Source organism: Pleuronectes platessa, chromosome 11 (assembly GCF_947347685.1).
Source record: "Pleuronectes platessa chromosome 11, fPlePla1.1, whole genome shotgun sequence".
Classification (NCBI taxonomy): Eukaryota; Metazoa; Chordata; class Actinopteri; order Pleuronectiformes; family Pleuronectidae; genus Pleuronectes; species Pleuronectes platessa.
Window position 1 is genome coordinate 25,578,606 of NC_070636.1, and position 72,089 is coordinate 25,650,694.

A 72,089-nucleotide genomic window follows, 5' to 3' on the forward strand; every position below is an offset into this window, starting at 1 on the left:
CTAACTGAGGTGTGGGCGAGGTGGGCTGTGCATTGGACATCCCAGATCTGTTTAGATTTCTACTGCGCAGGCCGAGACAAATGGCCAAGCTGCTGTTAATCCATTATATTAGTCAGAGATATGGTGGTGCAGGAACAGGTTTAACATTATCCAAAAAAGGAATTAATTCATTTTGTACTGAATGCTAAATAAATATTTACTTTAAGTAGCCAGCGTCCTTCTAAAATTGAAGTGAATATACACTGTATGGGTCCTTCACAATTATTCAGGAAGGATTGGATCAATAGTTTCTATAGGGGTGGTCCAGGACCCCCAAAATGTAGAAGTGGTAGTATTTCCTTACTCTTGTTGAGGGTTAAGTGCAGAGGATGTCACACCTTATATAGCCCAATGAGACAAATTGTAATTTGTCAATATGGGCTATCCAAATAAAATTTGATTGATTGGTTGATAGAACTGGTCAGAATTAGAAGGCAGTGGCACGATTTTTGGAACCAGTGAATACATGTAATTGTCTTCATCTGTTCCCCCTCTGGGAAATTAACTGTGTTATAAGTGTTTCAGCACAGACTTTGCAGATTTATAAGCATGTATGGCACTCCAGCTCTTCCGGACAAAATAGATCTCAGTATAATTCTAGCAAACCAGGTTGGCAACTGTTTAAGGCACCTGCTCTGTCTGAGCACATTCAAAAGTGGAGTGCAAGGTATCACAGAAAGTCCCAGGACATCATGAAACATATAAACAGGAATAATGCAGCACACTCCTAATTTTTCCTGGAAAGATTTCATGTTGTTGCATTCAGTTGTGCCCACAAGATGTTTTTTAAAAGAAATCGAGAGCTTGAAAGGGAAATTAAAGAGTTTCATTATTTGAGACATCTGTACGTCCGACTGTGATCTGATTATTGTATTACTTTAAAAAGTCAAAGACACAAATTTATTGTCTTATCATTTCCTTGGTGGGTTCTACTTCAGTGTTAACTTTGGACACACACCACATGACAACACAACAGTCATACAGTTATCCCGGTGATAAGAAAAGTTAACACAGCTCCTTCTGTGTTTTGTTAAATTGCCCAGCGTCATTTTCCACCCACATGTTACCCTCAGACCACTCAATAAAAAAATGTGTAAACTAAACAAAGTACATGTTAATCTTCTGACATGTCTCCTCTGTTTTTCTTATGGGACGGCAGAGATTGAGCACCCAGATGGCAGCCTGCTCTCCGACTCCTTACTCTCACAGTCGCTTGGCCCACCTCCCCGAACGTTGGAGCCCAGCCTGGCCCACGCCCTGCCACCTGGACTTCACGCCGACCACGACCTGCTGACATGCGGCCAGTGCCAGCTGACCTTCCCACTGGGCGACATCCTTCTCTTCATTGAGCACAAGAAGAAGCAGTGCCAAATGCCACCTCTGGCCAATGGCTGCTATGACAAGATGAGCGACCGTGGAGGAGGGAGTCCCACTCTGCAGGGCCTACATCACCATGGCCAGCGGGTGGAGCTCAGGAAGGTGCTGGAGCCAGTGGAGATCGGCATTCAGGTGACACCTGAGGAGGAGGAGGAGGAAGAGGTGGGAGGAAGAGGAAGAGGAGGGCAAGGAGGGGAGAGGAGAGAGAGGACGCCCATCAAGGGAATTTGCCCCAAGCAGGAAAACGCACTGGCAGGTAGGCATAATGAAGACACTTACTGTAACAGAGTGACACGAGAAAATGTACAGGTCTAATATCTGTGTTATGTACGGATCTGGAGTGTGGACCTGGAACCGAAATGTAAAATGTTTTTGTGGGGTGTTTATGGTGGAACTATTTCTTGACAAACAACAGCATGTTGGATGAGGTGTTTGGGACAATATCAAACCTGCAGTTTTTTCATCCCATTAAATATAGTGGACTTTTCTTATAGAACATGAATGCAAGGACACATAGCCCATCCTCTTCAGAGTGATGTTCATTCCATTAGAAGAAAGGACAACAGAAAGAAGGGAGAGAGGGGAGAGACATGCACATTACCCTCTCAAAGCCCAAAACCCCCTCAAGGACTCGGCTGGTTGAAACAAATTGTGCAAAACATGACAGAGAGACTCACCCTGACTTTCATGCAGAAATCCAGCCTAAGCTGTCTGCTTAAAAAGGTGAAAAGCTCATTAAAATTCAAATAAGCAAAGGAGGAAAAAACACTATGACAGGGAAAAGAAAAAAAAAACACAGAAAGGGGGATTAAAAAGAGGCTAGTTTCTCTGACATTAATTTTTGTAAAGAGGCATTTTACCAGGAGAGCATCGGTAGGAGGTAGAGCAGCAGCAGTTATCTCTCAAACACGTCGATATGCTCAAAAGAAGCCAGGGGGGAAAAGCTGAATATTCAGTCTGCCAGGAGGGCACCACTCAGCTGTCCTGCTTTTTTACAGGTCAGTGTTTTTAGAAGAACAAGGCTGCAGCTCAGAACTCAGCAGCAACTTCCCACCAACATCCAGCAGCTCCTGAAATTACCCACAAGTCAACAGTTAAATCAGAACTTCTCAAAGATGAGTACATAGACAAAGAATATTTGTCCAGTCTGACATGTTGGGCGTTGCACTGCTCTGTACTTTGCAGAGCTGTTTGTGTTGGCTCTGTCCTGTAGTCAGTAGGTATGACTAAATTCTAATATATTCTAAATATATTTCATATTTATAGTTTCAGTCTAACATCAAATTCATCCCGGCACCTCAACCTGGAAACTTTCACACAGGCTCATGTTTATTTTTACAACACTAGAAAAAAAAAATGTTTTTTTGTATTACAACTTTTACGGTAACTTATGGAGCTTTGGATCAAGAATAAATATACAAACTCTAGATATAATGAAACAAGAATTCAAAAAACTTTGACTATAACCTGGACGATGCTTCCTACGCAAATAAACTGGACAAACTAATATTAGAACTAGGAGAGAAATAGAGAAATAGACAAACAAATACAAGTTGGTCTACAGAGTAAACAGCCACATATTCAAACAAGATATCAGATAAAGTTTCTCATGAAGAATACAATATTAATAACATTTGAAAATCAGTGTTTTAACATCATAGGAGAGGTGCTCCTAAAAAATAGCATATGAACACATTATTACATGTAAATCCATAAACAACTATGTGACTTGAAATAGCATCACTAATAAAGCTCAATCAGTACTGACAAGCTTTTATGTAACTGAGGACAGTTTATTCTCACCTGTGGTGACATTTGGACAAAAACAAAAGTAAATTCATCATCAGCACTGAACTAAACTCAGGAGAGAGAGCTGGCTCGAAGCCAGGTGAAGAAGTGTTCTCACAGGTAACGCTCCTGACTTTGCCAGAGCAGCACAGAGCTGTTCTGAACGTGTCACTCTGCGGTTTGGCTTGCGCTGTAAAACACTGTGTTTGGGCCTGAAATTCATCAATATTTAACCAGGCTGTTACAACTGTGTCAGGCAGCCGCACAGGGCTCCTGCGGACAGCACCGCCACCTGAACCACGGAAAGCACGCCACTTAGCTCTGTAACTGCACCACCACTTTAAATTTAACACACAACTATCTGAGCATCTGCAGAGCTGCACTCGGGAATGTGCACCCACTGTTTGGTGACAGTGTGCACAGTATTACGTTTACATTATTCATATTATCTGCACCAGTATATTTTTCCTCCTGTGTTTAAATTCCTGTAATATATCTAATTGTAATCCTTCTGTGAAATCAACTCCACATGTGCAGCGTTGGAAAGCTTAAAATTGTAATTGCTCAATATTTCTTCATAACAGAACGCGCAATAATTTTCCCATTAAAAACAAAAACATATTAGCGGCTCAATTGGACCCGCACTGTGGCAACTGTAAACTATATTGCTGCAATAACATTTTATGTTCCAAAATTACCCTTGGTATTTCACAATTTCCACATGAAATATGTCCACCTTATTAACACGGGAGAGGACAGAGAAGTTTATTAATGGAACTGCAGTTTAATTTGGTGAGAACATGCTCAGCCCGGCTCATAATCACCGGGGGATTGAAATATGGCAGGTGGATTTTTCTCTTTGTAACCCAGACTGTGCTTTTGCTCTTGTAGATTTTTACACCTTTCATTACCTGGTGGAAGAGGGGGGGGGGGGGGGGCGGGGGCAGGACACATAAGGGAGGAAGCAAGAGAGCAGAGCGAGAGACAGAGCGAGGGGGAAAAGTGATCAGGGAGTTTGAATGTCAGCTCAGAACAGGACTGACGACAACGCTTAATTGGCTCCGAGTCAAACGATTCCTTTATTCTCAAGCTTTTTTACTACCATTTGTTCCCCATGTAAAAAGGAACACACACACACACACACACACTTACATGTGCATCAGGACTTATTTTTTTGTAGCTCTAAATTACAAAGTGTTCTTGTTGCAGCAGCAGAGCAGAGGCTCTGACATGGAAATGAAGCAGCACAGAGCTTATCTCGGCGCCGATGAAACTTCCATCGACTTTTTCTCTCGCTCCGAGGTTGCACACCATCTTGTGTTGTTTAGTCCTGTTGTTTCCTAGTATTTCCTTTGTTGACAGCAATCAATTTCATGATTTTTTTAAACTTATCTTTTCGGGTCAGTATTTCTCCATTTCCTCCTCCTCCACTTCTTTAATTGTGCCTGCTGGACATTAATGATGGCCACCACAGGGTGATGCTCCATCTCAACACAGACACAACACACACACACACACACACACACACACACACACACACACACACACACACACACACACACACACACACACACACACACACACACACACACACACACACACACAAAGCTTTTGTATTATCAGTCAAAAAAGAATAATTAATACACATTTTTAACAATATGTTGAGTTAATAAAACACACAATTAAAACATTTTCATGCATGAATCTTAAGGAAACAATACACACACACACACCTTAAGTAAATAATAATGGAGCACAGCGGTGTGTTCTTAAAATATTTACCGTATGCTTATCTATCTTCAAAATGAAAGTGCACAAACTTAACAAAGAGCTGCGGCACAGTGCTGGTCTTTTTGAAGTGGTAATTACTCTGGTTTGTATCGCTGCTCTTTCTCTCTCCCTCTGTCTCTCTCTACCTCTCCCAGCCTCTGTATCCTGTGTGCTTTTGGATAGTTTTGGTTTTTGGCATATGTGTGTGTGTGTGTGTGTGTGTGTGTGTGTGTGTGTGTGTGTTTGTGTGTCCACGTCCTTTCAGGCCTATTAAGAATGTTGCACTGTTTGAACACACACGCACACACACACAAACACACACACAAAAACCCACATACACACACAAACACACAAACACACACACACACGGTAGAAAGGTAAAAGTAAAGTAAAAAAGTTAAATTATGCTTTGTAGAGTGACATGTTGATATTTAATGAAGAGAAACTCAGGTGTTGCACAATTAAAGATTTCAAACAACTGGCCCTGCACTGTGTTGAACATGTGAAGCTAGAGGAGCACAATATGTCACCAGTGAGTGTGTCTTGCAAAGAGTGGATACATTCACAATGTCACACAACCTTACAAACTCCTGACTGTACTCTCCACACTAACTAGCTAAGATCTGCCTGTGTTTGTGTCTCATCCACTGCTCTATATTTCTTCTGTAAATCCAGCATCCTGGACACAAACCAGACACCTAGAGCAAAAACAAGTGAGACATGGAGGCTGGACCAGAGAGAGAGAGAGAGAGAGAGAGAGAGGAATGGGGGTGTTAGAGAGACATATGGCAACACAAGGTGAGAGAGAGAGTTTTCACTATTAATAGAGCAAAAAAAGGCAAAGCAGCATCCCATGCGCTTCTTAGCATTTTCAAAAATCCCTTTTTGCGATTTTTGCCTCGTCTCCTCTATGCCACGTTAATCACTTTGCACGCACTCATTTAAATATTACAATTTTTTTAATCATCAAAGCCAGTGAACATCATGCATATTCATATCATCTTACCCTCCCTCCCCCCTTCCCTTCCCCTCTCCTACATCACCCATCCCCTGGATCTCAGGTTCATTACTCTGCTGTGTAGCTATTAGCCACTTCCCTAATCACACAGTTTACACACTATCATGCATATGTGTGTGCACACATACACACACACATACAAAAACACAGCTAGCCACCAGCGCTAACCACTGTTAATCCGCTAACTACAGTAAAACACACAGGCATCCCTCCAGTCCAAACTGAGCGAGCAGGCTTGTCATCCATCCTGGCTGCTAGATGGCTGGAGCTGGGAATATTTGTCAAGAGGCTCGACGAAACCCTAATTTGCATAATTACTTTGTAGTTCTGCATTAATAAAATTTGCATATGAAGCCATGTTAATTACTCCTGATCAGCATTTTTTGCATTCATGCATGGTAATTGTCAGCAACTTGCGAAAATTGATGTCCAGGCGTTAAGGATGAGACTGTGGAATATGATCAGTGTGTGTGTGGGTGCGTACGTGCGTGCGTGTGTGTGTGTATGAGGATGAAGACAGGTTGAAGGTGACGGAGAAAGGGGCTGGGGTGGTTGGGCCAGATTGTTTTGGATTGTGTTTCAGGCAGCGTATCTCTATGTCTGTACGTAACTTTTATGAAATCTGCTTTAATTGTTGAGAATAACGGGAGAGGCTTTTCACACACACACAAATACACACACATGGCTGGAAGCCATTCTGAAGTCATTGTTTACTCTCAGTTCTTCATTTCAAACAGCAGAGAATCTATTGTGCTCTCAAATTCTCAAACTGTGCCGGATTCACACACAGTTCTTTTTTAATTATTATTTTGGTTCTAATCACAATATTATTTCGCTGTTCCCTGTTTCCTTTTTTCAGAATTTTTGTTTTAGTGTTTGTGTCTTTTTTGGTATCTGTATATATTTAGGTTTGACATTTTAAACTGAACCACACAGATTTAGAGCCATATTGTGATCGTTGTACTTGAGGTAATATACCCTCAGAGGACATCTATTTTGCCTTCTGGCTTTTAATAGCTGCTGGAATTTAGCTTTTCTTTGATGAAAATGGCATCTAAGTGAGCGAATGCTGATTTTAGAAGCCGTCCGTTTATTTAAAGCTTTTCCCTCAAGGACGAGCTTGTTTGAATTCCCCATAGGGCTGATCAGGTTTAACAGACCTGTTAAACCCAGTTTGAGACTTTCTTCATGGTCCCTCCACAGTTTAGCCATTTATTAATGAGATTTCTTTGGCCTTTTTCATGTTGTTTTGGCACAGGGCTTTCAATGTGTGTCATGTGTGTTTTTCTTACAGTAGATGTGCAAAATTCAAGTGAAACTGAGAGCCCTGGTGAAACAGAGAGACATTTTTTGTTTTATCTTGGTGATCTTTCATTCTTGCAACATAACGAGAGAATTAAAGCCAGCAGCTTTTAGCAGCATGGAGAGGCCGGGGCGCCAACCAACACAGAGACATTTCCAACAGGATGGAGAGGAATCAAAAGTGGCCATGGATAAAGGTCTAAAGTGGTAATGCTAAAGACTCCTCTGCCCTGTTTGTTTTCTTTCATGAGAGGTTTCTGTTTGGCTCGGCACAGTGATCACCTGTCAGTCACACTCAGGCTTTCCCCTTTTCATTCACTTTACTACAGCCATGCAACTGGAGCCATCACTCCTTAGACCAAACAAACTTTTCTCTGATCATGTGTAACTTGGTTAAAGTTTAAAACAGACAGTTGGTAAAAGCACAATATTTATCCATGAAGTGGCAGTTGCTGTATCCTCAATCAGAGGTCGGTTGATACTGAGTCCTGAAGTTGTCTGAACTTTCTTTATATATATATATATATATATATTATTTTTTTATTGTTTGTTGTCGTAATGAATCTAGTTTCATTCAAGGATAAATAATAACTGACGACAGCACTTCTCACTACAATCTTAAAACCTTTGATACTTTCCAGCCTTTGATCTGGAATATCTGCTGCATATAAACACATTGTAATATACCATTGTTGTGTAATATTGTAATGTATAATTTATCTAATGTTCAATCAATCGATCGATCGAATTTATTTGTATAGCGTATATTCACAAATAACAATTTGTCTCATAGGGCTTTAACAAGGTGTTTCATCCTCTGCCCTTAACCCCCAACTTGAGTAAGGAAAAACTACCAAAAGAAAAACTTTTAACAGGTTAAAAAGAACGTAGAAACCTCAGAGAGAGCCACATATGAGGGATCCCTCTCCCAGGACTGACAGAAGTGCAATAGATGCCACGTGTAAAGGAAAAAATCAGAAAGATAAGGGTATTTGCAGCATAGTGTTGCATTAGACCTGTCGTTTACAGAAATATTAAAATAACAATAGTCTATTCCATTCCGAGTGAGCTGGATTTGTATCAGTGGGATTTTTAATTCAATGTTATATTGTTTTTTTATGCAGTTTCACTGTCTATATGGGACCGTAAGGACTGTTCACACCTAAAGATCACTGTGATGCTCTCTCTCTATACAACTTAATCTGGGTCGAATCACTTTCTAAAAGCAGCTATAAATCTCCTTTTTTAATATTTAAATATATTTAAATATATTAATAGTTGAATTTAATTAAACAGTTTTGTAAAGTCAGTCTGATAGAACTGAGTCACATGAGAACACCATGAGGATGTCACCAGAGCCGTAATGAGTATTAGGGAAATGCAGTCTCTGAATAAAATATAGGTTCCTCTGTGAATATTCCCTGTGTGGATGGGAGAGGCATTCTTGGTTTTGTGAATCTGAGAGATCCGATCAGGCGGCAGAGCACGAGAGGATGTTTGTTTCCCATTGTGTGTGAGAGCATGACGCTGTAGTCAGGCAAGTAGAATGTGAAAGTGGATAGAAAGAGGCAAACAGCATAAGAGGACTGATTGGGGATCTTTGTGGCACTCACAATAGCTGGATGCAAAGCTATACTCCTGTCTGCATTCATGTGGACTCACTGCTGATGATATTTCAGAATGCCGGCCCTGCAGGAAAGGCTGCACTCTTTACTCACTCTAAACTCCATTGTACACTATGTAGGTGGCAGTGTGTGTGTGTGTGCAGTGATACTGTACCTGCTGCATCCACTGTGCTGTGTACAGTATGTGTACTCATCTTTATTTTCTGTGTCGGATATGAACATGTGTTTGTGTGTGTGAGTGTGTATGTGTGTGTGTGGGTGTGTGTGCTTTGTGAACATTTCAGTCAGTCATAGCTTGTACACATGTAACCAGTTGACCAACACTTAGAAAACACAGCTAGAAAATAGCCCATCTGCACTTAATACATAAATAATAATTTAAACCTAGATAAAATATACGATACTCAAAACATGATAAAGGTGATGAAATAGGGAATATAACTGTTGACAGAAGTATTAGAGAATCTAGGTTTTCAGACTTTTACAGATATATATAATCTTACAAACTAGGCATATTCCTATAAGTGCAGTTGTCAAAAGCTCTTTGTCGTAAGCTGCTCATGTATACATGAATGATATTTTTAGAAACAAGCATATAATTGCCATATTTTTAAGAAATAATCTGAAATATGTACTTTTTCTTTCTTTCTTGAACATCAGTGCCTCAACAAGTTGGAGAACTCCTTCGAATATAGATGTCTTTGTCAAACTAATATTTCCAAGAGAGAACTTTTACACTTAAATTATCAAAATGAATGGCTTCTTGTAATTTACTGTTACACTTTATTTCGTCACTTCACTGACACTTATTGACAATAAGAACACAAAACGTTACATTGAGTAAAACAAGGTAGTTATTGCTTATCTTTTTTCATAAGCCAAAAGGAAAAACTTAATTTGAAAGACCACAATTAGAATTGAGACATATGAAAGGTGGATGAAGCACACTGCAGGCCGTGCACATACACTGTAAAAAAAAAAAAATACTACAGTGAACAGAAAGCTCCACTTAGTTTAAAAGAAATAAAAATGAAGCACGTAGATGGGATGAGATGCACTACATATCCAGTGCCCCATGGAAATGTGATGCAGGCTCTTAATAGATGAGATGGAGAGAAAAAAGTGAATCTTCTAGAATACCACATCTGTATTAATGTAAAAGGTAGACTTGGAAACACACTGCATTCTGTATGAATAAGAGTTATCGTTTTCCACATAAAGTCATCAAACTCGTGTGTAACTCCATGCTCAGTAGAGCTGTGGTATCTTCATGCCACAGCAGGGGAATAAACGTGACAGTCTGGCCCCGGATTGGCCATAAAATGTTTTGGCTTCCAGGTCATTGCCAACTCTCTCTCTCTCTCGCAGCTCTTTGCTCTTCTTCTGCCTTTTTATTGCCTGAAAATATCTCCTGCCATTGCAGAATTCTCTGAATTAACTTTGGAGTTTTGCTCGGACTGAGACCAAGTCACAGGGATTTTCTGTGGCAGATTTCTCCCTGCTGAGTCTAAAAGACGACGCTGTGCTTTGTCTTTGTCTCACCGGCTTTTAGGATCTGACTCTGCAGCCATTTCTTGTGTCATCTATCAGCCTGACATTGGTGGCTTCCATGACAACTCTGCATACAAGATTTGATTTTGTAAATGGAGAGATGGCAGTGAGAGAATGAGGATGCTGGGGTTAGGAAGACTTGTATATGCTGCAAAACACACACAGCACCGACAGCACCTAGGTAATACATAGAGCAAGCCTCCGTAGCCAAGCTGACATGCCGATGCTCCAAAACCATTTTGGACAACAAAGAGACACATACAAATACCTTGGCAATATTGTCAGGGCACATTAACAGGCAGCAGCAGCTCATGCCCGGCCGCATGGACAGGATGGGATTACCACAGTATTTTGCTTCGTTTTGGGGGACTCATGACTGCCCCTCTCCTTTACAATGGGCTGTTGGCGTTTAGCTGCAGCCAAATCACCACTTAACAAAAGCTAATTTCTCACTTGGTTAAACTGGGAAGGATTAGGGGCCCTGTGTCGGCACAATCCGTGTTTGCTGAAGAGTGAGGGATGGGGGATGTTATGGAAGGATTTAAGCCTCAATTACAAGGGACTGAGGGTGTTTGTGTGTCCGCGGCAAAGGTGGGACACATTTAGAAACTTTGTATGAGATATCTGCAGCCGTGCTGTCCACACGCACAGCAGTGTGTGTATGTGCATGTTGCCGAGGGTGGCATAGCCTGACAAATATACATATAGTTATACATACACAACACTATGTATTGTGTATGTATAAATGCAACATAAACACATCAAAAGACAGACCATTTAAAACATTGTACATACTGAATGATTATGGCTTCTCAGGATCTCATCCACTATAATATTCCATGGTCATCTAGCACAGCTACAACAATTCGATCCAGGGCCTTTAGCATCCTTTTGGCAAGACCTCATTCAAGAAACTTAAAATTAAGCCTGCACACACAACAGAAGACTGCTGCCCCTGAAATTCTGAAGTGTCCCCTCACAATGCTTAAAGGCCTTTACCAACTCTTTATACACCTTTGCACAACCTGTTCCACTGCTGCAGCTTGACCAACTTACTCTCCTTTCACCCAATATTCAGTGTTTATTGCTGTTATTCATGTGTTTTTTTGTTGCGAGGGACATTCTTGGTGGAAGTAAGTGGCGGCCTCTCTCCATCCTTCACCCACAACCAGATTTTGAACTGCTTCAGCGTCTCTTATCCTAGAGACTTTTGAGGAAGAATAGGGGGAAAGGGAGGGGTTAGATTTCCCCCTGAACAACAAATCCTTTGGTTTGTATCAAAGCTTTGCCTCACTCCTGCTGACACCCCTGAAGTATTCACTTAAAGAGAAAGATAAACAAAGCTTGCTAGCTACAGTTGTTCTATTGATTTTTCTGGGCAACATCACAGATAAGAAAAAGAGGGCTGGAGGAGAGGTGCTGGGCTGCAGCCGCCTCTCTTTTTTCATCTGTAAATAAATCAATAATATGTGCAGTTTTTCTCTTGAGAAAGTAGCCCCTGTCCCGTTCCCCAGGAAAGCAAATAAATGCATTTAAACTATTTCTGCTTTGTTATTTAGGTAGTTAGAGCATGTGCCTATGGATCAGGTTGCTTGCCATGTGGGAAGTGTCTTTGATTTTAGTTATCTATCATGGTGTCGAACATGGTGTAAGAGCTAATAACTGGTCATACACCTCTGATTAGGAACAGCGAGATCCTTTCACTTCTTTAAGAGTTTAAAAAGAAAAGCTTCTGATAACCTGTTCACTCTTATTACTGTTACATTACTGAAAACGGAATATTGAATTACAGTGATTGTTCATTTATTCACATGTTCTCCCATATTCCCTGACCAAGAGTGACAGCTCAATATTTGGCCCATTTTTTGCGACATTCACAGGCAGCCACAAGATAAATGCCCCTTTGGCTCTACTTGAAGGCTTGCAGATAAAAGGAACCTAGGAGGAAATTGCAGGTTGGCAGGTGCAGCGTTTTCTCACTCCCTGACTAAGACTGCTTAATCACCAGAGGGCTCCTGCATTGTTTTGCTCCCCTGGCCCCATAGCACGTTATTATGTCATCCAGATGCTTAGGTACATTGCAGTACTGTTCATCCACCCATGGAGGCATTTACACCCAACCCAGGACCTGAGGCAGTGTCTGTCTTCCCAGCTGTGATTGGCCAGTGGATACAGTGCGACTGGCCACCAGCTTGGACCTGGATCTCGGCAGACCTTTCGTCATGGCTGCCAGCACAGCATCGCCGTCTGTCTGGCTGTGGTGAGATCAGTGTATCCTGTGCTAGCTTGATGTGTGTTTGCCTGCCGCTGCCTCACTACACATTTACACACATTGAAATCGAGCAGAGCGGATCCAGCATGTGTTGACCTTAATGGTCACTTCTGGAATCTAATGAGCAGCGGAGGAGGCTGCAATATCAGTTCACTTCTGTGTAATTGTGTGACTTAGAAGTTCTATGTAAAGACAATAAGGCTGATCTAGCGTGCTGAACAGAAACATACTGCATGTACGTAGATCACATAATGTGGGTGCAGGCTAATTAAGTCTGTTTTATTTGTCTCACACTGAAGAAATGTCCGGTAAATTAGAAAGAAAATAAATTTTTCTTAAGTTATGATATGTGCCAAGACAACAGCAATAATGTGTTGTGTCTTAATAAGGTTTGAATTAGAATTACTTCTTGGGTGGAAAGGCTTTGAAACAGCAAAAAGGTAAGATGCATGTTTGTTAAGCAACAATTGTCTGTGTCTGAAGCTGCTCTCCTTCTTTTTTTTATGTTTTCCCCTACATAACCTCATTGCATTAAGGGGTTGCTGAGGATTGTCCTCTCATTTCTTATTTTAAACTATTCAGCAAGTCAGAGCTTTTTAACTGTTACTTAAATACCAATAACAAAGAATGCTCTCAGCCCTACCATTAATGTTGCTAATAATATCCAGCAGTGCATACCTGCAGACTTAATGAACACGATACACATGTTCTAGCAGTCTTGCAGTTTGAGTTTGTTCAGCCAGCAAAGGCTCGGCATGTGATCTTCCCATCTGAAATAGTGCTACAACAACTTTCAAAGGAGTGCTGATTCCACTGTGCGAGTACTTCAGTATTGTATTCCTGGACAGGAACTGTGACCCAGGAACCAAAACTTGCTTTAGCTTCCTTGGCCTGAAATGCCAGAGTCCCTTAAGAAAGTTTTAGCAGTGAAAGTGGCAGAGTGACATGACCCCACACACAAGTCAGGCTTCATTTCTTTATAACCAAAATACTTTTTTGTCATCGTGTGTCTGTTAGTTGAGTTAAAAGCATTCTTTCCCTGCCCTCACTCATCATCTGTCTCTTCCCACTTTTTGTTCGTGTCTTTCTGGCATTTGGCTGCTGTGTGACCACTGAGATATGACTATGAGGCTCTGACGTGCTCTCTCCTTCCAAGCCTCTCAGACTGTCATGTCCTCACATGACAAAGAGGTTTTTCCTGTTTTTCTAGTTTCTCTTTGTCCAACACTTCATCTCCTCCTGCTGCAGCTTTCAGCTCTCCTTCCACTCATTGTGCTGCTGTGCATTTCAAATGTACAGGGGAAATATGCTGGTGTTTATTCAGACTTATGTAAGCAATTTAATGTTATTGCATTAGCTCATCATGTTGCAGCATGATGCTGTTTGTTAAGGCCGGCACACGCTTCTTGGTTTTCATGAGCTCGCAAGCGCAAGAGCCCTTACGTGCTTATGTTCTTACGTGCCTACGTGCGTCGCCCAATTTTTCTCACTATACGGCAAAGCTCAGCGAGCCTCACGCAGCCCGCAAGGCTGTGATTGGTCTGCTAACTACATCCTTTCTGGAGTTGCATTTCCGGTTTCATGCCTCATAATACCGGCAAAACAACGGAAGATTTAGAAGAACGAATATGGACCAAATAGAAGAGAGTTTGGCAGAAGAGATCCAAAAGTATGACCACTTGTATAACCCGTCACTGACTGGCGGATTTGTCCGCCAGAAAAAGGCTATGTTGGTATATAGTGGAAAAATAGGCGTGGATACTGTTTTACTCATGGCAGACTCACGTACTCATTGGAGGTTTAAAAGGAGAAGCTACTCATTCAGTTTGAATGATGTGTCGTCATGTGCTGCTAAACTGCATTGTGGTGCAGGCAGTAGAAGTGCAGGGCAGGCACCAGCCAATCAGATCCCATTAATGTCAATATTCACATGCAGGTACCAGCCAATCAAATGATGCAAATATAGGTTGAGTCTAACATCAGACATAAATATGAGCCTGGAGAGAAGAGGCAGCCGGTGAACCTGGTATGTCTTCATCTGTTTGTGGAGTTTAATTCCTCTGTTCTTCCCTTTATCATTGTATTGACCGCTAGCTTGGCATGTTAGCACAAAAGCCGGCTATGATGCGTGTCACGATCGGGAAACTGTGATTGGTTGTTGTCCTTATGACACCAAGTGACAGCCACACCCACCGCTAATCGTTATAGCAACATATGAGTACTGCATTAATACTTTTCCATCGTGCTGACAATGTTGCAATCTGAAATAAGAAAATAATAAAACCAGTGCATTTCTCCTTTAAGAGATGATGCAGCCTTTTTTTTATTGTGCTTCAGAATGTGTGTGTGTTTGCATGTGTTAGTGTGTGTCTGTGCCTCACCAAATGAAAACAGATTGGAGTGGTTATGGGAGTAGGCCTGCTTCCAGTTATTGTAGAGACAGCAGGAGGATTGAGAAGCTACTCTTCTGTCCTCCAGAAAAAAATTTAGACTTTCATATTTTGTCTAGAATCATCCATACACCAATCAGTATTTGACCGTCAACAAATGTAAAAAAAAAGATATGCACAGAATTGAGAAAAAATTCCAGAAGACTGGTGTTTATGAACCAGTTAAATGGCCTGACTGATAAATAACGTTTAGTGTGAAGTACTTAGAGTTGAGCTGGCTTCATTCTGGCTCCCCCTGCACTCTGTCCCTTTATATTTTCAGTGTCTCTGCCTGTCTTTCCATAGCTCACCAGCCATCCAAACCTTATAAGGGCCTTCAAGACAGACATGTCCCCTCATTCCTCCCTCCATCCCTTTATCCATGCCCTCCTCTAACCTCCATCTGCTCTGGATCTGCTCTTGTCCTCGACCTGCCCCCCCACACACACACACACCACCACACACACTTCTTGCTGCCACATCTGTATAAACAAGTGGAGTCTGACCATAACACTCAGAGCAAAAGATACACTCCTTCATTTTCCCCCTCTCTCCTCCCTGATTCACCTCTTTTTCCACCTCAGCAAACAGCGTCTTTGTACTTCTCTCTCTCTGTGGGTAAAGTTATTCGAGTCAAATATGACATATTTTATTCTGTCGTTTTATGTGGAGGAAGATATTGAAATAGCTGCTAAAGGTTACGTTTACAAGAGGAGATCTCTGCCGAAATTTGAGAAGGTGAAACTGATCAGAGGGCATAATGTTGAATTCATAAACCTTGGCTTGCACTCAACACTGTAGTTCACTGGCGGAGAGAGAGAGAGAGAGAGAGAGAGAGATCTTTTATTCCTGATGCCACTGTCAGACAGTGTTGTAATATGTCTCCTTCAGACAGGAGGGGCACTGCTTCATCATAGAATGGGATGGGGCTAGGGCGTGTGTGTGTGTTCCAGGAGACTCTCACTTGGCAGTGTACATTTTGGACAAGCTTCATATAGGGGAAGTGGGGTGGGGTGGATTTGGACGGGACAGGCGAAAGGGAGACGTAGGGGATAGAGAGGGTTGATCCAAAAATGTGTTGGACTGTTACCCCGGTCAAATCAGGCTCATGGCAGACTTTGTGTGTTGTGGCTACAGAGACCGAGCCAACTCGTCACCTGACAACATGTCAATGACTAAACCGGCTCGTCCCCACAGAGGAGTATCCTCGCAGGATACTGAACCTGGAGGAAGTTCCTCAGCACAACCAGTCATCGTCTTATACGTCATGCTGTTGAAATATATTAGTGTCAGCTAGAACAGCTTTTCTTCAATAGGCAGAGTCTAGCTCTTATTTTCATCTTCATCCCACTTTTACATTTTAATTAGACTATCATAAAATCACAATTATAGTAGAATTGTCCATTCATCTGTCTGTTTGTCCCATTCTGATGAGTGCAACTTCTTAGGAATAATATTTTTACAAATTTTACTCAAACATTCACTTAAACTTTAAGATGAACAGATTAGATTTATGCTGTCAAAGGTCAAGGTCACTGTGACCTCACATTTTCTGAATGCGATTTAGCAGGGAAGCCTAGAGGGAATTTCATTACATTTGACTCGAACATTTAGCTGTTTTCAGACATGAACTCTGGAGGATGTCTGAAGAAATTGGTCCACAGAAAGTCTGGAGGCTCTCACTCGTAAATTTGCGTTCACACTTATAGCCTGCAGGAGAATATTTTGAAGTTCTCCAGATTTCAGTGGATGTGTGAAGGCAGCTTTAGACTCAAGGACAAGCTTGTCAGAATGGAGGTCAAAGGTCAAGTAAACTGTGACCTCACAAAGCAATTCAATTATTGCAATGATTATTGTTATACTTTGTTCATTTTTATTGAATTCCTTCAGTCTTCACTACATATGTTATAAGAATGTAGAAGTAAAGTTCAACATGTGTGATTGGTTTAGGAGGCAACCATTCTAGTCACACATATTCACCAGAAGTGGTTAAACAGGAACCAGTCAAAAAGGCAACTGTAGGTCAAGCAACAAAATGTTGGGATCAAATTATTCTATCAACATTAGATAGAAACATTAAGCCCATCTGTATGAGACGATTCTTGACACTGAGATTTATTTTGCGTGTCAGTGAAAACAGTGACGTTTGAAGTGGTAGATGGTCGTGTAGAAAATCTGACCTTCATGTCAGAGACCAGACTGTGTATCCTGTCACTGTGTCATATGCTATATTAATAGTTCCCTTCATTGGAACTAAATAATTGCCTCACCTGAACCATGACAAACAGCTAAGAACCAAGGTGTTCCCATACACGTTGCAGCCTCATATATTTGTTGGAATGAACTCATACATATCGGAACAACCACTGGGGAATTTACTATAAATCTGATAGTAGATTATTTAAAATAAATAAATTTAAAATAAATAAATTAAATGCCCCAGGGGGCTTGGCTTTATTTTTTTGGCTCACATCTGTAAAGAAAAGCATGAACTATTCTGAAAATATTAATTTTAATAGCAAACAAACAGACCTACACATACACACACAAGACACACACACACATACACACAGACTCACACACTCATTCCCGGTGCAGTGGTGCAGTGGTGTGGGCCAGTGTGTGGGATTAGCTGCTATGCTCTGGCACACTCTCCTGGTAATCCCTCTAATTTGTTAACAGGGCACAGAAACAGACACACACACACACACACACACACGTACCTTCACTTGCTGCAGTAGTTTGTTTCGGATTGTACCGCACCTCCTAATTTTGGCTACCTGCTTAAGTGGTGTGAGGGACAGAGAATCTCTTATTCCCATTCCTCCTTCCTTGCTTCTCCTCACCCACTAATGATGAAGCCATGATCAGCTAAGCCCTACTTTCAAATGCATATCATAAGAATGTCAAAGCCTCCTTCCTCCCGCCACTTCTTGTCTTCACTGTCAGGGCTTTTATACACACACATGGACATGCACATCTTGCACAATGATAATCCTTTGCAGGCTGGATAACATATAGACGATGGGCTCCTGCTGAAGTTCAACACATGCTGGGAAGAACGAAAGTTGCATAGACAGAGGCAGAGTGAGAAAGTTACAGAGGCAGAGAGAATACAAGAAAACGCAGCTCATTTTGATTCTTTTGACGTTAATGTCTCTGTCTGGGCCAGACCTGCATATTGACATCCACCAGCTCTGTTAGATACCAACACTCACTTTGCTTCCATTCAGCTATCCAATAATTTCCTCAGAACCTTTTGAAACATGAGCTCTAAAATGAAAACCCTAACCCTAACCCACATCCTCATGATTCTTCTTGCCACCAAAAGCATAAAGTGTTCCTGTGACAGATTCTTCAAGCCTGGGTGTAGATCTGTGAACTGAATCAAATCTGCAGATCTGGTGATGTATCCACTGATGGCTGGTAAAACAACAGAGCCTGTCAGAGCATTGTTGGTGGGATGAGGAGCTGGGATAATTGTATTCCTGTTCTAAAGCCAGAAAGGAAAAATGTGTATAAAATGGATTGAGGATGAGAGTGACGCCATTCTACAGGTAGTTGGAGGTCAACATACAGCAGTAAGAAATTGTCATTAAAAATGCTCACTGAAGTTTCTTCAAAAAGAAGACATCAGTGAAGATGAAGTCAGTGATAGAGAGCTGAAGCTCCAGGCAGTTTAAGCAGGACATTCTATTGTACTTTCAACACTTAATGATTATAAATATATATATATGTATAAGGTATATACATATGTATGTATGTATGTATGTATGTATGTATGTATGTTTGTATGTATGTATGTATGTATTTATGTATGTATGTTTGTATGTATGTATGTATGGCTATGTCTAGATTTAGCCATGGGCACTCATTTGGCTCCTCTTGTCAAGCTGTTGAGATTTAACCTGCAGACAATTCTAACTAAAAGCGGGAAACTAAAACAGAGATAAAAAGCGTTCAACAGCCTTATTGGGACATCTGAGGAGAACCACATCATTAACTCTGGAGTGGACTGAGGTTCTCCTCTAATGCTTGATTTATATCCATATTTGTTAAGACAATTACCAGGGTCATTTCATGTGAGGGTTTTCTGGAAGTTCCAACCTTGATTTTTGACAAAAAAAGAACAGCTCTTAAGCTGAGAGGCAAATAGCAGAATTTCTTCTCCCAAATTCCCTATTTTCAATAGTTTAAATCTAAGCGTAAAAGTCTTCATAGGCAACTCCATTTTTCCATTCAGCCTTTCACTTTCAACACATCATAATTTAAAAAAATAAAATAAAAGAAGAAGCAAATGTTGGATGTTGATCCAGCACATGGCATATAGGCTGACAGTAACAGTCTGTATAGCAGCAAGAGGTAAGGGTTTGCCTCTTGGTCTTTAGCCATTAGCTAAATATGTGAACTGAGCTCAGGGATGACTCAGTTTCCCCAGAAGGAGTTTTCAGTGTGGCTGAGTGGAGCTGCGGGAGCTGTGAAGTAGCTGCACTGAATCACAGTCTCAGAAGTAGCAGATAAAGCCCGCCCCGTCTCCAGTGTTGGGCTCCGTCGGTGCTGACTCTGTATAGGGTTTTCACACTGGAACAGTTCGTGTGTGTTAATTAAAGCTGCAGATTTAAAAGCCTGTTGGATGAGGTTAAAGCTTTGCTCTCAAACCACATCATTCAAAACTAACACACTACCTAATGAATACCAGGAACTAATGATGTCACTAGGACAGGGCAAGCAAAGAATAAACATTTGTTTATTTGTGTGTGTGTGTGTGTGTGTGTGTGTGTGTGTGTATGCGTGCGTGCGTGCGTGCGTGCGAGTGGTTAGGGGGCACCTCAAGCTCACACAAATGGTAAAGATGCTTCTGGCTTAGTAATGCAAGAAAACATATCAGGAAACTTTTCACATGCTCACACACACACATGTCAGCTTTGCTTTGCTCGCTGATATTTTAGCAGGGATATATTTTCTTTGACAGATAATGTGGCACTGTTACTGATAGTGAAAATTGCATTCAACGCAAGTAATCGAGTTATCTGACTCATAACCACCATGCTTCATTGTTCTGCAATAGCTTTTTTTCAGCTTTCAATTTCTGCACTCAGCAATCCTGGAGTTCTTTAAAAGTTTCCATTTTAGGGGCCCAAATGTGTGGACTGAAGGTAATTGTATGGATGTAGCCACACATCCTTCTGTGAATTTTCCCCATTAATCCTCTTTCTTCCCTGTCGAGTCTGATTTGGGATGATTTAATGAAACACCTACATGTAGAGCGATCTATAAATTAATTAACTCGACACTGAAACACTGATTGTCTTTAAAATGGAAAATCAAAAAAAACACTTGAAAGAAGTAAACAGTAGAAAATCCACAGGTGCAACCATGCTCTTGAGCCAGGATCACATCTGTGTGTCGTGTCTTTGAATTTCCGTGGGTGACATTATTCCCATGATCCATGCGACAACATTGATTTTACAGTAGGAGTTAACAATAGTGTGGAGTAAATCATTACAACATCACTAACAATGTGGATGGAGACACAATATTAAAAGTGAATGAGTTAAAGTGAATGTAAAACATCCATGTCAGCGCAGTTAAAGATTGTGAGTCTGCTCTGGCTCTTTATAGTCCCATGTCTCTGTGTCTGCCTTCCATTCAGCTGCCAGCTACAGAAAAAAATCATCATGGTAATCATCTGACACAATAATCCAATGTTGCTCTTCCGTCACATTAATCGCACACTTTAAAGCGATCTGCACTTCCTCTTTAATTCTACGTATTTGACCCCCCAAATCTGTAATAGCTGTGATTTAATTTAGCTATTTAACCTGTAATTCCAGCAATATTTATTGAGGAGTGAGGGGGAGAAAATTGGGCCATTAGCCGCCCCAGATGAATACACTGAGATGAAAATGAATGGCGCTAACTGCCAGTTGACCTTCGTACAGGATTTCTAGCAGTTCCTTCTCTCCCCTTTTTTATTAGGGACAGCCACAGTAATTATAGCAAATTGAATCATAGTGAAAACTGGAATCAGTCAGTAATGAGAGTTTTATGCTGTGTGAAACTAAGCCAGGAAGGAGCAACACACACAAAGGAGAAGAGCGACTGAAGTAAAGAAGGATGAGGAGGGAGACATGTATGTTCGTGTGTATTGTTTCTCCTCCATATGGCTGCTTCTGGGGGACAAACACATACACACGCACGCACAGGCACACACACACCAATGCAGTACAGTATGTTTAATGTCAAATGCTAACACACTGTGACTATGCATGATCGCATTGTTTTTCTTAGCAGTGACACAACTTCAGCTGTGAAAATATGAGTCTAAAATTATCAATCCTTTAAAAGAAATGTCGGAAAAAAGAAAGTCGTTTTTATCATCCACAACAGAACACATTTTCCATTTCACTCACACTTGTTGAAACAGGTTGTGCTGCCATTGTGTGAGAGAAAGACAGAGATAATTGTGTGTGTGTGTGTGTGTGTGTGTGTGTATGTGAGAGAGAGGGAGAGATTGTGTGAGCCAAAGAAAACACAGGCAAAGGGCCAGACTGCACTTCCACAGATATAGAGCAGCTCTAATAGGAAGCAGAGAGATAGATATGACAGACAGAGGTCACTTCCCTTCAACATCTGTATGTAGTATAAGTTCTCTCAAAGTAATATCTTATAACTTCACCATTTTACTCTCTATCCATTTAAAACTGTAGAAATGACTATATTCTTATGTATTTCCTTTGTACTTGCAATTTAATTAGATGCTATAGGGAAGTTAGCCTATTATTATGAAATAGAACAATATAACAATGGCTAATAGGAATTAGGTAATTTAGTGCTTTATTTACAAATTTGGGTAATTAGATATTATATTGTACTGTAATTTATACAGTATAATATATTCATATACTACTGCTAATTATTTCAGACTTTAGACTATATATTTTAACTGTTCTTATTATTAGTAATTGTAATATTTGACATAATATATATAATATTTTTATTATTAAAAAAATCTCAAGTTCTATTATTGTAATATTACCACAACAGCAATACATATATTTATCAAAAGGTAATCTAATGTTGCTTATACAAATGTTGTTTTGTTAAAATATTAAAAGCCACATCCCTGTCTGGTGAAATAATCTCTTGTAGGATTCTAGAATCCTCTTAGGAAAAACATCCTCTCATTGTGGCTTAACATGCGAAAATGTTCTGAAGCATTTAAAATGTGATATCAATCAATCAAATATTATTTGTATAGCCCATATTCACAAATTACAATTCGTCTCATAGGGATATCATCTGATTACTGTCAAACTTCTAAAAGACTGAATGATGAAGGAGCCATTGTTGGCCATTCTTTTTGAAATAGCAAAGGCCACTTATATTGGTTTAAATAGCTTCTATTACGTCATCTGCAGCATTTATAGGCAGTCTTTACAACTTTCAGACCTGCTTAGTGACTTTTTCTCACCCAGTCATGAAACTTTGGGATAAACCTTACCTAATTTCAGTCGAATAAAAGCTCAAGCTCAGGTTTTCCCTCCACAGACACACCTCTTTGTCTCATTCAACTGACTGGCTTAGAAGTTACTGCTAGTTAACAAGTCTTAGTCGTCTTTGGCTGAGAATCATTTTGAGTTATTCCACATTGGCTCTGTTGTCTGAAAACACACAAGAACATTTTAATAAGAACGGTTTTATTCGGATTACAGTTAATCTTAAATAATTTAGGCTATATGTGAAAACAGAGATTGGCAGAGAAGCAAGCATATATTAAGCAAGATGTTAATACAATGATACAAATACAATGCCATGATGTCATTCTGATTAGCTCATTATGTCATCTAGTGACATTTTTTGAGCAGGATTACTCTCTAGTGAAAGTATATTTGTGTGTGTGTGGGTAAAATGGACAATATTTGTACAGTGCTTTGTACATATACACATACATATACACAGGGCTTCTATATGCAGCACTTTCTCTAATATCATCATTCACACACTGTCAGCACAACTGCCAGGGGCAATTTGGGTTTCAATATCTTGCACAAAGAGTGCAGAGGAGCCAGGGATCAAACCACTGACCTTTTGGTTAGAGGACAACCCTCTCTACCTCTGTGTATGGACCTAGACTTGTTTAGTATTGCATTCTGCTCTGATTTATAATGCATATGTGTCTGCACCAGCCATTGGCTGTTGGCATTATGTTTTTCGGTTGTCTGTCCCTACATCCCATTCTTTAGAACACCATATCACAAGAACGCCTTGGTACAAACATTCACTTTAACTCAAGGATAAACTAATCAAGATCAGAGATCACGGTAAACTCCCCAAATATGTGTTTGGCCTCTTTTGCGTAAGGGAAACTCTTCAGATTTGGCACACATGGTCACTTGGACCCAATGATGAACTGATCAGATTTTGGTGCTGTAGGTCAAAGGTCAAGGTCACTGTGACCTCATGTTTCTGTGATGTAATATATGAGGAATGCCTGAAGGGAATTCTCTAAAATTTGGCACACAAGTTAATTTGGAATTACTGATAACTGATGTATTTGTTAAATCTGATAGATTTACTTTAACTAATATTAGGTTTGACATATTTCCATTTTTAGACTCCCATCTGTAAAGAAAAGCATTGACTCTTCTGAATTATTTCTTCTAGTAGCAAGCACACAGACAGACAGACAGACAGACAGACAGACAGACACACACACACACACTCTCTCTCTCTCTCTCCTAAACTTACCCTAGCCATAACTTAACCTTTACCCTAACCTGACCCTAAACGTGACATTAACTTAGTCCTTTTTTGTCCCCATAAGGAAGACAATCTTAATAATAAATACAGGTTCCCACAACACGAGTAATATGGAGACCACATAGCGCACAACCTGGAAATGTACATTCAGTATTTCATAATTCAAACTGTGTGTGTGTGTGTGTGTGTGTGTGTGCATGCGTACGTGTGTGTGCATGCGTACGTGTGTGTATGTTTTAGTCAGAAACAGAGAGGAGAGAAGGAAAGAAAGTATCTGCAAATGCCAATGAGGTAGTGTGTTTTTTTTCTTTGAGTGTTATATATGTGTTTGTGTGTGACACACAACACTCCATAAAACATGCTCTGTGCATCTTACCAAATAATGTAATGAGCAGTCCTCTCTCTTTCTCTCTCTCTCCCTCTGTTTTTTTCATATGGAAATAGGAAATAATGGGGTGATTAAATAGAGTCGTATATTAAAGTACAGCTGACATTAGAATTAGCATAATGTGCTCTCGCCTCAGGCTGCATACTTTATTTGCCATCTGCGTTGGTCTCCCTTCCCCCAGGAGGGCGCACACACACACACACACACACACACACACACACACACACACACACACACACACACACACACACACACACACACACACACACACACACACACACAATTCCCCCAAACAAATACACACACACAATTCCCCCAAACAAATACCCTTACCCGTTCATTCCACTGTGGCCAGAGAGAAATGGCGTTCAGTGCAGAAACACATACTTTCTCTATCTCTCTCTATCACTCTCTCTGTCCCACACTCACACACACAAATGCCTCTGTTCCTAATTGTTGGGCAGAAATGAACGTCAGCTGCCCCTTAAATGACTTCTGTCGGTAGATGAGAAGTTCAGCTGAAGGACTGAGGATGGAGAAGCATCTCAGCTCTCCCTTCATCCTCAGTCTCTTTTACTCACGGATCAAAGGATTGAGTGAAAAGAGAGAGTAACAGAAGGTGCGGGTTCCTTTTTTTGGTGTTGTGGGTCTTGAGTTTTAGTAGTAAAACAGTGTGTGTGTTTGTATGTGTACGAGAGAGAAAGAGAGAGAGAGAGAGAGACATAGAAAGCGTAGACAGAAAGGTGCAGACAAAAGCTGAGGCGTGGGGAGCTGTTATTTTCATTGTATGTGTGTGTGTTGGGGGGGGGGGGGGGGGTGCTGTCCACTATAATTAAGTCAAAAGGCTTTACAGGACTGTGGAGGTGAACAGCTGTTCCGCCTCTTGCCTTTCCTCCTTAACACACATACGCACTCACAAACCACACTGACTCACACAAACGGGTGAGCGACTGGGTGAAATGTTTCAGTGAGGAGAGGTTAACTGTCTAACAGGGGGGATATTAAATTACTGAGATGCTTATTGTTGAATTATTTAAGGTAATTTTATTTTGTGCGTTTTTCTTTCAAAAGCCAAAATATAATAAAATATAATATTTTGAGGCTTGTATATACATTTGATCAACATTTACATTATTTTATTATTTTGTAATTTTTTCCAATATAATAAAAAATAATATTAATACAAAGAGACTGAACTTTAAATCTTCAAACATGTTGGATGTAAATATAACGTATGCATCTTTATTCTTTCATTTGGGCAGGTGTGGCTCAGGGGGTATAGCGGTACTCCTGAGCCCCTGGTGGCTGTGCCATTCTCATAGAAGAAAGTGGTAAAGTGTTAAAAAAAACTGTACTGTAAAGCGGTCATCAAGACTAGAAAAGCTCTATATGAATACAGACCATTTACCATATTCAGCACATTTAATGCTTGTGTGTAGCTTTTATACCTGGTATACTCACTGTAGGAGAGCTCCTCTTTATTCGAGATCAAGCTCAGTTTTTTCATGGTGGTAGCAAGTTACCTAGGAACAGCGGGACCCATTCATATGTCCTGTATCTGTGTATGTGCACCATTACAACATTTGCGTTAATTAATTCTTAAAATCACAGATCATATATCCCCTCAAAATTGTGTTCTTGCCATTAATTGTCATTGATTGACAAATTAAAGAAGTCTTTGATTGTAGAGTAGGTATTTAAAATTCCAAACAAGTATGTCACTTTTAAATTCTGGGACAGTCAGAGGTGATCGGACAAACCAATTTTTACATTTTCTAGTCAAATTATAATAAAATCCACACTATAATGTAATAACAAGTGTTTCTCTCAGCTGATTTTATCTCTTCCAAAGATCCAGGAATTTGATAGCTTAGTATTAGATTATCACAGATTCTTTGCTCGTAGGGATTGTCAGTTTTTTAAAATTCATACACATACATGTATACATCTTCTTTCATGCTTGCTGTAAATCTAAACACACACAAACACACCGTTGCAGTTTGTACTTTGAGAATCACAATACTGTTTATGAGAGATTTAACGCCTCATGTTGGCCAATCCAGTATCTGTGAGAGGGCACCTCTCAATAGCATGATAAGTAGCATTTATGTGACCACATGAGTAACTAGAAATAAGCTGTTGTAGAAAAGCTATAGTTCCTGACAATTTTAATAACGAATGGTGTCAAGTTTACTAATAAGGTATTTAAAAAAATGAATAAATGTTTACTTTTGTGACTGAAAATATGTGTTACTTCAGAAGGCTTGGCCATCTCTCACTCATGTTTTAATCGCATCAAATAAGTGAGTAGGTCTCGGTTGAAATATTTCAAGTATTTTCTCTTTCTGTGTCGCAGGTGGCAGGGATGAGCCTTCCAGCTATATATGTACCACATGCAAACAGCCCTTCCCCAGCGCCTGGTTCCTGCTGCAGCATGCCCAGAACATCCATGGCATTCGCATTTACCTGGAATCCAACCCCTCTAGCACAGCCCTCACTCCCCGCATCACTATGCCTCCGCCCATGGGCAACGACTCCATCCCACAGTCCCCCCTCACCAACTTTCTTGGGGACAACAATCCTTTCCATCTCCTAAGGATGACAGGTCCCCTGCTACGGGAGCCTCCCCCAGGTTTTGTGGAGAACCGCCTTCCCAACACACCTCCGTTTGTCAGCCCCCCTCCCCGCCATCACCTGGACCCCCACCGGCTGGAACGCCTTAGTGCAGAGGAAATGGGCCTCATCTCCCAGCACCCTAGTGCCTTTGAGAGGGTGATGCGGCTAACACCTATGGCCATGGAGTCCCAGTCTATGGACTTCTCCAGACGATTACGTGAGTTGGCAGGGAACAACAACAGTACCACACCACCATTATCACCCAGCAGGGCAAACCCTATGCACCGACTACTAAACCCCAACCCCTTTCAGCCCGGACCAAAATCTCCCTTTCTTAGCACACCCCCTTTACCACCAATGCCCCCAAATAGCACCACTCCTCCCCAGACACAGATCAAGGTCAAGTCCTGTGAGTTCTGCGGTAAGACCTTCAAATTTCAGAGCAACTTGGTCGTGCATCGGCGCAGCCATACCGGAGAAAAACCTTACAAGTGCCAGCTGTGTGACCACGCCTGCTCTCAGGCAAGCAAACTGAAACGCCACATGAAGACACACATGCACAAGTCTGGATCCCTGACCGGGCGCTCAGATGATGGACTGTCTACTACGAGCTCTCCAGAGCCAGGTACAAGTGATGTCACAGGTGAGGGCATGAAGAATCGTGACGGGGACTTCCAGGGGGAAGGCAACGAGGAAGAAGAAGAGGAAGAAGAAGAAGAGGAACTTGAGAATGAGAGTCGACCAGAATCCAACTTCAGCATGGAGTCTGAGTTCTACCGCAACAGGGAGAATGGTTCTAAACCATTATCAGAGGAGAAGTCATCACTCGCTCTTGAGAAGATGATGGAGGGTGGGGGCCTCAACTCTATACAGCAGTACAATAATTTAATAGTTGACAATCGTAAAAGGATGCCCTTCTCAAAGAGGGGCTCAGATGGGCTGCGGGAAACTGGGGATGAAGACTCAGTGGCTTGCGAAATAGACCACCACCAGCAGGAAGAGAGGACCACCATTAATGGCCGGAACTGTGGCTCTGGTGACTCTTTCTCGGGCCTGTTCCCTCGTAAGCCCACACCCATCACTAGCCCCAGCCTGTCCATCTCTTCAAATAAGAGGATCAAGATTGAGAAGGACTTGGATCTTCCTCCAGCACCCCACATTCCCTCAGAGAACGTCTACTCCCAGTGGTTGGTGGGCTACGCTGCCTCGCGACACTTCATTAAGGACCCTTTCCTAGGTTTCACCGACTCCAGACAATCTCCCTTTGCCACCTCCTCTGAGCACTCATCAGAGAATGGCAGCCTGCGGTTCTCAACACCTCCGGGTGACCTGCTGGATGGTGGCCTTTCCGGCCGCAGCGGCACCGCCAGTGGGGGCAGCACACCGCATCTGGGTGGAGGTCCGGGACCAGGTCGACCTAGCTCCAAGGACAGCAGGAGGTCTGACACCTGCGAATACTGTGGAAAGATCTTCAAGAACTGTAGCAACCTGACGGTGCATCGACGCAGTCACACAGGTGAAAGGCCCTACAAGTGTGAGCTGTGCAACTATGCCTGCGCCCAGAGCTCCAAGCTCACGCGCCACATGAAGACACATGGCCAGCTTGGTAAGGACGTCTACCGCTGTGACATTTGCCAAATGCCCTTCAGCGTGTACAGCACTCTGGAAAAACACATGAAAAAGTGGCATGGAGAACATTTGATGACCAATGAGGTCAAAATTGAACAAGCAGAGAGAACCTAAAACAGGTTATTTATTTCCATAATCTGTGCCACACTTTGACTTAAAAAAAAAAAAAAAAAAAAAAAAAAAAAAACTAAATGGGGAGCTGGATACTCTTTTTCTGAGATTCTCATTTTGGGTTAATTTTGGGTTTTGCCTAAGAAACTGCCAGTTTAAAAAAAAAGAAAACCAATTGAAGCTGTTTAAACTGCCTCATCTGGAGTTCCTTTTAAAACAATCAGTCAGTTGAGTTTTAACATATGTGGAGCCTTTAACTGTGCAATAATTTCTGTATTTATTGGATTTTGTATTTTTGCATGTGCAGGTAAATTTTTTATTTAGGCTTTTTCTATTTGTAATACTTTGACTTTAACTTACTCTATGTTTTAGTAACCCACATTATATCTTTAGAACCTTTTTCTTTTTCTTAAAGTCAATTTTAATTATACCTTTCAGGCTGCCACATGTAGGAAAATTGAATATTAAGCGAAAAATTTGCTTTCTCGAAGAGAAGCTGAATTCAATCTTCAAGTTGGCAGTGGTGTTAACTGAGATTGCTAGAATTAGTTTGTTTTGTGTGACGATGATATGCGGACAACAATCCTTGGCCTTGTAGCATGAGCTAATTCTTAAACATGTCAATATAATTGGAAATGTAGCACTGAGTGTCATATTTGACAGTAAATGTAAAATCAAAGCGGTTTCTTCCTGAGAACACCATAACCAGCCAGAAGAAACAGATTCTAGATAAGGCAGCTGCTGACTGGTACATAGTACCAAATCTTGACGAAGCTACAACCATCCCTCATCTCTTCTCCTTGCCACACCCCTTCCACTTATTACAAACTAACCAATTGATTATATTTAGCATGAAGCAATATGATCTAGGGTATATTATTTATTGAGTGTAAAATGCCCACGAAGCCATGCATAATACTTAGAGAGATGGAAGAACCAGATATGAGAGCGAGCACAGGGACATCTCAGGGTGAGCAATACTACTTTTATTTATTTATCCCACTCCTGTGTTTCAGAGTCATTTACATTTCATCATAAATTGAAATCTTTTGAGACAGTTATGTCCTCTTGCCCTTGCCTACCTGCTTAGTGACAAGCTATATACTATTTCAAAGAGGGGGATAACATGATTTAGTTAGGTGAGGGCTAAATATATGTGCATACTATGGCAGATGTCAATACTTTAGCTGGATTTCTGCAGGAAATGTATCAATCAATCAATCAAATTTTATTTGTATAGCCCATATTCACAAATTACAATTCATCTCATAGGGCTCAATGTATGTCTCACATTTTATTCTTCAAATTTATATAAAAAGAAATGAGCAGTACATTTTGACTTGTATTGTTATATTGGTTAATCTGATTATGAAGTCACTCTGCAGGAATTCAAATTCTTCAAAGCTACATTTGTATGGGACAATTTTGTGTAGAAGAGGGAAATGTGTATGTTTGCTGAAATAGTAGGACTAAACAAGCAACACCAGCTCGCTCCATGCTCCTTTTTTAATTTTACATATCATAACCCCTAGTTTGATTTCATAATGGCACTTTTTAATTTTTAAATCAGATCTAATTTATTGTTGTCAATAAACAAATTACAGAGCTCTTAACAACAGACCTGCACCTTTTGTTTTCAGTCAGACACACACAGAAAGATGGTCAGAAAAAGTGACTAAAAGGGTCTAGAGCTTGGGATCTACTGGCATTGAACTGCCCAGGGTTGTTAGGCATGGCTTTCCCAATGCTGGCACACAAAAAAAAATAATGATGATAATAATGATGAATCCAGAACAGTTTTTGTACTGCCATTCAGTTTGACATGAGTGTGCCTTGAATAACAATCTTCTTATTTATTGTCGAAGACAAATGCAACAGATTTATAAAGCATCAAATTGAATGAGATAATTTTTTTTGTTGATGTGTAATTTGACATTACAATTATTTAAAACAATACATATGAAACGATGCTGAATTTAGGTTAGGAGTGCCCAGCACACTACTTATGTGTCTGTGTGTATATGTGTATTCATATGTACATATAAAGACACAAACATATATAGATATATAACAAATTCCTCACTCATAAGAACATGTTTGTCCCTCAACAGAAAATCCCAGGAGTGAACAAAAGCCACACAAAAAGTCAAGGAAGACCTGGACAGAAATCAGGAACTACAGAAGCTAAAAAGGATTTTAGTGAACTGTGTCTTAAAATAAGTTTACAGTATTGAAACAAGTACAAGGGTAAAATAATATTTGTGTGTATTTGTGTTTTGAACAAAAAAGTATTTTTTTTCTAGGTTTGCTTTTAAAGTTCCTCTGAATGCCATACTGGCGACGTGTGTATTGTTTATATATATATAATTTAATTTTTTCCCTCTTTTTAATTTTGGTGACGGGGTTTTAGTATATATATATATAAATATATATGAATATATATAAATTTTTTCTTGTTTACTGTCAAAGTATACCAGTATTTGTAATATTGGAGAATGCCTGGGCATTTTACAAAAATAGAAAAAATATTGTTTTGAATTTTTTATTTTGCAGTCCAATTTAAATTGTGGGTCTCTTAAACTGTTTTTGTCACTGTAACTGTATAAGTCTTCAGTTTAAGTAACTTTTATTCTGCCTTGGGTGTAATGAAATAAAAAATAAATGAGATAAAAAATGACAGAGCAGTAACACACTTGGATTTGGTAGGGGAGTTTGGGTGCGGGTGGGTGGTTGGTTTGGAGGAAGTAGGGTTCCTCCCTTAGAAACAATGGAGCATTGGTTCTGCTTTTCAGGAAAATCCCAATGAAAATCCTGACTTGTATCTATTTTCCTGCTTCTGGTATGGAATATTCTTCATGGACAGTTTGAAATACATGTGTAGGCACTCGCTGTCTTTAATGAGGAGCTTATCTTTTTTAACTTGTAGGCTTCATGTATCCTTTGTGAATAGGGTACTCTGAGTAGCTGGGGATGTCTTGCTCTTACACTGGGTGCAAAGGGAGGGTGACTTCATTCCAGTGACAAGATACAACCTACAGGCTGCCATGATCTTTTTTCCTTTCATTGGGCAGGATAAACACAACCTAATTCATTTGTACTGTTGTAATGAATCACATTGTACAGAGTGGGGTTAAAACGGTTGTATGACAGCCTTTTAGTGACAAAAACACAGGTTGATGTTTTGTTTACATTGGTTGTACATAGTTTTCTATGACTTCACTGTTATTTGAATTGCTTTTTTTTCTTTTATTTGATTGTGATTTCCAACTGGCACTGGCAGTGAATTCCTGTGTTTGGGGGGCGGGTGTGTGTGTGTATGTATGTGTGTGTGGGGGGGGGGATTCTTCTGTTTGACCTTTGTGACCTCCATGTCAGTTTTCAGGCACATGCCTCCCCAATTGATATTTCTCAGCATGAGAACAGAGCACAAATACAAGCTGTTACAATTATCCACCCTCTGCTTGTTTGTCTCATTTTTGTTCTATGAGCTGATCTCTCAAAAAGAACGACACATTTACAACATGAATAAAAAAATGTATTACATGCACTAAGGTTTTACCATCTACAGGCACATTTACTGCTGCTGAACGCCAACACAAGACCTGCCATCATATGAACATCAGCCAGTAGAAACAAAAAATTCTTGGTGATTAGATTAAAACCATGAATTAATCCAGTAAAGGGCATTCCATGTATGTCTTATGACAGCAGACTTTTACCATCACACATATTGTAGATTTACTCATTTTAATACTCAACAATAATAGAAAATAAAAAGCATTCTAATGTTTTTTTCTAGCACTTCCAAGTGTAGTCATTAACAGGACACTTTCAGAAATATGTGTATATGTGTGTATGAATAAGAGTGAAACAATGAGTGCTACCATCGGTTTTTCGTAATTTCTGAATTAGTGTATATCCTGTAGGCCTACTGTAAAGTTCAACACATAATTTACTGTTATGCTGTTAGGGAGCACTTACACATACGCAATGCTGTAAAACTTGACAGTTGATTCTTGGTTCTAACGCAATCATTATAATGACAATCATCAATCATTTTGAAAAAGTTGTCTTTCTTGGCCGACTTTGTAACGAGGCTAGTTTGCTTCCCTATCTGTCTCTGCCTCTTCTGCCCAGGCTTAGTTTCTCTGGTTTGTGTCCCGGTGAGTAAATAATGTCTGACAACAGGGCGATATCCTACTGCAAAAATCAATAATCAGTCTCTACCCCATTTTGACAATTGATGTCAGACAGGACATGAATGTGATTTGTTTGGCTGATGCCTGTACAACACAAAAAGAGTGAAGCAATGGAACCACAATGCAGTTTGGCAACACGTGACATCACACTATGCAGATTGAAGGAGTAGCGTTTCCATTGAAGCCTCCTACATGGCCATGCTCTATCTTAAACTACACATTGCGTGATACTTTTTACAGATACTACAGATATATTTGAATTATTTTAGAGCATCTACAATAGAACACAGATGGAAACACAACTGAGCATGTTCAATAGTCGTGGTGACACAACACTCATGCAAAACACTGACACTGGTGAGCACATTATTACAGACCAAGTGGCTGGGGTCTGTTGACCAAACACATGAGCTCCTCTCATCAACTATAAAAGTAGCAAAGGAGAGAGATTAAGTTCAATTCAGTTCATTGATGACCCAAGGTTTCTAAAAACTGAATAAATATGTACACAGCACCCCAAACATAATACATGAATGGTTGGAAACATGCACACAAGATGGCTGCTTCCCGAATCCTTTGTCCATTTGGTGAGTAGGTTTGTACACGTCCTCAGAAATCATCGCGACATGTACGCAAGATGCAATACCCCTATAGTGGCGAGTCCTTGACTGGGTCAGTGGGCACATCATCACGAGTAAAAAGGGAAGGGTAGAAGACAAGTTGTGTGACCAGGTCTGGAATTTAGCCAAATGTTGATCTCCTAGAGTGATGACATTTTTTTGAATTTTTACCGAACGTAAATCGAGAAGTAGCAGAAAGATCGGTCTGAGTCAAATATTTAAGAGCTAATTTCAACCATTATGATCAACCACAGCACCTGTCTTTTCTCCTGTTCTGACTGACGTCCCTCGTCAGAATCTCTGCACCACTTCAGAGGTTGCACTGTTACTAAAGTGTTGAACCTTGCCATCAATCTATGGGGCTTAATGCTTTTCGATGATCAAAATGAATAAAGGACAAATTATGACAATTAAATCGGATACTTAGAAGAATAAAAGAAAACTTTTGTCAGCTAATGTGGTATGTAGTTTAACATTACATTACTTTTCATTTAGCTGACAATTTTATCCAAAGCGACTTACAATAAGTGCATTCAACCATGAGGGTACAAACCCAGATTCAAGAAAGTACCATTTCTTCAAGAAAACCAAACTACAAACTGATATAAGTAAGTGCAATTTAAGTGTTACAAATTTTTTAGTTTAAACTTTTATTCAAGGTATATTCGGAAGAGATTTGTTTTTAGTTTGCGGTGGAAGATATATAGACCTTTGCTGTCCTGATACCATTGGGGGGCAAACGGATACGGGCAGCCAATGGAAACCAGTGAAGGAAGCAGAGGAGCAGAGTAGTGTGAGTGAATTGAGGTAAATTTGAATTGACCTTACCAAGCTTTGCACTCCTATAACTACTAATGATAGTATTTGCAATAGTAAAATATGAAAATACTAAACATCTATCTTGATAACAGCACTTTCTTGGAGAGAAACAATTTTTCACATCATTGAATTTCACTCTCTAACTAACACATGGAGGTAAATCAGCTTCATAAAATAAGGTCACTAACACTTTTATCACCTGCTTCACAATCAGATTTTCCCTCTGATTCTGATTTAATTTCATTCTTCCACTTTCACTGTGGAGGAGGAAAAAGAAAAAAAGAAGAAATCCAGACCAACAATTAGTCTGTGGGAGGCAGGAGTACGGAGTCGGACAGACCGGGGCGAGTTGTGATTTGGCTTGAGTTTCAAGGCAAATGGGTAATTAAGGCTTTTCCCTGGTTGGCCTGCACTTTGAAGTCCCCTACAGGGGGGATTATCCCAGCCAAGAGAAAGAGAGTGAGAGCAAAGTAATGAGACTGAATAAGAGAGGGAGAGAAAGGAGTGAAGCCTCGCTTAACAGAGAGATTAAAAATCACATTTGTGTGCATCGCAGGTAAAACAACACCCTGAACAAATTCCTGACTGAAACAACTTAGAAAGCAATTACATTAATGTTAGAGCTGAAATAATAATTGATTGAATTGATTCATAATTTTTGTCACATTTTAAACTTGGCCAAAGATTCAGTTCCTTATATGAAAATGCTTTCTTCATCTTACAATAATCGACTGAATATCTTTTGACTGTTGATCAGACAAATCATCTACTGCTGTCCATTTATACTGTTTTCTGGCAAAATTATTTATTTTAATATATTCAATTTATAAAAGTATAAGAAATAGTAGCAGGTAATTGGATCCATTTGGATCCCAGGAATGCCGATATCATAAAAGGTGACCAAAACATAATGATTGAATTACATTTTTCAAATAAGAAATACATGACTTGATTCATAGAGTCAGTTAACATAATGACAAGACAAGGATTTCCCCCTCTCTGCCACCACTTCTTCATTATTAGCCCTGCAATCTGCTTTTATTTTCCACTACCTTAAAGTGTCTGTGTGTGTGTGAGTGAGAGAGGGGGGGGGGGGGATTAAGCTAGACAGACACCTCTGGTTATTCAGAGGTATGGAATTATTTCAAGACCCTGACTGGCTGTCAGCATTCGCTGCACCTCCTCCCCTCCTCATTAAAAAAAGCAACTTCAAATGACTTAAGCCGCTGGTCGTCAGCACCAAAGCCACACTGTTGACAGGTACAGTAGGGTCTTAAGCCTTCAAGATCAACGCCGCTATTCTCCCTGACAAAATCCCCCTGCAGGGCTCCTCCCTGACTGGATGACAGAGGAATGACAGAGGGAGGGGGTTGGAGTCAGTTTGGATGAGAAAGAGAGAAGAGGTCAGACGAGTAGGTGTCACATGTCAGGAGGTAAAGCCAGGAGGAAAGGGATGGAGGGGCAGAGGATGGGTGTTTAACCGTTTCAGGTTTCACGGCCAATCAGAAATGCGTCCTTCGACATGGCTGATAATTATTAACATTAACATTCAGCAGTCTTGTCCAAGTCAAATGGATTGGCATGCCTGTTTCATGGCTCTTTCCAAAAACACCCATATGACCTCCTCGGTCACTGCTTCACTTCCACTGTAAAGTTCCCACTGGAAAATGGATTCTCATCAGACTTGTGCTGGGTTCATTTTGATCCCAGAATGCTGCCCCGCAGGTGATCAAGAGGACGGAGCAGCTCTGCCTCTTGTACTGATTCCTAATAAAGGAATAAGAGGTGAGTGACTAAATTCTAAATTCTCCATGCATGTGGCGACTTAACTCAACGTGTTGATACAGCTCTTTGTTTGTCTTTGTATCTGCATACTGTCCATCCACAAAGCCTCCTATTGCTGTTTCTGAAATAAATACATCTTTGTGACAAAGCAGAAAGCCCTGATTTATTTGAACTCATAATCGTGGCCACTTAGACAATTACACAGTGTAGTTTGTAATTATCCTTAAAATGCAAGACAAAACAGGCTAAATAATAAAGAAAAGCCAAATATGATAGGGATTTTTTGTTTTGCTCTGCAACAGACTTCAGATGTGACACTTTGTGTTTGATTCCTGTGAGTTCTTTAAAACGAATTGGAGAGAAATAGGGAGATGGAGGGACGTAGAGTGTTAGCTGTGGAAGTATTGAAGGCGCAGTATAAGAGTTGTGTGCCGTCTTTTTGATATTCAGATTTGCCTGCCTACACACAGCATTATGACACATTTGGATGATCGCATTGTAGGATTAACGGGCCTGCCTTGTCATTTTCAACAACAATGCCACGATTTAGGGATGCTATTTCTCACATGGCGCTCCACATTAACGCCGGGCCCAAAGATTTACATAAATCTTTGTCTTAAGATGAAAGCGGAGTGGAGCTTGAGACAATGAAGTTAAGCTTTGGAAATAGGAGAGAGATGAGAGGAAGGAGAGCCATCACTGGGCGTTGGTGGTAGAGGGATGAGTAGATGGAAGGAGAAAGAGAAGGGAGGGAGGAAAGTTTGAGGATAAATCAACCAGTAGTCATGCTTATTTGTAGAAACACTATGCCCCCTCCCATCCTTGCTGGCGTCCATATGGTAGAAATTATAAAAAAAAAAGAAGTGAATAGAGAAGGAGGAGGGAAATTTGCATCTCTTTATCCAAGAGTAGTTGTGTTTGAGGGGGAGACAAGTGGAGGTGAAGGTGATGAATGCATGTGAGATTTAGTGTTGCATCGCCGAATGAAAGGCTTCTTCTTCATCGTAGTTGCGGCACCTCTATTACCCCCCCCCCCCCCCTCCAATCCCTGCTTCTCTCCTCTAATCTCCTGGCCTGCAGCAGTCAATGGAAAAGTGCCCTAGATTGTTGCCCCTCCCCCTTCGCTTGATTGGATTCATCCTTGCTGATCGGCAATCTGCTTACATTAAATCCAACGAAGACATAGGATCAGATAGATCTGACCACTGAAGGCATTTTTTTCCCCTTTTGCTTTGAAATAGAGAAGAGGTTACAGGGGAAAACAGATTATAAACCAAGAGAGACAGTGAGAGAGAGGTGAAGCATGAGTGACACTATCAGTACCATTATCACTAAGCTCCAGCCTTGTTTCACAGCCTTTATTTCACCCACTGGCCATGATTATAGAAATGAAGCCCTCAAACAAAAGGCCAGAAGGGCGTCAAACCATTGTGTTTCGGGTTCATTATAGCCGTTTTCAGACATGACCTGCAAGTCAAATCTGGACAATTGGCTAGTTTACCCAAAATTAGATTTTTGCACATTCACAACCTTGCAGGAGGTTCTCTGCACAGACGAGTTCACAACAGCAACGAATCCTCGTTTTAGGTTTTGTTTACTGTAAAGTGCAGCACATGGATAGTTAATATGCACTGGTTACTTATAAGGCTTAAGGCCGATATATGCTACTCCGTTTTGACGGAGACAGACACATGGGAACGCCTTCGCCCTCTCTGAGCACCTCGAAGAGCTTTTCGTGCACCTCTGATTTTTCTAACTATACGTCGGCAGGTCGAAGAGCCTATGGATAGCCCTCGGCTGTGATTGTTCCGCTTACGACATCATTTTCGAATGACGTCATTTCGGACCTCAAACTTCCTGTTTCATTCCCTATATCAGAATACCGCCACTTTCAAACCCAAACACAACTACGATTCTGTTGTTGTTCTCGTCTCATAAAATACGTTACAAGCAAGTCCTCTTCCATGTCAAGCAGCTCCAGCTCCATCAACAGCCTTTGTCTGTTAGTTGCCATCGTTCACTGTGTGTGAGTAAAGCCGGGAGGAGGTAAATAAACAATCGACGACTTCTTCTACATACAAAGTCGTCATGAGGTAGGCTTCTCTAAGCTCATCTTCTGTTGCGCCACCTACTGTTCTGGCGGTGAATTGTTTTCAGCACCCACAGCCTTCGGATAACCATAAATGAAAAAGAGTCTGCCGTGTCGTCCGTGACGGAGTCGGACTAGCATATTTCAGCCTTTAGGCTATGTCCACACCTTTATCAGTCCACACAACTCCTGAGTTTTTTAGCTCCTAAAACTGAGACATTTGGGACACTGCTGCCCCATTTAAAAAAACTTTGTTTGTGGACGGACAGAAATTGAGACCTTCGAAAATTTGAATTCCACATTCTTTTCCTGGTTGATTTTTATAAGGCATGAATGCAACATAAATAACTCATTACAAAATTGCCCTTACAGTTATATTACATTCATTTATAAACATTTCTGACCAACCCTTACATCTGGAATATCTGCAACCACTTATCTGGGAGCATGCTTTTCATCTCTCATGATCAACTAAAACTGATCAACTGCAAAAGAAAGTAAGCATCCCAATAATGAAGAAAAAAATATATAATACATTAGCTAGAAGCCTGTGTCAAGTGCAGTATGAAGTTAGCTCGATAGATACTGGGAGAGATGTAGCTTCATTTTGAGAAATCGTGCTGACCTAACACAAGATGACCTATGGAATGGATTTCTGGCCAGTGACTTCCGTAACTTTGGTACGTCACTGACGTAGCTGCTAACAATAGATCAGCATGCGTGGGCGCAGACACACACACACACACCTGTCACACCTCCTTGTCTGTTTTAGATTGCCTCTTTCTATCATTCTGCATTATTTCTCGCTCACTCTTCCCCTGTCTCCGCTAATCTCTCTCGCCCATCTCCATCCTCCCTGTCCTAGTCCTACTTTAGTAGACATCTTCCACCCCTTCTCATACCCCCACACCCTCCTGTCCATGTACCCCCCCTCCCATACATACAACATAATGGGGAGGTTATTTACATGCCTCGATCAGCGAGCCTTGACAGTCCGATCAAGCCTCCTCAGATAACAGAGAGAGAGAGAGAGAGAGAGAGAGAGAGAGAGAGAGAGAGAGAGAATAGTAGCGGCAGGGTGTAACGTATCAAATCCAATGCGGAGATCACATGTTTTGTTTACAGCACATCAACACAGATGCCTGCCCTTATCACAAAAAGCTCATGACATCTTTGTCAGTGTCTAGTTTGTGTTTAGTACTGCTTTTCAGGCATTTTTTCAGTTATCAATCAATCAAATTTGATTTGTATAGCTCATATTCACAAATCACAATTCGTCTCATAGGGCTTTAACATGGTGTGACATCCTCTGTCCTTAACCCTTAGCAAGAGTAAGGAAAAACTACCAAAAAAACTTTTAAAAGGGTAAAAATACGTAGAAACCTCAGAGAGAGCCACATGTGAGGGATCCCTCTCCCAGGACGGACAGAAGTACAATAGATGTCAAGTGTAGGAAAACATCATCAAGATTAAAGTTTTTAGCAGCATTGATGAGGGTAAACATTTTGAAGGATAACTTGAATACTATATGTCAAGCAGTCCTGCTGCAATCATAGTCCATGGTCAGCAGCCAGCAAGATCATGATCCGCCATCCAGATCAGATCCACTATAGTCCAGTCATTGTCCATTGCTGCTTATTAGGATCCATCATCAGCCGCCGCCTCGGTAGTGGTCCACCACCATTATATGATGCCAACGCAACACAGGATCCGCCATTACCACTACGATCAGCCCGCACGATATAGAATCCGCCATACTGGATGCACCATTGCAACCTCTAATGCGCGATCCACAAATCGTAATCCATGGTGTGGCCACAGCGGGCCCAGATCTGCAGGCGATAAAGCAAAAGGGACTCGGGGAATCTTGATAATAATCTTGATGATGTTTACTGCACGTGGCATCTATTGCACTTCTGTCTGTGCTGGGAGAGGGATCCCTCACATGTGGCTCTCTCTGAGGTTTCTATGTATTTTTACCCTGTTAAAAGGGTTTTTAGTAGTTTTTCCTTACTCTTGCTGAGGGTTAAGGACAGAGGATGTCTCACCATGTTAAAGCCCTATGAGACGAATTGTAATTTCTGAATATGGGCTATACAAATAAAATCTGATTGATTGATTGATTGTTGCATATTTAGTTTCCATCCTGTAAGCCATCAAAACTGACTCAGGTGAAAGGTTCAAAGGTCATCCCTGAGGAGCAGGAGCCATCCACAATTTTTCCACTGACATAATGTTACTACCGAGGTCAAGACCTTTACAATAATGTCTTTGCTTTTGTCCTACGACAAAGTTTACATTTCATCTTGCTCCAAGCACAGGCCATCTCAGGTGTAATTTCTCAGACTCCTTCGAGGTCCAAGCTGGATCAAATCTGTCAAATACGTTTTAAGTGGTATTTAATGGCCAGATATGGTCAAAATATGTATTTTGGTTTATACACAATCATCAGTGTTGTGCAAGTTCACACCTCTCATGAACTAGTTCAAAATTCAGTTCATACAAGTAAACATGAATAGTTCACGTTCATAGTTCACCATTTAAATTCTGAACGAGTTCATAGTTCAGTTCATTTCATAGTTTTAAGGTGGAAAGTGAGAATGAAAGACTTTACTTGTTAAAGAAAACCTCATCCATCACTACCCCTTGCCTTTACTGTCGGAATCTTTATCAGACAGTGTGTAAAAATCCCTCTCTGCTTTCTCTTGCCATCTGTATATTAGACCGAGAGCTGTTGTGTTGCAGGTATGGCCTGGCCCTTTAAGGAAAGTTTGTATTGTGTGACGTAGTGCACCTGGGTATTGTGGGAAAAGACGCCAAAATTGTGTGAATAACGAGAAGTGACGGACCACCTAGAGGTGATTCGAGTGTTGCTCCTGCTGTATATCCGAGAAATAAAGTGGCTGCATTCCAAGTAAAGAAACATCTCCTCCTCCTTCTTCACGGAGCGGTCCGGACAGCGAGCCAAGATAACCCGTGAGCCGAGCTCCAGACTACGGCTCGGAGCCGAGACACTGGCCAGAGAAAAAAACACTTGGAATACGTTGCTTGTTTGATGTGCATGTGTGTGTGCGATGAATCATGGGTAACAAAGTGCGAAGTCGAGTTACTTGGTTGAGGTTAGGCTACATCGCGGACATTTCACGGGCACTGAGCAACGACATGGTGCAAGCATTCGATTTAGACAGGAGAAGGAAATCATTCCGTAACGTTTCAGCTAGACCTCAGATAATATTGTAACAGACTGGTAGTTAGGTTTATGATCTGTTTGACTGCTATGTGTTTGTTATGACTTATGTTCAGCTAACTACACCATGTCAATAAGTATTGGGATTTCCAGAGGGTCAGTGAACCAGTCGGGGTGGGGCAAGTGACAGTTCTAGACCAATGGCTGGAGAGTTACCTGGCATGACAGGCTCTCAGTGGCTGATGAGTTGGCATGTCAAGGCGGAATGAGGAAGGGGAGTGAAGAACACAGTAGTGGATGACAGGAGTGTCGGAGTTACGAACAAGAAGTGTGTCGTGTTCGCTGGACTTTAATAAAGTTACACATAAAGAGAGAAGTTTCCTGTCGTCTATAAGCGAGGAAGCTGAAATATGAACGTGTTCACCGTTCAAATTCATTATTTGTCATTGAGGTGCGTTCAGTTCATCGTTCTCGAAAAGTGAACGTGTTCAATGAACGCGTTCTTTTGCGTTCGTTCATTCACAACACTGACAATGTTTCACTTTGGACCAAGTTAGAGACACCTTTGTTCATTAACAACCCAATTTCTCACACCCCAGCCTCAGACTGCTACAGGGTCCTCCGTTCCCGGAGCATTATGTTCAGGATCAGCTTATTCCTGCGGCTTTCACTCTGCTGAATCACCGTGCTGCAGAGTTCATATGTATTTTTCATATTAGGGTTAGGGTTAGATGAATGTCCGCCATGTTTTTTGCTTTCACGAAGAGAGAGAAGCGCATAGGTCACGTGTCCCCAGCCTCCTGACTCACGATTACGTGGAATTCATACGAATTCAAGTGCATTACTTTAAGTAGCATTTCCTACGTAATTTTGATGAGACCAGCCTGTGAAGCTGTATGTACGGTGGCCCTGAGATCTCAACGAACAGCAACTTAAGAAAACACATGCAAGTTAAGAAAACACATGCAAGTTGACAAAACACAAGCAAATAAAGAAAACATCTTCATCAAGTTCACAACACAACACATTACAGAAACGCGCTGCAAATAGAGAAACGCGCTGCAAATAGAGAAAAGCGCTGCAAATAGAGAAGAAACGACAACGGAAGTGTTTCCAGAGGACAGCTAAAAGTGATGGACACTGCTGCCACAAAAACGTCCAATACACCATACTAATTCGGTTTCACACAGGGTTCGGCCACCCGCGGCTCTGGAGCCGAACGCGGCTCTTCAGCCCCTCTGCAGTGGCTGTACAGTACAGTGTTGTGCATATGTTTCGCGAACGCTGAACTTAACGAATCAGTTTTCATATTATTAACGTAAACGTAACGATGAACGTGAGTGAACGTCATGTTCATCTTTTAAATCATCATCGTATCAGGCCATCATGAAATACCAGGAGCGGGCGAGTGTGTATGTGTGTGTGTGTGTGCGTGTCCCGGTGCTCCGATCCTGCCCACTCGCTCGGCGAGAACCACAGTGAGCTCTGAGCAGGAAGATGGTCAGATCTAGAGACATGCCGTCTTCTCCTGTTAAACTGAATAAACAGCGCTAACAAGCAAGCCCCTGTTTGTGAGGCAATGTATTGTCCATAGTGTGCAGGGGTAGGAAACCTTTACTATCAAAAGAGACATTTTGCTGCCTCTTCTGAGCCTGTCGGCGGGGTCGGAGCCCAGGGAACGGTGCGCTCGTACACATACACACACTCGCCCGCTCCTGGTATTTCATGATATTCTGATACGATGATGATTAAAAAAATGTACGTGACGTTCACTCACGTTCATCGTTACTTTCACATTAATAATATGAAAACTGATTCGCTATGTTCAGCGTTCGCGAAACATATGCACAACACTGTACTGTACAGCCATTGCAGAGGGCTGAAGAGCCGCGTTCGGCTCCAGAGCCGCGGGTGGCCGACCCGTGTGGAACCGAATTTGTATGGTGTATTGGACGTTTTTGTGGCAGCAGTGTCCATCACTTTTAGCTGTCCTCTGGAAACACTTCCGTTGTGTTTTCTCCTCTACTTGCTGCGCGTTTGTCTATTTGCTGCACGTTTCTCTATTTGCAGCTCGTTTGTCTATTTGCAGCACGTTTGTCTATTTGCAGCACGTTTGTCTATTTGCAGGGCGTTTGTCTATTTGCTGCGCGTTTCTGTAATGTATTGTGTTGTGTTGTGAAATTGATGAAGATGTTTTCTTACTTTGCTTGTGTTTTGTCAACTTGCATGTGTTTTCTTAAGTTGCTGTTCGTTGAGCTCTCAGGGCCACCGTATGTATGACTCCACTGCCAAAATCTTGGTGCTTGATACCACAGCACATCGTCAGAGGTCTTAGAGTCCTGATGGGTCAGAACAGTTTTAGTGGTGGAGACAGACCTACACAATATCAAGCATGAGGTTTTGATGTTATAGCAGATATATCACACTATCTGACAGATGGCTGGACCTGATTCTCTTTATCTGATGTAAGAGGGTGATGATTTCCCTGTATTGTTACATATGATTTATTTACTCTGCCACATTTCTTCAAGTCAAACTGACACTTTGAAAAAATGTGTCTGGTTCAAGTGGCTCCACAGTAGTAACCAACTCCTTTACCACTTCTGAATGAGGTTTCGGCTTCTTAGCTCACTCTGCAGTTCTTTCTGACTCGTGAGCTGCAACCTTCACTGTTTCACTCTCACATGGCAATACATGCAATAGTTGTTGGAATGTTTCCGTTTTGACCAAAGTGGTGGACTGCTACTGTGTTTTCTACGTGCATGCCACCGGGATATATTTGTTTTCTTTTTCTTTTTTCATTTCAAAGAAGAACTTTTTCCACTGACAGAAAATGTGTCTTTGCCTTACTGTTGTATATGATGTAAAAAAATAAAGGTTTAGTGGAAGTTTGGAAAGACTTTGCATGAGGTTGGCATTAAACTGCATTCAGCTACTTAAAAACTACACTGATTGACCTAATGAGTGCGCTCTGATTAAATGTCAAACATTTTAACACAAATGATCTGAGGATACTGCTTAGATTTTGACAAAACCACAACTGACGGTATAGCTTACCGCTGTGCTCTGACGTTTCAGACAATCCACTGATTGGCTTGGCAGGGAGTCTCTTAATTAAAGGTCAACATTTCAAACTTTGAAAGGCCAGAAAGGCTATGCCACCAGTCCGATTTGGAGACACCTAAAGAGATGATGCATCTTGATTGGCCCCCCAGGTGTCTGCATCATCTGGGCAAAATTATGGACTTTAAAATGTAGTTGTTTTTGCAGGTTTGAGGAATCGGTCACGATTTACTTCAATTGTATTGGACTCAGCAGCAACTCTGTTTACCCGTAAAACTCCAAAAGTATTTTGTGGACAATTCACCCACCCCTCCATCAGGATAGTGGTGAGTAGATAATGAGTGAATTAAGTGTCCCCCCCCCCCCCACACACACACACACATCTAAATAAATAATTTAATACTGTTTTCAATGAACATAGATCTTTATTTGTCTCCCAATCAACTTTGTATCAGTTGTACTATAAAGTTATTTGTATTATATTTTAAAGATGTTTTATTTATGTCCAAATTAATCACTCAATGTGATACCTGTAAATTATCAAAAAGAACAGAAAGTAATACATCCCAAAACTGCAATTGATACCAACGATAAAAAACCAACTGCAAATCCACTGTGCCTCTTTTTTATTCTCTATCATGTATTGTGTCTTTCATTTGCACTGTCTCCGGAAGATGATGAGTGCCTTCTAATTAGTTGCTAATTTACAACCAAATGGATCTACATCCAGGAGGTTAATGCTGCCTGATTCCACAGGAAATAACTGGCCCGTCTCCAAACAGGAGTGCTGGCTGAGGCATCGTATCTCCCCTCCCGAAGGAGAAGTGGTAACATTAGTAATTGCCTTCCGGACCACAGGGCCAGATATCTGTCCACCTTTTTATGAAGTCCACAAATTGAGGTCAGTCGGGGAGGGAGAAACTATGCAAAGGTGTAAGCAATTGGTTAGTGGGAGATTTATTGTTGAAAATACAGGTGCGCCAAGTAAATGTCCTCAATTAAAAGCCTGCATTGCAATCTCTCCCTCTCCCTCTCAATAATCTGGTCTATATCTTTTATGTTGCGGTAATACCACAGCAATTATGTAGCTGAGGCCTGAGGGTTGGAGACAGGTGAAAGGGTCACATGGTCTGATTGGAAAGACAGAACAGAAACACGAGAAATCCTGCTCCAAAAATTCTATTTTGTTGACTTATGACAAGCCTCAAACATGCAATCAAACAATATGGTTAACAAGAAACATCCTCCCATAATTATTTTTTTAATCATTTTAAATGCCTTATCATATCAGCAACAAAGTTGTGCAGGAATCATTTTATTTCTGTGTTGTGCTTTCAACAAGTTCTGTGGGTGCATAAATGTTAGGTAAAAAAAAAGATATTTGATACAAATAACACACTATTCTAAAGGGCTTCTCTCTGAGAGAGCGGAAAGTTTGCGAGATGGAAACCAGAAGCTACATAACTCTTCTCTGCAGGACTATAAACTGCTCCACAATAAAGGTTCCAGACAGTTATGGCACAGGAGTCAATATTACAGATATATTTATTAAATATTGTGTGTACTGATTGTCCGGTTAGCACCTGTATTCTCCGATTGGTGTGTTTGCCAACTAAGACTTGAAGTAGCTGCTAAATCAAAGCTTCTGTCACACAGAGTGAGGTTCTCTTATGTGATACCAGCAACAAAAGTGAATTTTCACTGTTTAACAAATGAAGCACCACAGGAGGTCCTTAAAAATAATTTATTCAATGCCAATAAAATATCCAGGATAAAAACAAGGTGTTAAGCCAAAACAAGTAAAAGAAAGCCGCTAAGGAAATAATAAAGACTCAACGGACACGTCATAAAGGTTTAAAAAAATGGGTATTAAAGTGGCAAAAATCACCAAAATGTAGATATCAACTGGGGTGTTGTATCCGGGAGGGGGGATCATGTGTCGCTGTCTTCTCTTGGTTCCGGATACACACACACACACACACACGTTTTCACTTATTTAACTCTCTAGTGGTTGTGTCGCCCTTGTGTCAGTCCTTTTCATCCTCCGTCCTTTTTTTGCTGTCACAATCCAATCCTTAACAAAGCACAGCGTGCCATGTTGACCAATCCTGGGCCGTGTGTGTGGTCCAGTTAATCACACTTGTTTGTCATCACTTTGATCCTTGCCCATCAAACAAGCAGTTTAATAAAAACAGCAAAGATAATAACGACTAAAAACATGCAAAACACATAAACAATAAAACCAAATGCAGGACATATTTAAACATGCAAATACTGGATCAAGTGAATTAAAAAGTGGGTAAAAATAAGGGCCACCTCGTCGCTTCCAGCACCAACTGGGAACAGGTATTAAAGCACTGGTCAGACAAATATAGTGTGCCACTAGTGTTGTTGGGGTTCCCAGAGCAGAGGCCACAGGGAATTAAATTAACCTGGTTTACCCAAATCCGACATGCAACCTACCTTGCAAAATTATCTAGTGATGCATTCGTCTTTGTAATGATGTAATAATTGTGTGTTGAGATGGAGGATATGCGGACACTTGGATGACACCACACAAGCAGTATTAGGGCATTTTATGTTTTTTCTGTTGTTTTATTACGTCTGCAGAATAGGTCTCCATTGACTTCAATTGGATTAGACTCTGCTGCAACAAAGTTTACTGCTGAGACTCCAGAAGTGTTTTGTAGACTCAAACGCTTCACCAACCCCTTCATCGGCATAGTGGTGAGTAGATTATGAATTTTCATTTTTCTCTGAACTGTCCCTTTAAGGACAGGAAAGGACATTTAGAGTTGTGGAGGATCCTGATCACACAAATTGGATGCAGTTAATTAACAATGATCATACGCTACAATTAGGGGCCACCCTGTTCAGGTCAGCATTTTCCAGACTCTGTGGAGAAATGTGGAGTATCCTACTAAAACAGATTTAAGGTACTAAGATTGATTTAAGGGATGGATCTTATGATCTGAGTCAGAATGATGTGAAAGAACAGCTCCTGCCCCATCGACAGAGGCATCAACCAAAAACTTATTTGAAGGATAAGGCTGGATCTGAACTGGTGCTAAAGTGAACAGGTCTTTCAGTTTCTGATTAGTTGCAGCTGATTTAGGATTCGACTCAAACAGGACAAAGGATAAGGTTACAGATGTCAGAGGAGCATTAACCACATTGCAATTCCTGATGAAGTGCAGTAGAAGTTGACAAACCCCTAACCTGCCTGCTCTCAGATATACAGTACCCCAGAAGACTGACTGTCATGGCATGGAAGTCACATTTGTATGCCTTGACAAACAATTTGTTTTTGATTTATTCCTCCATTGCCTCTCTCAGGGGTGGTAAGATTGTAAAACTGACTTGAAGTTAGTGTACCTCCGGGCAGGAAGCCAATAGCACAATCCTATGGTCTCTGAGGAGCTAATGAAAGAGCCTGATCTTTATTGAAAACCTACTTGAGGTAATGGGAAGAAGTTTTTGGGACAAACCAGGTTGTTAATGTTCTGAGAGGGAACCTCAAGCGGGAGGGGGTGGGGCTTGTGGCTCACTGCAAACAGGCCGAAAGACAAGAATTGCCCCAATGAAGAACTCTGCCAGTCAGCCTGATCAATATGCACATTGTGGGTTTTAAGCCAGGAGTGCCCTAAATCAATGGGTGTGACAGGGTAAGAGCTGAGATTACCTTAAACGCAACAGTCTCTCTGTGTTTGCCAGAGAGAACTAGGGTTACAGGGGAAGTGCAGTGTGTCATCTAGGCAAGTAGTCTACCATCCAATGCATTAGCTCTCAGTGGCTTCTTGAACTGCTTCCTTATCATCTTCACCAGAATTGATTAGGGCCCTGCGTTTTTTTCCATTTGAAGTTTTGTGGGAGTATAAAGTAGCATAAAATGGAAATGACCAGTACCTCACAATTTACCAAAAATGTAATTAGTGTCATGGCCTCTGCCTCATAGTTTCTCTCTTTCTCTTGGTGTGTGTGCAGGTGACGTCTCTAATTACAGATGAGGGCCTGGTGTGCGGGAGTTGGGGTCTTGATTAACCAGCTGCCTATAAAAGCTCCACTCCTGCTCTCAGTCTGCGCCGGACTATAGACTAAGCTCAAGTTAGTGGTAGCAGCCAAGATATCGTAGATTCAAGATTCCAAAACATCCTGTTCAGTCCCTGTCTGACTTCCTGCCCGCCTGCCTGCCTGTCGGTGTTATAGGATTGCCAATAAATTATCATTTGACGTTTCTTCTGCCTCAGCCTCTGTCTCTGCCTCTATGTCCGAAGCCTGGCCTTAACAATTAATTATTTTCCACCTCTGATTATTGTTTATATACAATGTTCCTGTGTAGCGAGATTAAAAGAAAAAGGGCAGTACGTCTCTCTCTGTCTGTCTGTGTTTTGCTGAGTGCTACGTGCCATCAGGTCTGGATGTAACTGCCACATTCCAGCCCAACAAGACCAGACAGTTTTCAGGTTGATTTAAGGGCAGTTTTCTTTTCTGAGGGGGAAATACTTGGATGACAGCTTTAACCACTTTGCCAGAATCATCTCCTCCTTTATTCATGTCTCGTAAATCGTATATATAGACATCCAGCACGACCAATGTTAAAAGAGAATTTATTTAATTGATAAATATAATAAAAAAATACTATAATTGTGTTATTTGAGAAGTGCAATATAAATAAATTGTATTATCAATATTATTAAACTATTTGAATCCCAAATAATTCCTGAATTAGGTAGTCTACTGGTCAGAGCGTGTCAGCTAATGTACAAACATGTGCATCCATTATCTCTACTGTTTATCTTTTAAGGGGGCTGGAACCAGTCCCACCTGGTTTACCCTTGTACACCTGGACAGGTTGCTAATCTATCAAAGGGCTGATGTGCTTTCAGTACAACACTGTTGAATTGAACACCACTACAAGACTCCAAAATGACCATAAAGCTGAGTATAAATACTGAATTACTGTACTCTTCACAAATGTAGGATTTATATAGAGGCTGTATGGGCCTGTAGTCATGTTTGTGTATAATAAGTGTATAAAAAAACTGGCATAAAGGGTACAAATAAATATTCCTCTTGTGCAGCTGTTGATCTTACTCTAGTGAAATCAACAGACTCAGAGCTTTGTCTATCTTCCACATAATCAATTCCAAATTAAATTATTCGCTTCCCTAAATTATTATGGAGAATAAGACAATACACAAATTGAATTGAATGAATCATTATTTGAATTGCATCCACATCCCAGTTATTCCTATACTCTCCGCCCTGGTTAACAAAGGGTTCAAATGTGGTGTCTGATATTGAAATCTGAGAAGGTCGCCCTGCAGTGGTCCAGCTTATCTGAGAGCTGTTCTATTCAAAAGAGGCCATGGAGATGAGAGGTCAAAGTAACCCAGATATTGGAAAAGAGCTTTACTCACATCCACCATTAGTCTGCTAATAAAATGCTTTCATCCCTCTCTCCTCTTCCTATAAATATTCAGTGCGACCGGCCAGAGTCTTTTCCCTGACTCAGACCATCCCACTATGCACTGGGGCCTCTGATCTGTCTCTCATAATTAGACTGATAAATAGGTCTCCTTCTCTTCCTCCTCATCTTTTCTCTTCCTCTACTTATTCATTCTCATCCCATTCTCTTTCCATTTCCTTTTTGATGGATTGTTTCTGAAAAGGTGGGATGTCTCTCTGAGTTGTCAACATGTTTGAGATTTTTTTGATGATGATTATTTCATAATTTGAATTAACCGCTATGCTAAAATGTTTACCCTACAAATATAAAGGACGGCAGTTGTGAAGGTACCTCATGGTTCTAGTTGTTATTGCTTTAATATAGTTTCAGCCTCACATTGCCAGGTCATCAAACTCATTCTCAGGGGACCACAAAAACCTGCTGCTTTTTTCTTGTCAATCTGTCGGTGCTGCTGCGGTTGGTCTTGACCAGGGGTCGGCAACCCGCAGCCCCGGAGCTGCATGCGGCTCTTCAGCCCCTCTGCAATGGCTTCCCTGTACAGTGTTGCATTCATTGAACGGCGTTCTTTGAATGCGATGAACTGTATGGATCAGTTTTCATATGATGAACGTTTCCTTACATTTTTTAAATCATGATCGTATCAAGCCTTCGTGTGAAAGACCAGAAGCGAGATGAAATGTGTGTGTGCGCGCACTGTCTGGGAGCGTGCAAACGCAGTGAGATCAGCGCTCGTTCATGTGAAGCAGCCAGTAAGTGACTTTGTTGAAGAACAATGACAACAATGATAACACCAAGTTTCTCTGGTCACAGCTGCTCAGTGATCAGAGCAGAAGCTGCAGTTGGTTTGCAGCGAGCTGGAGTTTCTGTTTCATCCTCCACTCTAACCTGCTCTCACTTTAACTAATAAACACTCATTAGTTATCAGTACATGAAGTAACTAGCCTAGAACAAATGAAAGTGAACTAGTTCATTTTTGGAACCATGAACTTAGTTAAAAATTGTAAAAAGTGATCTATGAACATGAACTAGTTCATTTTAAGTGTAAACTGTCACAACACTGAGTATTACTATATATAGCGCTTTTCTAGTCTTGATGACCACTCAAAGCGCTTTACAGTGCAGTTTTACATTCACCCATTCACACACATTCATACAGTGCATCTATTAGCAGCAATTTTGTTGTTCTATAAGGGCAAAATCAGGGTTTAGCATCCTGCCCAAGGACACTTCAGCATGCAGATGGGGGAGACTGGGGATCGAGCTCTACCCCTCAGCCACAGCCACCCCTCAGTTATGAAAAGGTCCTGACAGCTGCAGAGCTAGAAGTTGTGTAGTTGTGGTGGGTTGACTACAGCTATAGTTTACAACACGATCTGCTCCTACAATATTCGTTATTGTTTCTGTCTGACAACATACCGCTCAGGATTGACAGATACAGCTACTTCTCCATTTTCCTGGTTACCAGGGTTACAAGTTCTGCCCTGCTTTATTGGCTACCGAAAAACCAACTTCAGTGACAAAACCAATGCCTTCTAAAAGTCTCTGGCTTTGACTGAGGGGTAGAGTGGTCGTCCTCCAACCTGAAGGTCGGCAGTTCGATCCCCAGTCTGACCCATCTGCATGCCGAAGTGTCCTTGGGCACAATGCTGAACCCTGAATGGCCCCCATAGAAGTGCTGCGAATAGATGCACTGTATGAATGTGTGTGTGTGAATGGGTGAATGTAAAACTGTACTGTAAAGTGCTTTGAGTGGTCATCAAGACTAGAAAAGCACTATATAAATACAAAACCAATTACCATTTAAAAAGTTAAAGAGATTTTAAAATAGGAGCACAGAATGTAGTTCTGAGAGACGCTTGGTGCAGCACCTTTTCTGTAACCTTATGCAGCTACATCTGAAAAGAGACACTGTTGCTAAAAAGACTGCTGTGTAGACACACACCCTTATTGTTATGGTATGTGGGAGGAGATGGAACCAGGAGCAGAGGTATTTAACAAAAAGAGTATTTAATATAAAAATAATCTTAACTAGACAAAAACACAAAACAAACACTAAAGGAGTGGAAAAACTGGAAAGACAAGAACAAGAGGACAAAAACACAAGGAAGCTTACAAGAGGCTCAGGAGATCAGGACAGGGCAGGAACGCAGGAAAGGACAGCACCACAGAACTTCGACAAGAGCAACAAGAAAACAAGACCAGCAAGACAAGAAGCAAGAACATCCGACCAGGACAAAGGGAAGAACAGAGGCTTAAATACACAGAGGGAAGGCAGGGGCAATTAAACACAGGTGTTACACATGAGGCCGACAGGAAGTGAAGACAGAAACAACACACAAGGAACAGAGACTACAAAATAAAACAGGAAACAGAAACAGATCGCAAACATGAAAACAACTCAAAACTAAACAACAGATAAACCAAAAACACTACAGAATTTAGCCTGTCAAATATAACCTAACTTGCCAGTATATTACCACTATAAAAGTCCTTTTCATGTACAGTCAGTTTTCTTTGCTCTGAATAAACCTGTGAGATCCTCTCACCACTGATGAATGGGCCTTAAGGGATACATAATAGTGATATAGTATATAGAATATAATAGGGTATAATAGTTGAGCTAAATATCGAAAGCTTGAGCCATTCCCTATAGAAACCGACCTATGAAAACAAGTTCACAGGTTTAAAGGAGCTGAATGTCAGTTCAGATAGCCAATACCTGTAGCTGGAAGCTAGGACCATTATATTGTGAAGTACAGTGCTAGTCCCACATATACTTGACAAGTATGTGTGTTTTAAGGCTACAGCTGCTTTCAGTTAATGTACTTGGTTGTTTGAAAAGCCAAAACCAGCGGGATCCCAATCATCAATGTCAGTATCGACAACACTGTAGATGATTCACCAGAAACTTTGACAGTCCTAGAAGAAAATATTTGACCATGCAAGATGTCCAAGTTTCTCCGTTGCAGCTGAGCAGAGGACTCTTATAATTTCCTATAGGGCCCGATTGTTGGCTGAGGGGGCCTTAGCCACAGCTTTTTAAATCGTTTTTTCCTTGGGCACTTGGGCTCTTCCACTGTTGTTATGAGATTATCTGATGCCGTTACAGTTTGATGGAATCCGTTTTTCATCCAGTGCACACTGGTTTGATCAGGTCTGCAAATCTTTGATTCAGTGTTGTTGTTGAAAAATGTGTGAAGCAGAGGGTTCAAGCGGGTTCAAGCTACTGTGTTAGACATGCGGAAGAAGAGGTTTCATTTGCATTCTTCATAGTAAACTCCCTCCATGTCCCATGGGGTGGGCCGCATGCTAGAGAGCTGGACCGACAGTGAGAGAGGAGCTGTAATATTGATGCATGTCCTCAGACAAAGTGTGTTACAGTGAGAGCGCTCAGTGGGTTTGTGTTTGTGTGTGTATGATGCATCGTGCTCATCTTCGCTCCATGCTGTCCTGGGCAGTCGGATGGTTTCCCTTCTCCCTCCCCTCCCTCAACCCAATTCGGGAAGCTTCACATCCTCTACAGCAGATCTGATAACCACCAAGGATAACATCTAGCTGCACCCGTCTCTAAGAAGTCCTTCCCTAGGGTACAACTGCCAGTGCCGATCTCAGCATTAAAATATAATTTTGATGGTCATTATTGAGATAGGCATCGTGTTTGTCTACCAAAGATTTAACTGATCGTGTAAGAGCGTAAAACAGCTGTCCTTTCGAGGGACTCAAAGTTATTCTGAGTTATTAGATGAAAAGAGCCTCTTTTGGCCCATCGCGTGCCAAATATGGCCATACTACTGTAATTTGAAATGCTGTATTCCTGTATTCCCACTTTCCCAGATCTATTTAAGTTCTTTTAAGTTTAAGGAAACAGGGGAAGATGGAAATGATGTGAAATAGCATTTTGCGTGTTGCGTTTTGCATGTGTGAAAGGCAACCTCCACAGAAAGCCTGGACCCAATTCTAGGGTCACTGTTCGGAGATCATGTCTTCAGTGTTCACCAGAGATTAAGATATTCTGTCAATGATCACAATTTGTGCGCTTTCCAGGTAATTACTGTTACTGATTGACATGTAAATGACCAGTTTTCTGACCACTCAGGTGAACATTGGGAGAAATATGACAAGAATTTTCACCCTTTACTCCAAGGCCTGAGTTTAGAGTATATGTGGCTGAACACTGTGTAACACCGGTAGCACCGACTACACTTTGCATTTAAGTCTAGATTTAGTCGTATGAACATGGAGCTCCTCTTTGAGCTCTTTGAAATGTGACACACTGAGGGAAACCCAAGCTCCAATGGGGTTAGAGCTGACCTTTCTGTAGAAGACAAATAACTATGATTTCATTTGTTCTGCAATGCCTGGAACTTAACTATCTGAAACCTATTTGTTTTTTTTATTTGACTTGTGGGAGTCAAACCAACGAGATAATTATTTTCTTTCTCTATTCTACCTTGCTGAGGTGAAGTGTTGATTGATTCTGGTGAAAATGAAAACACAGAAATAGGTAACAGAACAGCATATATTTACACAGCCTGACACTAAACAAGAGGACTCTCCAAGTGTGAGAATGCAGCAGGAAGTGGCATGTAGCACGTTACAGCCATGAGGTTTGAAAATTGCATGGATAAGCAATTTGCTAATAGTCTTCTCTTGATGTTACCGTACGTGTATTGTGGTGGTTTGCTGGTGTGGTGCAATTAGCGTCTACAAGGCTATAACTTTTCAAACCCTCACACAGGTTAGCATGCTAGCAGCCTCTTTTAAACTGAGTAGAAGCTATAGATCAAATATGCATGGTGCTAATATAAAGAGATTTAAAAGTGGTGTTCCTAAAGAATTACATGAGTGTGATCTGAATGAATTATGTTCGCACCATTTGCTCACTCAACCCTGTTAACTCCTGTGGTAATCGACACCCCCATTACCATGAATACACATCTCATCAAATCACTCTTAATACATGTTAACACACCATAGAGGGAGTAATAGTCGGAGGCAGCATTATCCAAATCACCCTCATGAATAATGTAAATACATGTCAGGGTGCTTGGTTGCCATGCTAAAAGCTCCTTTCTACAGAATGCAGCAGCATTAGCCCTGATTAACTTCTGATAAATGGGAATGAATTTTCAATGTAAATTCACCACCACCCTGTCTCAGAGAAGTGACGTGAGTACAGGTCATTTGAACAGGACACTCGAATGCTTTTTAAAAAGCTGGGGCAAATATTGCTTCTGTAGGATTTAATTAATTTACAGATTAGGCAGTTATTCTCTGAGGGCTCTCCTGCCGGGACCTGCAGTATGTTTTCATCAAGGGAAAATAAGGCCTCTGACCATGAACTTTTGCATGCACTGTGTCTCACCACACAAGGAGGTGGATGTAGGGCAAGATACTGAACCCCAAAATCAGCCCTTCGCATAGAGTGCATGAATGTATGTGTGAATGGGTACTGTGAATCACTTTGAGTGGACACTAAGACTTGAATAGTGCTGTATAGATAATCTATCATTTATCGTTCTTTTAACACTTGCATTTCTATCTTCCACACTCTTAAGCCTGAAACATGCTTCTGCGACTGGGTCTGCGTCTTTTCACGCCGCTGTGGCGCAAGACTCGTTGTCATTCATGCTTCCCCAACCGTTGCGCGTCTTACAAAGCAATTCCGCGCCAGAACACTAGGGGGAGTAATGCTTTTTGTCGAAGACGACCTGAGAGACGCCTTCTTTCTTCTTCATCGATTGTTTATTTACATAGCTACTGCGGCTCCTTGTAGCCTTTTTCAGGCGGACAAATACGCCAGTCAGTGACGGGTTATACAAGTGGACATACTTTCGGTTCTCTTCTGCCAAACGCTCTTCTATTTGGTCCATATTCATTCTTCTAAATCTCCCGTTGTTTCTGCCTGTATTATGGGGCATGAAACCGGAAATGCAGCTCCAGAAGGGATGTAGAGCAGACCAATCACAGCCTTGCGGGCTGAGTGAGCTTGCGGAGCTTTGCCGTAAATTTTAGAAAAGTGGGTCGACGCCCGTCAGCACGTAAGAAGGGATACATAAGCACGTAAGGGACTCGGAAGGGCTCTTGCGCTTACGGGCCCGTGAAAACGCAGAAGCATGTTTCAGGCTTTAGGCCCAATTCCATTTCACGCCCTGGCCCTTAGTTCTACCCCTTCGTTTTGCGCGTTCCCATGTTTGGATAAAGGGGTACGGCCAAGTGTTAAGATCTCAAAAGTGTTATTACAAAGACATCCCCGCCAAAACTAACGGCTTCTTGAAGGGCTGTCCCTATTCGGAACATTTATAATGACAAATGTATAAAATCAAAACTCAGATCCACATTCATTCATGTGGCCTCTATAATTGACCGTAAGGGGAGGTTGCATCCATATTTGTTTTCTGTGTGTATACGATTTTTAAAAAAAAAGAGAGAGAACATGACTCTACCAACTCATTCACCTGAGTTGCGACAGATGGGTTGAAGGCAGAAGGGAAGGCCAGTGATTAAGAGAATCGAGAGACAAAGAAAGGATGTGTGTGAATGCATGTTTGTGTGTGCGTGCGTGTGTGCGTGCATGCATGTGCTTTTTGGTGGTGGGGGTGGAGGGGTGTAATTGGCCTTTTCCTGGTTCTCAGGTTCACTAATTGAGGCCCTGAGAGCTCAAGTCTGGGCATCTGGACACCAGCGTTTTGTGCCGGGGGAAGACAATGATAGCCAATTATCCATTTTATTCACCCAAAGGAGCCATAACAGGTCATCATTAACGCATATGGAGCGGCAAAGGGGGTAGGGGAACTGTCTGTGTATGGGTGGGAAGGCGGTGGATTGGGGGTTAGGGTTATATATGATGGTCAGCACCTTTCAAACACAAATTGCAGCACCAAAAAGTGCTTTACATTAAGAGTAGAAGGCAGCAACACAGTCAGTAACAGTGAGTCTGCTTTTTGAATCCTACCAACCAAACATTTGATAACTTGATTGGAAGCATTTTGAATTTTTGCAAATAGGTTTGCTGTAAGCCACTTGTAAGTCAGTTTGTGGCATTTGTTAGAAAGGAAATCGGGACAGATGCAATTTTTCATCTTAAATACAGCTCAGAGCTGTATTGATCTTGGTTGGGGATCTTCTGTCCTCCACAAACCTAAGAAACACCCATTCACTGATATCAGACATACAGCTTTTAAGCAAGTGAAAGGGTCTTGAACAGCTACATCGATTTGGGTGTCATCTGCATAGCAATGATGATCAGAGACCAAAACATTGGGAGACAGACATGAGCGCCTTACAGATTTACACATAATTCTTTTCTCGACATGGCAATCATCAGCTTTGATCTGTCAGATTGATATTTCAAGCTTGTAACCACTTGCTGCAGAAACTGTTTTGATTTCTATTCCTACCAAATATTACATGTCTCTACATAATGCAGAACAAAATGTCATCTAACCATCACAACACCATGGTTAAATGCTTCCATTGAAGATGGCAAAAGCACTATTAAATGCATAAATACAAATTACTTAATTTATCACAATGAAAATATTTATTTGAAAATGAAAATACACTCAATTATGTTTTTATTCTATTTTAAAGGGGAAATTATTATAATAAGTACTATGAAAAAACTTATATAAAGCTTATATAAACTCTCCTACTTTCCACGTTTCTTTTCAATATGCAGTCTCTAAATTTCAGGTTGATATGTAAATAGTATTAAGGTGTTATAGGGATCATATAAAGCCGGGACCCTGGGTATCTCTCAGTGTACCAAACATGTCCATAACCAGGACCATTGTAAATATTGTAATTTTTTAAGTGTTCAGCTACATGCGGCATCTATTGCACTTTTGTCCCTCCCGGGTGAGGGATCCCCCACATGTGGCTGTCTCTGAGGTTTCTGAGTTTTTTCCATTGTGCTAATAGTTATTTTTTCCTCTCTTACTCTTGTTGAAATGTTTCCAAAGTTAAACAAAATTATGATGCAGTATTTTCAATTTGAGGCAGAGACTCTATTTACTATTTACAAGCATTTGCTGTACATCATCTGCCTGGTTTGGCTGCAACTCAGTCCTAATCACCTCTGCTGGTCTTGCCACTCTGTGAAGAACATAGAACAGCACTTCTTTTCTATTATTGTAAACAAACAGGCATGCAAGCAACATGTTATCAATTTGTGGATGCATGAATGGATATATGGACAACTATTGGTCCATCCACTCCATTTATATCATATCTGTTTGTCCTCCAGGGAAACCTTGGCCACCATGGCTGCCAGCTGAAACATGCTAATACTGCTGTCACAATGGCTCTCGTAGCTAACAATCTTGGTTGAAAATGTTTGATAATAAGTGAATATTGTCTCCCTTTTTGAAGCACATACCCCACAAAGTGCTACATAGGAAATAAGCTTTGGGCAGCTGTGGCTCAGGAGATAGAGCACTCTCAAGACATATTTTTTATATGTCAGCACAAAAGATTTGTTCAAATTTACTTAATTTTACAAACAAGTTCATAGAATGTGGCAACGCCTGTGAAATTAAATGATTTTGCTATAAAATGCTACAGTTGTGAGTGTTGTCCATCGACCTTTTTGTAGGAGGTTGGGGTTTTGGGCCCTGACTCCTTAAGATGGACTCAGGAACATGTGCAACTCATTAGACTGCCATACCCAAACTCAGCCAGGCAAATGTGTTAAAATGCGCATTTTAAAAAGCAACAACGATTTAGTTTAATGGACAGCCATAACTCTATAATTTTAGGTAGTCCACATCATTCTTTTGTAAAGTTACCATTTTCACCCAGAAACTAAAACCTGATCATTGACTCACACTGTGAGAGCTGCTATGAGGACATCTAGAAAAAGGGAACTGAAGAAAAATGTTCATTAGGTGAACACAAATATTGCTTTCACATCAATCACCGTGTAACTGCTGAATGTGGAAATGATAAAAATATTAAGTTTGTTACCATATTAGCCAAATTTAAGCTTGTTCAGCTAATTGTTTTAACATTTGTTTGTTTGCCACTCAAGCCATTTTTGTAATTTTGACGTAGTATTAACTTGCATTGAGAATATGTTACTCTGAATGGTTGAAGCCCAGTACTCACACATTAAGTTACATCCAACACTGTCGCTCAGTTACAGGAAGTGGATTATGAACCCATATCTACATATCTTCTATTGGTGGATTGGATTCATGCACTTATTAGTCTCTTCAATTGTGTTAGCTAAACATCATGTGTTGACAAAAGACAATTCTGTGCACCGTTTTATTAGGAGCTGTGTTGACTCTGACTGTTACCCGGCAAAATTTATACATATCTTAATTAAACATCATGTAGACGTAAAGGGAAGCGCCAAAATGGGTCAAATTTCCTCACTGACAGAAAACAGTAGCGTAAGTCAGCTTGGATTTATGTCGGTGTCATTGTATTCCAACAGTGATGACTTTTCACAGCAAAAAAAATACATCAATACTGCCATTGGGGAACATTCACCTCTGTTGCATACTCTACTTCTCTTTTGAAATGCTCAGGATGTTGCTAACAGTCATAGTTCTGATCAAATATGGTTTAATTATTTTACTTCATACTGTAGAGGTGACATTGCATTTAACAACATTTTTACAAGTTACCAGGGTAAGATCAGCATTATGTCCCTGTGCTTTTCAACACACACCTGATCACATTAAAACAATGTAGGGATATGTGTGTTCTTTGGTAATTACTGAGTAACTTGAAGACTCAATTTAACAACATTGTTATATAAAACACTTGCAGTACTTGTATGTACCGTCTGAGACACATTCCTACCATTCAACATGATGCAAACTCAAAACACTCAAATGAAATATAGAGGGTGTTGTCTTCAGTATTCTAGTGTGGATCACTTATTGGAAAGTTTAACCAGATTCTCATTCTCATGAAAGATCATTTATTCTAATGCTTACTGACATTGTTAAAAAGCTGTTGTTATCTAATGCTTGCAATCCAAAGGCCTTAAAAAGGTACATTTAGTCTAGGAAATCAAAAATCTTATTTTATGGTAGTGGGTCCCGATGACTTTATTAAACTTTGTTTTGGAGCCTATATAACCAACAACACAATTATCACATTGTCAGTTCATAGTGAACCACAATGTCAAAAGACTGAGTGAAACTTAACTCAGATCAGCCTTGAAAACTGACACTGACAAACACCCGAGCAGATATGTTCATTAACTGCATTTATATTGGACGTTTGTGTCAGTGGTGCTTTGATTTAAACACACTGCATTTAACTTGTGTGGACATGTGAGGGATCACTTTGGCACACAGTCCTGAGCCAAGCTCACAGCTGTTATGTGTTTGCTGTTGTTGGTTAACATGAGCACCAGCATGAAACAGGAGTGCAGTCAGCATCCAGGTTGTGGATTTATACACTGATGGGAGAAATAAGCTCTCTATGGCAACTACCAGTAAATGAGGTCCCAGCCAGCTGAAGGTTTCCAACACAACCTCCATCCAACCTGAGTTAGCAGTCAGAACCACTGGACCACCTTAAGAAACAACTATATGAATAAATAGAAAGAAACAAACTCAGTTGACCATGTTGACTAGTTGATTTTAGCTTTGTGATAAAAGATCCATAAAAGCACATAAGAAACTTTGCTGTATGACGGGAGTTCGAGTTGCTGCAGAGAGTAAATATCCATCTGACCTGAGATTCTCCCTGAAATGGGTTCCTGATGGAATCATTCCATCAGGAACCCAACCCTCAATGCTATTTATGTAAATGACAGTAATATTCCATATACAGCTGATCAGTTCAATGTGGGATTCCGCTTTGTGGCTCCTTTAAATTCCTCGGTGAAACTTTGCTTGAGTGTGAACTGGAATAAAAAGCAAGCTGGCTGCTGATGTTCGGGGGGATTTGAATGAATATCATGATAAAGCCTCTCTAATCTTCCATTCCAATCTGATTCTCAGTAGGATATATCTCTTCTTTCTATACTTAGGTGACCCACGCCGCTTCCTTTGTAGATGTTCGGTTCCGCGGGATCAGTTGGAAATTGGAAAGAGATGCAGTGTGCATGTGCCACCTCAAATTGGATTGCATGGCGTCTTAAATGAAAGCAAATAATTTCACGGCTAATGGGTTTAATTTTGGGAAATTATTCCAGATTTCCACAGCTTGCTATTTTACATGTGATTTGTGCACAAAGCTTGTCACTTTTGGAGATGTTGTCTTTTTATGTGTGTTCGTTGAACGCTCTGGAACTCAAGAGCAGCGATCTGAACGCAGATCACTTTTAGAGCTGATCAAATGTGTGTCTCTCTACTTTGACCACTTTCCTTTGAGCAGACACTAGTTGTTGTAGGTGGTGATGAGACACCACCACTGTTCCCTATTATAGGCACAGAACAGAGGAACAAAGTTATTGGCAAAAATGAAAAAAAGAAACTGACATAAACAAGAAGTAAAATTTGATTGCCAACAAAAGAGTGATTAAGCCACACAAAAAGTCTTCAGTGGTTAAATAAATATTGAAATAGCAGTAATTAAATAATGAATGAAGGAATCAGTCCATAAAGCATTGATTGATGTCCAGGAAAGGGGGTCTTTCTAATAGAGGCTGGCTGACAGTGATTGCGAAGGCCCATTTACCAGCTGATGTTTTGTTATGATTGGACATGTCAGTCTTCCTCCGCTGATTAAAAAGAGAGGGGGGGAGGGCCCAAACGCTCCCCGCGTCCTTCCCTTTGTTTTGTTTTTCATTTCTCTTTCCATTCAGAGGCATATAAAGATGGGTGCATATTATTTTGTCAATCTGCTGGAACAGGTGACATTCAGGGGTTTGATGCCTACTGCCCTTTATATGTTACCCTGAAGAGTCCCTTATCTCCCAGGAACTTAGTCACGTAATAGGTGTTTGTGATGTTCGGGGCAAAGAGGTTTCAAATGGATTTTTTGTTTTCACAATGAGAGGATGGAAGAGTTTCCCGTAAAGTTTTCTTTGTTAGTACATTTCTATCTAATAAAACACGACAATTTCAGGATGCATATTCTTGTATAATGCATACAGTAGCTAAACTACTGAGTCAATCATGAGCCACAACTTGAATGTTCATCAGAACTCTTTTGGTTGTTCTATGTTGCATGCTGTGTGTGACTCACCTCTTAAAGATTCCATCCTCCAGGACTTCATCACTGAGGACATGGAGAACATGTCCTTGGTAATACATTTGGTAAATTTGGTGTTACAAGGCATTAAATAAGAAGAATCGTTTATGATAACAAATATACTACATATGTCACACTTTTAATAACCTCATCCATATGCATTTGAGTGTACAAATTAAGATAAAAAAAAATAAAACAAAGGAACTAGTTCAAAATCCCTTTTTAAAAGAAATTATGAAGGGTATAATCCGATCCAGCAGTATTATGGAAGTTGCAGGGTAGAGAGACAAATTTAGACAGATCTATTCCTCAAATGTATTTTATTTATGATTTGAATAAACCTAGACAGTTTTATTATAGATGCATTTTGTAATTTCTTTGTGGATTGTAAAAAAGGGGTGTGGCAGAGGGATTCAGGACTCATCATCCATGACTCATATGTACTGTAAGTGAGTAGGAAGTACATTTAGCACCAGAGGTTAATTGATGTGTATATTTCAAAAGCACACTGAGTTTTTAAAAAGTGGACATGCTATTGATTTAATATGATTTGAAAAATAGTAGAAGGGGATTTCAGATGTGCTGGTGGGGTGGCAGCCGCCCTCCCTTGCTCTCCTGAAGGCACATGGCTCTGTGGAGCAGTCACCACAGTTGAGGGTTCAACTCTTACAACTTGATTCTATAACTCGCTCTGTGACCATGGCAATCACAGAAACTATAGAAAGGAAACCATAGAGGGGCAAACATGATGTGCATTTAGTTATCTGAATGAAAGATTGACATAGGTATAGTGCAGAGCAACATCATTCTGACCCGCTGCTTTGTGTTTATGATATCGGTAAACAACACTTTACACACACACACAGTCTTGTACTTCTATCTTAGTGACGACACACACGGCATAATGCATTTGCTAGCTCCTAACCATCACAACTAAAGGCCTAAGCCTGACCTGAACCTAATCGTAACTCTAACCCTAAAACCAGGACTTAACCCTCAAACAATACTTTTAAAAAGTGAGGACCAGCCAAAATGTCCTCAATTTCCTAAAATGTCCTCACTCCTTAAGGTCTATGCTCAAATGGTCATCACAAATATAGAAGTACAAGTACACACACACATGTTGTGTCTTAATATAAATTGAGGTCATGAGTGGTTAACGCCATTCTAAACAGCTGTAGCACAAAATAGATCAACAGAAGCAAAAGAAGACATTAATTCAGGTCAGTCGATTCTTGTTAGCTGAGGTGGCTAATAAATAATAATCCAGAGTTTGGACCATGTCTTTCAGTGGCATCGTAATGTGCTGTTTTAATCAGGGCCAGCGGCTGCTAAAGGAATTTGCTAGCACATTGGCTGCTACAATTGCTCCCACGTTCAAGGGATTTAAATAGGGGTCCAGTAAGCCATCACTAGAGAGCCTTGTCCTGCCATTCTTATTCCCTGTTACAAAAATTGTATTTGTATCACTCCATTTCAAAATGAAAAAGACAAATGGTTGGTGTAAGGTCGGGGTCAATGAGGAAGATGTCACGGTTTGAGGAAGGAGATGGACCCAGGATGCAGAGGTTATAACAAAAAAAGGTATTTTTAATATAAAAGGAGTCTTTAAACAAGACAAAAACAAGCAGGGGAAGCTGGACGAGACAACGAGTAACGAACCGACAAAGGGCTTGGGGAACACAGAGGCATAAATAGAGACACAGGGAAGGCTGGGGAAACTAGCCACAGGTGCAACACATGAGGACTGGGAAAGACAATCACCAAGACAGGAAGTGACACACCCGAGAAGCTGGAACAACACACAAGGAAAGCGAGACTATAAAATAAAACGAGAAACAGAAAACACAAAGAGACAGAAATTAACAAACTAAAATGACAGGACGTCACAGAAGACTTTGATAGGTAATGATGTTGGAGGCCGATTTTTACCTACCTTTATTCTGGTCTAAGGTGTGCAAGCACACACTTAGCAAGCAGCAAGGGGAGAGCCAGACAAAAGTTGGATGTTAATACAGAGATTGTCCAGAGATTATAGAAGGATCGCTAAGAGTCAGCAGGCAGATTTAAGTCACTGACTCTCTGCGTTGGTAACCATGCCAACTGCAATGGGAAACTATTAACACAGCTCTGCATGGCAAAGTAGGGACACCTCTAATAGAGAAGCAAAATGGCAGTCTATTGGCCCACAAACCCAGGATAAGCTTCTCATCAGTTTGGAAACAACAGACTACTTATGGGACAAACCTTTCCAGAGGAGAGGATTTGACTAATCAACTCATTTTCATACATATTGTCTCCCTAAGGTTGCGGCTGGATAGGGTAATGGCAGCGGCTCCTCTCTCTCTCAGAAGCAGGCTGGTTTGGATTCTCCTCATGATTAGGGTTGGGTACCGAGAACCGGTTCCAATATGGCACCGGTTTCAATTCAACCGGTACCTACCCGGACCGAAATGCAATGCAGATTTCGGTGCTTCATTTCGGTGCCTCAGCCAATTGAAGACTGAGGTCTTTGTTCCTCCCGCCTCCTCACATTTCCACTCCTTCCTTCAAGGGAAGGGGTGCCTCCCATCGTGCCCCTGTATGAGTCGGGCGTGGCTGCCGGTGGACAAACTCTTGTCTCCGCGCTGACCGGGTTACGCGTGCATCAAGGCTTCCGTGCAGGTGTGGGAGGATCTCCTCGCCAGACCTCTCCCTGGCGCTGGCTGACCCCGGCGGGAGCATTTCCTCCGTGGGGTTCGCGCCGCGACCGGCTCTGGGTCTGCTTGGAAAGGCTGGGGGCTTGAGGAACGAAGACCACGCCGAGAAAGGTTTCACAAAAGCGTCTGCATTTGGGGGGACGAAGGCGGTCCGAAGCCTGCCTGCAACAGCCCCAACAGCGGAGACACGGGGGTCTCCGAGTGATGGAAAAGCGACCCTCAGTCTTCAATTGGCTCAGGCACCGAAGTCAGTCACGATTCAGAGTGTGTGTGTTTTGTATTTATTTATATTTATAATCTACTTTAAACAGTTAATATATTGGGCAATAAAAAAAGCCTTTCTTAAATGTCGTCAAGCGTTGTTTTGGGCACTTTTCTTTTTTAGTGTCAGTTCAGGCACCGTTTAGGCACCGGTATCGTTTTAAAAGTATTGGTTAAGCACCGGTATCGGATAAAAACCAAACGATACACATCCCTACTCATGATTGCGATATTAGTGTCACTTATCATATCAGTGCAACTTAAATCATCATATCCGACCTGATATGAGCACCAGAATCGACTGCTGGATTTATGCAGCATTCATAGGGTCAAAATATTTGATTAATAATAATTATAATAAGGGCTTGCATTTATATAGTACCTTTCACAGGAACTGGACACTTAACAGAAGAGAAAAGAAAAAAGTAATTATACAAAACAGGACAGAAATTAACAGTAGGGTGGAGCATTAACTGAGACCAAAGGCCTTAGAGAAGAGTTGGAGCCCGAGGAGCTTTTTGAAGATTTTGAGAGAATTAGCGTGGCCTGGGCTGCCACACAGAAGGCTCTGTCTCAAAAAGTTTGCAGTTTAGTGTTGGGGATGGAGAGCAAACCTGAGTTTGTAGAAAACATGATGACGATGTAACGTTTCTGTTCCATGTGTTAACATAAGGAAGGGTCTAATCTCCTCATTGGTCCACACACATCTGATGTTTCCTCTCTTCTGATTTATTTACACCACGAATTACTACATTTGTCTCCGTTGCATTTCATTTTATCCACTAACTTTTCTACCTCACCCTAGCATTGAATGTTTATGTTCTTTTATTCTAGTCTTTCCGCTTTAACTGTGCATGACTTGTCCATTTTCTGGAACAGATCCTCTTCCATTTGTGTTTCCATGTTCACAAGCAGGCATCCATATCATTCAGATCTCCTACTGTAAGTTCTCTTTTTGTGGACAGCCTGTAATGTATTGTGGCAAGCTTTTGTGGGAATAAAAACTTGCACAGAGAACTTTCTTTCAACACTTCACTTGCGACATATTTTGATATATGTGAAAACCTCTCACATGAAAGGTGACTGGACCCCTTCACAGACACCACATCCCATAGTCCCGGTGGCTGCAAAAGTGAACTCAAATGAAAACAAACAAACAACCAACACACATAAACCACATGAACCAAGTGTGAACCACAACAAAACAGCATCAAAAACAGCTACACCTCCACAAAACACCCAACAGTCCCATGAGCCTTTGCAACATGCTGTCCAATTAGAGTGACCGGTTCATCGATCGCTACAGTATAATAATTGATCAAGACAACTGAGTGTCTCAGCTTACTGTTTCAGTAAGTCATAAAGAATACTTGGTAGGGAAAATCTTGTAGGGGGCCATTTTGAAAACAATCTGGAGGAGCGGTCTTTAGGTTCAAGAGAAAGACAGAGTAGTGTGTGTGTTGCATGGTTAAAGCTGCTCTTAAAGCCTTACTTTGATTTGGAATATGTCATATTGACTGGATGAATTGGAAAAGCCTTGCTTGTCCTTAGCCCTCTGCTCCCAAGAGCAAGAACAGAGGGGGAGAGTTTCCTGAAATGAAAAAGCAACGCTTCTTATCTCTGAGACAGGATGTAAGAATGGCCAGCGAACAAGGCAGAGGGCAAACTCACACACACACACACACTGTGAAATCTCTAAGTGAGAGTGCTCGGGGCATACCTTACCGCAGTGTGCAGAACACTTGGCTCAGGTCAGATAAAAACAGTCTGGAATGAATCGTTCTGTTACTGCTGGATGGGTGATGGTAGTTGTGTGTGTGGATGGGGGGAGTTGGAGGCCACACTATTGACATATCTGTATGTGCCATGTGTTATCCAGGAGGGAAACAATAGTCTCTTATGTGATGTTCCCTGTCTTCTTTTTGTACTTTCATTCCATGTGATTTTGCTGAATTTTTGTGTATAATGCAGACATTACAAAGCTCAGGTTCAGGTCAGACTAGTTATGTAGAGCCAAAGGTAAAATCTTGAGAGCTCAGTGTTCGACTTCAATCAGTTGAGCTTGACAGAAGAAATACTGGGCAAATTAATCTATAAAATTGGGAAGGTCGGGTACAAGGGAAGGTCCAGATGATTCAATGACTGACTGATAAAACCATAGAAAATATAAATCAACCTAGTTTTTACTAATGTAAAACAGAGAAGGATTCTGCCACTTAGGTATCCTCTTTAAGATTTGTAATGGAATGAGAAACTTTCTGAAATGTTGAAAGCAAATCGAGTCAAGAAGGTAGGACATACCTTGATAAAACTATGTATCCATAGGTAGGATGGCGCAGAGGATGGCTCCCCCCACAGTTTTGCTTATTTATTCAGCTTTATTCTGCATTGTACACAATGACCAAGCAAGCCCTATCATACAATATGATAGAGAACAACTTCTGCACATCAGGTCGACTCTGAAAAATACTTTTTCACCACCACCAGATAACAAAGGGGAATATCCATGGTGATGTTTACCTGTTGTACCTGGAGCACAGAGGCAATGGCTGAGGGTTCATTTTCAGTCTCTGAATAATAAGCTGGACGAAGTTCGGAGCAGGATGGTTTTCAACTTCGACATTAAGTTTTGTAACGTTTGGTTGTCACTGAGACGTGGCTCGATCCCTCGATGCAGGAATCCGGCATTGTTCCCGATGGGGTCTCCATTCACCACCAGAACTGGACATTATACTTGAAGAAGACAAAGGGAGGAGTTGTTTGCTGCATGGTGAACAATATGTGGTGCTCAGATGTGGAGATTATTTCTTCGGCTGTTCTCAGTCCCTGAAGGAGCTAATGATAAGATGCCGACCTTACTATATCTTGAGGATGGACGAGTGTGTCTACCACCAAACAGTAGGTCGACGGTTCTATCCCAGTCTACCCATTCCACGTGCTGGGTAGTCCTTGGGCAAGATACTGAACCCCACATTGGTCGCTAGTGTGTGTGATTGATGTGGGATACAGAAAGTGCTGCACATATAAGCACTATACGAAAGTGTGTTGGAATGGGCAGTAGCGAAACTGTACTGCAAATTGCTGCTATTGTACTGCTACTGAGCTTCTTTCCACTGATTTCCACTCCACAATAAATGTATCTTAGCTAGGCTTTGTCTCCATTTGTAAATGACCACCGCCGTTACAGGTTAAAGAAGCCACTTTAGAGTCCACTGTGGTATTTATCAACTATTTGCGTCATTTTTGTGAATTGTCAAACTATTTAGGCTAATATATTATTATTTTATTTTGTGTTATTATTATATTTCCATTGTCTGCTCCAAATACGGTTTATGAGCCCATCCACACACACACTTACTGCCTCACTAAATTCATCAAGCACTGTCTTTTGTTGCATTTTAACTGTCCTGTTAATAGAAATTTGACATTTTGGAAGCTTTGAAGAAAAAAAATCTAATCTCTAACCTAAAAGAAAAAAAATCTTGAGTGGCAGAGAAAATGCTTGTGTTGTGTGATCCTCCGCCGGCTTCACAGATATTAAGACTTCTGAACGAATAAATTAGCAGAAGGAAGCAGACACCAAATCCTTTCCTTTGTGATGAAAGAAACTCTGTCAGATTCTACGCAATTTCATTAGAAGGGCCGTTGCAAAGAAAAGAAAAAATGGCATTATTTTCGCTGTTCTTACACACATGAGCACACACGCACACACACATACACACACACTTAGTAACCTCCCAATCCTCCTGCCTTGTCCATTTATTCAACACATTTCTCCGGGGCACCATTGCTATTCTGTCTGTGGCTGCACAAAGATTAGCTCTCTGCTTTCTTTTAAAAAGACCAAGTAAAAGAGGGAAAAAAGGGTAATCATAATTCCATTCTTCAACCATTTCTGCTAAAAGAATTTCCTCTTATTCTCCACATAATAATGGATTCATTGCCTTTATTTCTAAGTGGATGGCTTGGCCCAAATTACAGTCATTGGAGACCCCACATTCTGCATTGGTAATCGCCGACATATCGGCACTTGATAAGATTACTGTATAATAGGTGGTAATATTTCAATTTTCAAAACCAGATTAGCCTTTGTTGATTTAGGTTTCTGTACAGCATCTTGTGATGCTTTCAGAATAGCTGAAATTGAGTTCTCATGAAATCACATTTTAATATCCACAGTTCAGTTATTATGGCAATATACTGTGTTGGCATTTTTTCCAAACAGTGTTTTAATTACTACAGCAAGAGTCACTGTAAAAGAACCAATGAAGAAGTGACTGTGTTTGAGTCCTGAGACAACAGAGGGATGACGTTAAGGAACAATCACATTCTAAAACATTTTTACTGACCTTTTACATCTTATCAGTGCACATACAAATGAAAACTTTTCTGGATAAGTGTATTTATTTTTTAAATTAAATCAACAATATAGGAAATATAAAAAATATTAACACAAAAGTAAATTTACCTTATCTATCCGAATATGTTAAGTGCTCTGTCAGCTTGTGATCAATTCACCAGCTTTCTTTATGTCACTTTTCAACATTTAACATTTATTTATTTTCGTTTTGGAATCAACTATGTATACTACGGAAGCGTATTGCATTCACTTGAAAATCCTTTTTTTCGATCTTTTTTTTTCTCCTGTTTTTCCGAGATAAAAATCCAGTTTTTCAAACTTTTTGTTTCCTCTTTAAAAATAAAAGCATGTAAAAAGCTCTGTTTGTCCTGCTTTTATTTAGAAATTGAAGTTCCTGTATAGACACTGACTTACTGTTATGAATCTGCGACTTCACAAAGGAAAAGTTTAATGTTTTAGCGACCCTCCGAAGAGGCACAAATTCTTACTGTGTTGTTTGGGGAAGTTTCAAATAAACCTGAAAACTTCAGTTGAAAGTCTCGAACGTCTTTCGGGGGACATGTTACAGATAGGTAGAGGATAGTTTTCATTTTTGTCCCGTTAGTGGCTTTATTATGGAAGATTGATGTGTAGTTCCTGTTATAAGCAGATTGTTGGATGGGACTCTTTTTTTGAAAGGGGTTCGGAAGAGAGTTCTGTCAATAGAGAAGTTTCGAAGTGTGAAGTAAACAGATGTGATGTCCCGATTCAATAACCATCTCTCGTGTCCTTTCTCGGCTGAGGCCTCCTGACAGTATAAGAGAACTAACCGCTCGGCTACATTAGTCTTTTGTAGTTCACTTTTATTTATACAGAAGGAGAATCTGACCGTTTTAAGCGAGGCCTCGTCTATGGACACTATACGTCACTTTCAAAATAAAAGCATGACTTTTTTTTTTTCTTTGGAAAACAGGAAAAAAAAAGTTCGAAAAACAGGATTTTTATCTCGTAAAAACAGAGCTTTTATTTTTTTTTCAAGTGAATGCAATACGCTTCCGCAGTATATGTATATAATACAGAATTATTCAAATCCTGCTTTGGCTTTCTGCTTTATCCTCCAACCACAACTGACCGCAGAGTAAGCAGTGCATGAATTTAGTCTCAGGCCCTTTGGAATTGTTGTGACGTGTGTGTGTGTGTGTGTGTGTGTGTGTGTGTGTGTGTGTGTGTGTGTGTGTGTGTGTGTGTGTGTGTGTGTTAGTGGCGGTGGAGTAGGAGGAGGATGGAGCCCTCTTCCTGCCTCCTTCTGAGGAGCTCCAAATTTGAGGTGCAGCTATGTTTCCTACTGCAGAGCAAAAAGCCAAACCACAATGTTTTTTTGATAATGTATACAAATTTATATTTACACTGTTTTCTTCTGAATTATTATATAAAACATTTGAAACATCAATAATTGAAGATGACATTTTACCAGAGGTGTCAAAAGTATTCCCATTCATTACTCAAGTAGAAGTATAGATACTAGGGTTTAAAAATACTTTTGTAGAATCAACTCAAGCTTTTTACTTAAGTAAAAGTGTAAAAGTACTGGTTTCAAAACTACTTAAAGTATAAAAGTAAAAGTAATGTAAGGAGAATTTGTTTATGTAAATACATTAAAGTACCATATGTGTACTACTGAGCATTAACATGCGTTTCATGGAGCGGAAGGCATAATAACGAGTTGCCAATAAGTATTGTAATAATGCAAAAAGTCAAACTTCAGTGAAATGTTATCAATAACCTTTATTGGTAGAGACTTGAGACCTTTGGGCTAAACCTGTATGTACAACAACACTACCGATAGGCTTTGTTCAGCCGCAAAAGCAGCAGGTTCTCAAAGTTATTTGAGCCTATGCATGCTCTACCTGGCCTGAAGATGAGCCCTGCAACACTACACAGTCTTTCACAGGCTGCTGAGGCCCTGCCCTTTGTACACACCGCTCGTCGCTACTACCGATTGGATGGTTTAGTGAGGTCCTCGGATCGGCTCCGCCGGAGTCGGTAACGGCCCTGGCGGAGCGCCGAGAAGACGCTCAAACTTGACTATCTAGAGCAGGGGTGTCCAAACTACGGCCCGCAGGCCATCTGCGGCGCGCCATCCATTTTAAATTGGCCCGCCTCAAAAAAAAAAAAGGAAAAAAAAAATTATAATTTTTTTATTTTCAAACTAACAATTTAGTAGTACTTTAATGGCACTTACTTATAGCAGTTTGTAGTTTAGCTCTGTTTTTGAATATTTTGTACCCTTGAATGCACTTATTGTAAGTTGCTTTGGATAAAAGCGTCAGCTAAATGAAAGGTAATGTGATGGACTTGCAGCTGTCCCTCAGAACGCAGCCACGCCCCCTGTAGGTGAACCTGCGGAAGGATCATTACCGGTACAGCCGGATTCGACTGCATGGCACCCAAACCCCCCCCCCCCCCACTCCTTCTATTTTTCTTTCTCCTCCACTTCGTCTGAACACTGTCCAAGACCGTGCGGTGCCTCCTTCTCCGCTCTTCCACCCCCCTCCTTGCGCCTTTGCCGGCCTGCTCCGATGGCCGACGGACCTGACAGCGAGGCGCCTCAGCGGAGGGGGGGGGGGGGGCTGATGCTGTGAGGACGGTGCCGCACGCCGCAGCTCTGGCTTTGCTCTCCTCCTTTTCGGAACCCTCCGGTGCGGTTGTGTGGTGGCC

The 72,089-nt window shown here is 40.9% G+C and overlaps 1 protein-coding gene across 1 annotated transcript; it reads left to right on the plus strand.

Moving 5' to 3' along the window:
• Positions 1-1,329: 1,329 nt before the first annotated feature.
• On the plus strand, positions 1,330-31,983 carry bcl11ba (BCL11 transcription factor B a). The gene is made up of 3 exons (XM_053435440.1): positions 1,330-1,672; positions 26,679-28,544; positions 30,790-31,983. Exons 1-3 carry the CDS (start codon positions 1,411-1,413, stop codon positions 30,864-30,866), a joined length of 2,205 nt encoding a protein of 734 aa, XP_053291415.1. The 5' UTR covers positions 1,330-1,410; the 3' UTR covers positions 30,867-31,983.
• Positions 31,984-72,089: the final 40,106 nt, after the last annotated feature.

What these genes read in the sequence shown, in the direction of transcription:
- bcl11ba (XM_053435440.1), top strand. Translation starts at nt 1,411, where the DNA reads ATGCCACCTCTGGCCAATGGCTGCTATGACAAGATGAGCGACCGTGGA. An exon ending in GCAGGAAAACGCACTGGCAG is followed by an intron (nt 1,673 to 26,678) that starts GTAGGCATAATG and finishes TCTGTGTCGCAG; the next exon opens with GTGGCAGGGATGAGCCTTCC. An exon ending in GAAGACACATGGCCAGCTTG is followed by an intron (nt 28,545 to 30,789) that starts GTAAGGACGTCT and finishes GTCCCTCAACAG; the next exon opens with AAAATCCCAGGAGTGAACAA.